Below are 72089 nucleotides of genomic sequence, written 5' to 3' on the forward strand. Positions count from 1 at the left end.
GGTACTTTGACTGAGCATCTACTATGCACGAGACCTTTCACAGGGCTAAGTCTTGTGACGGAAACAGATTTTTTCACTGCACTAAGCTTAATGCAGTGATAGGGGCATGCACGGGGGGAGGGGGCTGTGGCATGCACACACACACATGTGTGCGCACACACTCGAAGACAGGACATGGGGAGTCTTTGAAGGCCCTCATAGCCCACCTGTAGGAACCTGTGTGACCTGCTGCTGGGTCTCATTTATCTATCTCCACTGCCACCACCTCTGGGACTCTTCCTCGGACCCTCTGTGTCACTGGGTCTTCTGAGAAGTAAATGCCAGAACAGTGTGCAAGAGGTAGATTAGAGAAAAATCTGTGAAGAAGGAAGAAGGGAGCAGGAAGAGGCAGAGAGGGCCTTCAGACCATGATGCAGGCCTGACATCTTTGAGAGGAGAGGGGGATGGAAGAGGGTAGGAGGGTAGACTCTCAGAGTACAGAGCTATCCTAGGAAAGTTTCAGCCAGGCTCATGGAGCATCTCTGGGCCAATCACCTGTTGGGAGCCCAGCATCTCGGAGGAGTGGGCCAGCACTAGCGATACCCTCCCACCTCCATGCCCAAGTCACTGGCTAAGAGCACCTGAGAGGAAATACAGCCTCAGACTGAGTACATTGTGGGAGCTGGAGGGGCGGCAGCTATGCTGGCCGTCAACTCTGTTCCCCACAGCGATTTCTCCCAAAGGAGACTTCAGCAGTGCATTCCCGTGACCACCACACCTCCTTCTTCCACCCCATCGTGGCAGACCTCCCTAGGTAGTGAAATTAACAGCAGCAAGCATCTTATTGAGCATTTTCTACATGTGAGGGACTGTGCCTCATTCCGCTTGCATCATCTCACTGAGTCTTCCAATATAACCTTAGGAGATGGGAGCCGTTATCATCACCCTCACTTTATAGACAACGAATCTGAGGCTCAAATAATTAAGCCACTTGCCAGAGGCCACCGTTAGCAAGTGGCAGACAGAGGATTTAAAATCCGTTTGACTCTAACCACTGCACTACACTGCTTTGGCCAAAAGGAGGCTTTGAAAGGGCAAGGAAGGCTCATTTATCTCTTTGTACCCTTCTCTCCTGCTTCTGATCCCCGAAATTAACAGCATAGCTCTCAAGAAGACCCCCTCAGGTCTCATCAGAGCTGAGGCCAGCCCATTCCAGGCTGGCCTTGGGGTACCAAGAGCCTGCCAGTCAATCTAAACAGAAGGCTCACCTGAAGAAGGCAATCTCCAGCAGCCTCACATTTGTGGTTTTCTCAGGCATCGCCTCCTTCAGAAGCACCACCTGCTATTGGTCCATGGTTCCTAGCACCTTATACTGACCTCTGCCAGTGTATTTATCACACTGTGCCCAGAGCGTCTGTTATAACTGTATCTACTACTAAATTGGGCCCCTCCAAGACCAAAACCAGGTCTGAGTCATGTTGGCAACCCTAGCATCCAGCACATGGGGCCTGACACTGGAAGGGTGGTGGCGATACACAGGTGTACTCAAACAAATGAGGGTCCAGGGCATCAGAAAGATAGATATCGTTGGAGAGTCTGGAGCTCTTAAAATCATAGCTTTGGCCATCAGAAGCTCAGCCTGCACTCCCCAGCCTGGCCACCAGGGGCCTCATCAACCCCCAGGCAGCGTTAATACTTGGCTTCTAGCTTCTCTGAGCCAGTCCATGCCTCCCACCCCAGTCCAGCATCTCTGGCCCCCGCCAGGCCCAGGCTTTCCAAGGCCTCAGCATCTGCTCAACTGCCAGTGGCCCAGTGGGTAGCCCTGCCAAGGAGGAGAGTTATTTTTATTTATTTCTTCTTAATCATGAACTTAATTTAGCTGCTAATCAGGTTACCATGGTGACTTACACTGGATTTATAGCAGTTTCCTAAAGCGCCTCTTTCGCACTTTTTGAGTAAATGAATAAAATTTGGGTGATGAGCAAAGTGCATAAATATTGGGTGTCCTAGAAAAAGGTCAGATGTTTCAGTTGTGCATTTGCCTTTGACCCTGCCTAAAATGCTTAAGAAAGACCCACGGCTCTGGACAGATCCCAGTTCCCTCTCTTCTGCCCTCCCTTTTAAGTCTTCACTGGATCCCTATTGCCAGCTCGGTCAAGACTGGTTTTTGCACTGCTTTCAAGGCCTGCTTTTCTAGAGTCACCTCCCTCATGCTCTACCTTTCCCTTCCCTGTGCGATTCCCTGCATGCTTGTGCTCTGTGACATCGCTTGTGCCATGCCTGGGACCGAAAAGGAAGAGTATCCTCAGAGGCCTCCTGAAGGGTTAATTTCTCTCTCCTCTGTCTTGGGAGCGATGGTGGCCTGGATTGTCTTGTGATCACACCTCATCCCAAATGTGGTTTTGGAGGATACTCTGGAGCACTTTTCTTGGCCCCACTACCACTGTGGCAGGGATGGAGAGTGTCATGCCAACCATCCCAGGAGGGCAGGGCAGGGAAGCAGCAGAGACAGGAAGCAAGGAGTCAACATTTTAATAGCTGTCTGTATTTTACAGTCAGAAAGGCTCATCCAGCATTCTATCTCAGTGGTTTGGGGGGACACAGTTAATCTTCCCTCAGTCGATGAGCTCAGGAGCACTCCTGCCTTGGCCCAACTCGAAGCTCCCCCTACCCCCACCGTGTGCCTCCCAGAAGGGACAATGTCTCCAGGCTGGAGACCACAATTTTCAAGTTTCCCCTGAGGACCTTGGGGCTACTGCCAATCAGTCCTGGGATCAGCCACAGTCCATTAGCAAGTGCCCAGGGCTCGAGGCGCCAACAGAGCCACCAGCGTCGGCGCCGGATCCTGCCCAGGGAACCCAAAGCCACCTTCAATTATTGTTTTGGCCTTTGTAATCAGATAAACTGGACCCATAGACTGTGGGCTAGCTCACTCAGCTCAGAAAACCTCCCAGCTACCAGCTCTGAACCTTTGGAGTTCACTCTGTGAACTTCCTCAGTGACAGGAGGAACAGCCCATCCCACATGGGCTGCAGCCCATGAGGCTGTGTGAGCTCACTGAGCGGCCACCCCTCTCTGAGGCTCACTTCCCTTATCTAGAAGCAGGGCTATAGTTATGGCAGATATTCCGGCATCACTTCTGGCCCTTCTAAACTTAAAGTCAGAAGAACTGAGTCCAAATCCTAGCTCTGCACCTTTATTTGCTTTTACTTTAAGACTGAGGCCAAGGGAAGGAAAGGTTGGTTCCCAGGATGCCTTTGGGAGGGTGAGGTTGGCAGGCTTACACTACAATACTGACCAAGAAGGAGACGTCTGTGATATGCCAGGCAAGCCTTAAATGGCTACAGTGACTTTGGAAGGCATGTTTGTCCATGTGCACTCCCAGTGGAGTTCTTCCCAAAATGAACTTGACTCAGGGAGTCTGGGGGTGTGGTTAGAGGGCAATTCTCTCTACCTGAGCATGGAAAGACCCAAGGACGTACACAAAATAGCCCAAGGCTTGAAAGGATCTGGAATCCTAAACCTAGCTTAGTGGTAAATTTACCGTGTGATCTTGGTCAAGTCACTCAACCTCTCTGGCCTTCAGAAGTGTCTTTTGGAAGCTCAGATCCCACTCATATGAGGATGGGACCTTATATCTCTAGACCCCCCTCCAGCATATGAGTTTGTCGAGCTGGTTCAGGCCCATCTCACAGAAGAGGCAGAAAATATGACTTTGTAAAGCTCAAAGAACAAACCCTCTCTGGCCACTGGGGGCTGCCTTACTCCACCCTCACGCTTACCTTAGCACAAGAACTAACAGGGGCTCATTCTCTGCAGTGACAAGGATCTAGCATGGAGGAAAGCAAGAAACTTCCCATTGACTTGGTGTGTGTTACACAGCATTGTGTCAAAGAGCACGGGCTCTGGAACCCAACTGCCTGGGTTCAAATCCCAGCTCTGCCACTTACTAGCTGTGCAGTCCTTGGGCAAGTTACTTAACCGCTCTATGTCTCTTCTCTGCCACATGTACAATGGGGCTAATAGTGACTATACCTCATAGGATTGTTGGGAAGATTAAGTGAACTAATATGCAGTAAGCACTTAGTGCTTTGTGTTGACGGCTATGTATCAAACATTTCTCCCATAGGTTAGTTCTCAAAGCTACTGCTATGCGTCCCATCTTACAGTCAAGGAAACTGAGACGCAGAGAAATGAAACCTCTGATCTGGGTCTGGTGCTCTAAATCGGTGCATTTGCTTTCAGACCTTGCTGTTCGATAAGATCAATTTTCTCAACTGACTTGTTTTGCAAAACAAGATCGTACAGCAAAGGAATGTTCTTATAGAGATGAGAGTAGGGAGTTCATTAAGAAGGGCAGGGTGAGCCACTGATCAATCTTAACATCTTTAAAAGAGAGACTGCTAGATGTTAGGAGGTGACGCAACAAGGCGTGCACAGCGCCAGTCAGCGGCTTCCAGTCAAAAACCAAACGTGACTCTGATCAGGCCTCGGGAGCTAACTGTTTGTTTTCAGGAAACAGAGGGGACTGAGGGACACGTTAGATGACACCGCGAGGAGGCAATCGGCCAGAACGTGAAGCAGTCTGCTGGATAAACGTCCTGGATTTATCAAGAAACAAATGGAATTTTGAAAAGAGAGAAACGACGTTTTAAAATGTGGGGAGAAAAGAGGGGACTGTTATAAATGAAAAGAAACTTGAGACATATCAACCAAAAGCAATGCTTTGGGCCTAATTTGAACAACCGAAATGTAAAAATACATTTGTGAGACAGGAATATTTGAACATCAACCCAATACTAGATATTAAAGAACTGGGGTTTTTTGTTGTTGTTGTTAGATATGTTAATAGTATCATCGTTATGTTTTAAAATTATTCAAGTCCTTATCTATTAGCAATACCCCCTAAAGTATTTATACATAAAATGAGATGATGTCCAGGATTTACTCTAAATATTCCAGTGAGGGGGTCGGGTAAGGAGTGAGTGCACCAGGGCTTATTATCATTTTCTCTACTTTTAAATATTTTTGGAAATTTCCATAATAAAATGTTTAAAAGACAAATGGCAGAGGATGGAGGCAGATCACTGTGTAGGAAGCGTTTCGAGCACAAGCTTCAGAAATACTGGTTGTGGGTGAGGTTTGTCCACGTGGAAACAAGAGGGACTGGGGAGATGGCCAAGCCCTCGGCCTTCAAAGAGTAGCATGTCCCTTACCCATTCTCAGGCCACCCAGGGGAAAACAAGCTTTTGCATTCCACCCCGGAATTCATTCATTCACTCACTCATTCAGTCACTAACTCATTCACTCTACAGCTCACTCATTCATTTGTTCACTCTAAAACTAATTTCGTCCCGTCATTCGTTTGTTCAATCGACACACCTATTTGCAGAGAGCCTCCAATGTTCCAGGCGGGGGGAGGCGCTGAAACAAGGATGGCAGTCGGTAGCAAAGAAGCAGTTTGACTCACTGAATGTGCCCTGCCATCACACAAATACATCCTCAGGAGTGGAGTGGAGCGTGTGCCATCAGGCAGCTTAATATGGGGGGACATGACTTAGTCTGGGGTGAAGGGATGCTCAGGGAAGGACTCCCTGGAACATTGAAGCTGAGACTTGTATGATGAGGAGGAGATGTCCATGTGAAGAGTCCAGCCTCAGAGAACAGCAAGAGCAAATGTCTTGGGGCAGGAAGGGGCCTCTTGGGGCAGGAGGGATTGCCCGGAAGGGTAAGTCCAGGAGGATTGCTGGAGCAGAGTGAGGAAGCATGGAGACTCATAGAAGACGAGGGCCTGTAAGCTGCGGAATGTCCGGGGTGCTATTTGTTGCTCTTGAACCAAGGAAAACTTCTTCCCCATAAACAGAACTCATCATGTAGAGACATGGGCTTTGGGCCAGCTGACAAATGCTCCTGCAAGTTTTCAAGACAAGTATAGGGGAAGTTTGTGTGTGTGTTGTCTACTGAAATGCCCTACTTACTTAAAGAACATTAATCTGGAAACAGGGTGGAGAGGAAGGGAGGGAGCCTGCCCTTGGGCAGAGAAGAGGCCACTACAAAGGGAATCACTGGAATCGCTGAGTAAGGAAGATTCCCAATTAGAGATTTTAAAACCAATGGTGAAAAAAGCAGACCTGTCTCTGCTCAGCCCCTCCCTCCTTCAGCCAGTCCAGCCAGGGGAAGGAAGTCCCAGCCAACCATGGGGATAGTCGCCCAGTGATTTATGGCCCTAAGACAAAGGCTCCCAAGGAAAGGCCCTGTGAAACTCAGACTTGTTGTTGAAACAATTAGAGCCCATCCATCTATTTGAGTCAGCACGGGATCTGGAAAATGGGCCTGGGACAGGGCTAGCACGGGTTGAGAAGCAGCTTTTCACATGCGGCTTTCCACCTGATGGGCACAAAAGCCTGGGAGCTGAGGGCTGTAAGCCCCATTTCTCAGACAAGGAAAATGAAACTCGGAAAGATGACTTGTTCAAGGTCATCGGCTGGGAGATGCAAAATCAGGTCCCTTTGAGTTCGATTGAAGGCATGCTCTTTTTTGATCATATCTTATTGTCCTCTCTGGCAGTTCCTGCAGTCTCCTTTGGGTGGCTGGTCCCTTGAGGGCTACAGTTTTCCAAGATCGGGCTACTGTTGCCCACTCAGAAAGATCTGGCTCCCAGCTCCCCATTCATCCTAAAAACCCAAGCTGGAGTACCCAAAGCCAGCAGCAGCCTCCTCTCCTGCAAAAGCAGGCACTCACTTCCTCCTCCGATTCTACAGGGATCTTGTGGGGTCATGAGTGACAGCCTCCTACTTCCAAACCAGCTATAGTTTCTGGACCTTTATGAGATATACGAGTGAAGCAGTCCCCCACAGAGCACGAGCACATCCCTGTGAGCTGATCCCAGCACCTCTACTTCAGCATCGCTATGTCTGACTCAGCTCTGTGATCCTAACACAGGATCTGGCCCAGAGAAGGCACACAGCAAATGTTTGCTAAATAAAAGAATGGACCTTTGGCGTCGAGAACGTTGCAACAAACCCAACTTGAGAAAGAAAAAAAAATATGGCTTCTAAAATGATGAAGAGATGGGAAAATGCTTATGGTATAATGTTCACTGTGAAAAGCAGAATATGAAACCATATAACAACAACAACAAAAGCCCACATTAAATCTGGTATGATTTTAATCGTGTAAAATAACACGCATAGCAAAAATCCTAGATGAAAATGTAAACCAAAATATTAACAGTCACATCACTGTGCAGTTGGCTTATGCGTGGTTTTATTTGCTTCTTTAATCTTTCCCCAAAATGTATTAAAGGAACATGTACAATTTTCCAAAGAATAAGGCAAGGTTGTAACTGATTTTTTTTAGTAACGTAGTTTTCAATAATAAAGTTTAGGGTACTATCTGTCTCTCTGAATCCAGAGTCCACTGCTGGGTGCCAGACACGGCTTTGCTATCCTGTGAATTCAAGGAAACCTCCCCAGGGCCCGCAGGACCCTCACCATGGCACCTACCCAGGGCCTGAGGGTGCCTCAGTGTGCAGATGCCAGGCCTAACAGCCATCTGCCAAATCCTCAGCACGATCAAGTACATTTCCACGACTCCTTTCCCTATAAGCAAGTCAGTAAATCAAAGTACATCTCGTACGCAAGGTGGGCTCTTTCTGGTAAAACACAAAAAAACTTAATCTTTGGTCCAGAAGCAGTAGATTGCGGCAGCAAGTCAGCAGCCAAAACCATTAATCTTTGCCGCGTTCCCCAACTGGCCTGAGTAGTAAAGAAGATAATACCCCAGCAGAATCAGTGACCCACTACAAATTGGTCCTGAAAGGTCCACCAGCATAAATAGACTTTTGCTGATCCAACACTTGTTAGGAACCCCAACAAAGAGACTATTGGCTCATCTGATGAGCCGCTTGCAATGGGCCCTTGCAATGGCTGGTGATGGATGACCACCCTCCCTTGGAGGGGAAGATGCAGCTCCTGGTATGGGGCCCTTTCTCATCTTAAATTTGTCCTCAATAAATCACAGGTGCAGAGGAGCCGGCATCAGTTTCATTACACCTACATGCTCCAGTATCAATCACGCCACCATGGCGGCCTGTCTGGGAGCAGTTCATTTCAAGTGGCTTTTTCTGTCCTGATTCTGTTTCCACTGTGATGCACTCCTTCAAGGGGCTAGGGGCCCAGAGGGCGGGAGGAAGAAGCTTCTCTCTGAAAGCCTATGCGTCCTTGGCTTCAGTATCTAGCCCCTCCTCCTTCTGCATTAACTATTCCCCAGATGAGAGCCACTGTGAGCTCTGCACCCAGTGGCTGTGCAGACTTAGAATCAGACAGACTTATCTTCAGGTAATGGATCTGACATCTGCAAACTTGGAACAAGACACCTTACCTTGCTGAAGTTCAGTTTCCTCATCCAGAAAATGGGGCTTATCACACCTACCTGCTGAGTTTGAACACAGCAATGTGTGCGGCACAGTGCTGGGTACAAAGTGGACCCTCAACTGATATTAGTCCTGGCCCATGCTCATTCCTGGCTCAGATGCCAGCTAGAGAAAAAGTATTCAGGGCTGGCTGGCTTTACTTTCCTTGGTACCAAGGCCCATGAGAAAAGAGAAACCCCACAGTTCCTCTTCCTTGCGTCCACTTGCCCAGACCATTCCTGTTGCCAGCAAAGGTATGTCAATTACAGCTCAGAATTTATGAAGATGCTGCCACAGCTCGTTTTTTGTCTTGTTCCTTTCATTGTAGGCAGTTAAAATACACTTAAAACCAAGGACACCCGAGAGCTTTCAGACCTCTTCTTGATGCACATAATCAAATGCTATAATGTCATTAAATGCATGTGTAAGGCTCATCATAAAAACTGAGAACTTCTTTTTTTAAAGAACCATAAGTGAGAATAAATGGTTTCTTTTTAAGTAGGCCCTGAGCCAGTCTGCCTACGGCCACTAGAGGCAAGACCAATGCACTCCTCCAAGCCCACCATCAGCCTCCCCCAAAGGGCACAGCCCAGCTGCCTCTGCTGGGCTGGAGTGCTCAAGGCCCAGTGGCAGTCCTGTAAATCATTAACCGAGGAAGCAGATCCTTGAGCAGAAGAGAGGGCAGTGCAAAGGACCCTGCTTCCGAGCCTGTGGAATGTCAGACAGAACAAGCTTTTCAAAAAGACACTTCCATTCACTCTAAACCTACAAGAGAGCTGGAGTGACAGGGCCATTTATTTACAGAAGAGCTGAGGAGGGGGTGGACAGGAGAAGCAGGGAGAAAAAGGAGGAGGAGAGAAAAAGGGAGAGAAGGGAGAGGCGGAAGGTTCAGAAAGCAGGCAGAGAGAGAAAGAGATAGAAATGGAAACGGGACGACAGGTTTCACACAAGCACACAATCGTGCACCAGCACTGAATGCTGGCTCAGGGTCTGGAGGAAGATGCTAGGGGACCACATGTATATGCTGTACTTCTCTGAGAACAGAATATAATAGCAATGATGACAATGACGATGGTGATGATACTGAACACTGACTGTGTGTCCAGTCTTGCGTTTAAAGTCCTTTACAAGCACTGCCTCATTTAATTCTTCTAACAACCCTAAAGGTAGCTACTGCATCCCATGGATTCTGAAATGTACACTTTCTTTTTTCCCATTTTAACATCTCTAAAACTGAGATGCTTTTTACAATCGCTGTCAACCTGACAGCAGTCGTGATGTCATTGTCATATCTGGAAACACAGGTCAAAACTTGCGGAATGGGTATCTGCGGCTTAAGATCTTGAGGAAAAGAGAGGAGTGTTTTTTAAAAAAATACGCCACTAATTTTTGCAGTGTTACAGAAGATGCTAGTGTGTAGAAAAACATGGACGTCAACAATTCTGAGTCAATTTCTGAGTATGAAAAAGTTTTAGGACTACCTTAAACAAATTATTTTACTTCAATATTCCCTTTTTATGTATCTACAAAGACATTATGATAAAAATCTATATCTAAATAAACCTTAGAGTTCTTTTCATAAGTATAAAATTAAAATTATAAGGGATAAGAAAGTCATATAATAATTTAATTGGCAATGATTGTTTCTCTTAGCATGACATAAAACAAGGGTGTAACATAAAACCACTGGCTTCTTGGACTAAGTGAGATATAGTCCTGTCCCATCTTAAAGACGAGCAAACTGAGGATTAGGCACATCTCTTGCTTACTCGAAGCCAAACAAAAAGTCAAAACCCCCAGATTTTCTGATTCCAGAGCCTGTATTCTCAGCCAATATTGCCATTCTTCTCAAACATCTCCAGAGTCCGATCAACGTAGGACCAAATTCCAGCATTGCCATTTATGAGCTTAGTGATGCAGGATAGTGACTTCTGGTCTCTGAGCCATAAAGCAGAGATGCCCGTGAAACCTGCTTCTCAGAACCATAGGGGAGAAAAAACCTTTATGTGAAAAGGTACCGCTCCGTGCCTGGCGCCAAGAAAGTGCCCTAGAAGTGGGGTTGAATCAGGGCCTGCATTTAGGCCCATGGTACATTCAAAGAGCATCCCCTTAGCCTCTGTAGCACCAGCAGCCCAGATCTAGGGCTGGAATGGTGGGTACCAACGAAAGATACTTTTGGCCCTGTCTCAGGACAAGCCAATCTATACACACTTCTAAATATCGGCCAGATGCTTAGCCTTCCTTCCTACTAAGAAAACAGCCACGTCATTAATGTATTACTATTACTATTTATGTTTATCGAGTGCCCACACTGTGCCAGCACTGTTCTAAGGCCTTTCTTTATACATATTTTATCCTTGAGATAACCCCATCAGTGGGTAGGTTACAGATGACAAGGAGACTCAGAGAGTCGAAGGAAACACAGCATTGCTTGAAGGTGTCCCAGGCCGACGCAGGGAGCAATATACCTAGTGTCTTAGGTTACTTTGGTGCTGGGATCCAGTGATTCATCCCCATTCAGTCTGATATTTAAGTTAAGAAGTTGACTTTAAAAGTCATAAAGGATGCCCCCACCACCTATTATAAGTAAAACATGTTTACTGCAGAACATTTGGAAAACACTTTATAACAAAAAGATACGACTGCATAGAATCCCATACACAGAGAACACCCCCTGGTTCACGTTCTGTGTTTCCTATCACTCCTATTTCTATCCATATTTTATACAATTGACATTATACATGCAATTTTATACCCTGCTTTTTTTTTTCACTCAGCATAAGCCTTTCCCCATGTTATTAGAAACTCTTTGACATCATCTGAGTCGTTAGCAATATTTCATTGAATGGGTGAGCCACAATCTACTTAACCATTCCCCTAAGGCGGAGCAGGTAGCCTATTCCCCATATTCTAATGCAGATGTGGGACTCGAGCTTTGCTTAGATTTTTATTTCCTTGGGATCAATTACCTTTCCAAATGACTTGGACATTTTTTAAGACTCTTGATAGAGATAGTCAACTTGCAATTTGTATTGGAGAATGTCTGTTTCAACACATCCTTGCCCACATTGGATATTAATATTTTTAAATTCCCTATTAATTTGGTAAGTGAAATTTGTCCCTGTTTTAAATTAATATATTTGTGTTTACTAGTAAACCTAAACTTTTTTTTCAACTTTATTACCTAATGATACCTGTGAATTTGTGGCATTACCAGAGTATTAAGAGCACCTGCTCTTAATAGATTATCAATTTTAAAGGGCTCTTTTTCTATGAAGACCATCAGCCCTTTTGTCACATTTGTGGTAAATAATTTTAAGTTGGCTTTTAAAGGTATACACTTTCTCCTTTGAGGGTCTTTATGAAAATATTTTCGTACCATCCATATCTAGTAAAGCTGCAGTGAGGAGTTAATTTCTATTAAGAAAAGGCTTAGAAATAGGAAGGGGTTTTGATTTCCAGTGATAGACCTCTGAAGAGATGACTTCAGTTCTCAGGGCTGCATTTCTAATAAATGAGGCAGGAATAGATGGGGTTTATTGTACCCACAAAACAGAGCCAGAGCTGGAATACACAGATAATGTCGCCACAGCTCCAGCGTGTTGATGCCTAAACACTGCACCTGGCACTTAACATTCAGGAAGTAAATAACAGAACTTTCTGGAACCCAGTCTTTCTTAGTCCTGAAGATGCCCTCTCATTTACAAGAATATTTTAGTTAAAAACAAAAACAAAACCTTCTATTCCAGGATCTCCATCTGCATATGGCCACTTCTGTGCACTCAGTATTTTTCTATCAATGAGGGTTTGGAGAAGTGAGAAAGCCTCTGTTTTCATTTTTTATGTCTATTAAAAATAAACATGCTGAGAAGCTGCCTTTTAGTCTCTTTATCAAGCCCCAAATGACGTGTAGCCTGTGTCAGCTCAGCATTGACAAAAGCAACCAGCACAATTTATAAGGCGTCAGGAACAAACTTAGTTAAGGGCAGGTTTCCCCTCCATTGATCAAAACAGGTTTTAGCACAATGATAGGCAGCTGGTCTCTCAACGCAGCCATGGGTGCATAGGTAGGCAGGACGCTGTCCCCAGCCCACCCACCTGGACCCAGATCACCTGCACCTGGTAAGCTCTTCTGCCAAGAAAGCCGAGAAGCCACCTCTTTATGCGTCGGCACAAATGAGACGCATTTCGTGCTGAGTCAATTTAATCAATACTTTCCGTGCTTTGGAAACTCAGGGCATTTCACAAGAGCAAAGATATGATACACAGTAAAGCAGCTTTAAATTCTAATGAGCTTCTCTGTGCTAATTAGTGACTTTGCTAACTAGAAGCTTTCTTTGTTAGAAAGTGTACTCTTGCCTTGGAGTGACGCAAAATGCCAGCTTTGCCTCTCCCAAATGTACCTGCTTTTGTCTTTTATTATCAAGCCAGAAAGGGAAGTATTTTGTTCCTCTCCCCCCATTAGAACTAACGGATTTCTTTATTTAATTTAAGCAACTAGCACTGCATTTTTGCCTTGTAAAAACTAGAAAGTGCAAGAGATCAATTTCTCCTAAATCCCACCTGTCACTCTCTTGGCAGATAATGGTCAGGACAGCTTTGGAAGATAAGTGTGTTGCCCCCTCCAGTCCCCTCCCACTTCATGGTGAGATTTGGTAATTTGCAAATTGAGCAGCCATCATTATTTTCTGAGGAGCAAGCAGGGTCTCCACTCCTCGCTAGGAGAATGTGACCCAATCATTTGTCTTGGCAACGCACAGATTCTAGAGCACTTGAGAATTCTTAGCCATAAAGCTGATTACTAACACAGGAATGGTGGGAGAGAAAAATCTTTTTAATCTGGGAAGGCAGGGAGGGGAGGACGAAGGCCAGAAGAAAAAGACGTAGAGCTCACAAGTGTGGTTATCAGCCCAAATCGGAGCTTTTTGGGAAACAGAATTAGAACTTGGATGTGTGAGTGGAATTTCTATCCCTCTCACTTTTCTGCCTGGTTTTCGTCAGTGTCCGTCTGGGTCTTTCTGTCACTATCTCCATCTTCCCTCTTCTGTCCTTCCTGAGTACTCGATGAAGATACCCTGCCTGGAAATAATTGTATTCAGACCCCTGAGTCCCACTTAAAAGTCTCGGGGACTGATCGAGATAAACCCCATCAGGCTTTTGTTTCCACTCAAAGTGCCCTCGTCATTTATTAGACGAATTAAAGTATCAATTTCTGTTTAAACATTAACAGGGTGATGCCAAATATTAGTCAGTTCCTAATAATTTTGAGGGATTAAAAAGATAATAAAAGTAATAGTCCATTACATTACCTACTTCAGCAAGATTGTAATGAATGTAATAAATTCTGGATCAGGGTTATAACAACTTCCATCTATTTAAAATGAATTTGTAGGGTTACTTTCATTAACTATGTATATGGGGAAAATGATCTGACATATTACTTTAAAAGAGCTGTAAAACCGATTAGGAGAAAATATGCTTTCCAGACAGGGATGCGGGCCACCGGGGACAACTGTATCTGTGGGAAGAGGGGATGGAGCTGCCAAGACTGTCCGATTTCGTCCTCCTCACGCTGCCCGCTCGTTACTCTGAAGAAATGATACAGAACCAGTGCCGATGAATGAGGGCAGATGGACCTTTAGTCCCCCTTTCTCCTTTTTCTCCTCTCTAGGTGTATTCCCACAACGCACCGGGGCTCACTGTGGGAAGTTCTGCACGGAAATAAACCTAGGCCCGCAGCCCGGCCTGGCCTTCGGGCCCCCAGGGGAAAAGCTGCCGTATTAAAGGGGCCCATGCCCTCATCGCTGGAGGAGACAAGGGAGCGAGCACTTGGCTGCGCCACAGAAATTACTGCTGCACCTCGAATGCCCGCTTCATTTATCAATTTCATAGCAGAAAAACCCATATGACTGCCTTGTTCACTCGCACGCTAAATCTGGTCGCAGAAAGCTCCCCACCGCCAGTCAAGTGTGTTATGCGCGGGCCTGGATAGAGTAACTTGAAATACCGCTAATGATTTATACTTAATTGAACACTTTAAGCGATTAAAGTGGCAGTAATGAATGAAGAACACCCTCCTGGTTCCCTTGCCCACTCAACCCGGCGTCTCCAGGCAGAGCGGACTTCGCCTAGGGAAGTCGGCTAGGACGGCCGGCTTGAGCCACTCTCTCACTTGCCCCAAGCTGCTCGTCTGGGTCCTGGCTAAATTGCTCTCACTTGCAGTAAATGACTCCATAAGCACCGTATCAGACCATTGATCCTTTTTATTAGATTACCCAATTGTAAGGTTAATGCATTTGCATTTGGCAAACGAAGACGGTCAGCCTGAATCCCGCGCGGGGGATCGGTGTTTAAATGGACACTCGAGGAGAGAGGCTCTGTCAACATATTGATTTGTTGGTAGCAGTAACCAGATGCTAAGGCCCCCTCCAAAGGAAGTGCCAAGAGAATGCACTTCCTGGGCTGTGTCTTCCTTAGCAGAAGCCCCCCTGATAGCCAGGAGGCCAAACTACTACCCACACCCCCAGCACTTCTGTTTTGGGAAGCAGGAAGGGTCCTACAAAGGTTTTCGGTCACCCAGACGGGGACAAAGGAGAACAGTTCACCTTGGCTGCTTTCTCAAAAGAGGGAGAGCCAGGACTTAAACCAGCAACAAAGTAAGAGGTTTCCGGGGCCAAAAATTCTTCTTTCCTGAATGTCACAGAATCAGACTGGGGCAGCCATTTTTACCAAGGCTTCTACACACCACATGAGCTTATTCTTGCGTTTTCTAAATGCATTAACCAAATGCCATGGAAGTAGTCTGCCTGGTAAGGATTTTCTAATAAGTAAATTCACAAGTTGGAAAAACATACTTTGTTAATCTAACATGAGTTCTACACTGGAGAATATAGTTGTGGTTTGGGGGAATTAGAAACTAAGAGAAATCACCCCAGAAAACCACATTCTTTTATAGATGGGGAAACAGAGGCTCAGAGAAAGAATGTAACTGACCTGAGGCCCCCCAGTGAGTTCTTGGAATAAACCCCCCAGCCTTCCACCTTCCAGATCAGCCTTGGTAACAAGGCAGTAGTCCCATAAGAGGTGGCTTTGAGGCTGTGACAGCAAAGCAATAGTCTTTTTATACAAATGTCCTGAGACACCAGCTATCTTTCATATTGAGCTGCATAAACTAGGTCTTTGTCTGACTTGTCCTGTGGAGTAAGATTCGCTGTAAGTACTGCTTACAGGATGGATTTGTTCAGCGTCTTGACTCCGAGGACAGGAAGCTCGTTTCGTCACTGCAATTCAGTTCACTTTTTCTGCTGGTCATGTTCCAAAGGTGGCTGGGAGGCTGGGGAGCTCATGTCCCAGATCAGTCTCTTAGAGACCATGTTATCCTTCTGAGCCTCAGTGTCCTCATTTATAACAATCCTTCCCTTGCCAATTGTTCTGAGATTAAATGGGATAATATGAGTGAAATGGCCATCATAGCTGTGGCCCTTATCCATGTAAGGCTCCTTATCTATAAGTTCCCTCCTTCCTGTTTTCATAGGAAAAGGGTGATCATCTGGGCCTTACAAGCAATAACTGGTCAATGACGAGGAGCTGGGGACAACCCACACCAGTGGAAAGATCGCTTACCTTCCCAGTTCTCTACTGCTTTGTAAGAGAGGCCCAGACCCCCATCGAGCCTCTCACCTCCCTCCCCTGCTGGAGGCTGGAGGCTGAGCATTCTTTGACTCTCCACTCAGACTCTGCCTGAGTCTCAGAGGGCCCTTAAGGGGTCATGAGGATAGGAGCAAAGTAATTATTAAAACGACAATCTTATTCACTAACATTTTTAGAGCACTCTCATTTATCAAGTGCTTTTTGTACGCATTTAACCTCGTTTAATCCGCCCAACAGCCCTGTAAGGTTCAAATGACTATGCCTACTTTACAGAAGCAGAAACTGAGGCTTGCAGAGGTCATAATGGCACACAGCTGAGAAGGAGCAGAGCTGGGGTTCAAGCCCAAGCCCATGGACTCCAGTATCTGTGTTCTGTCACTGTGCCCCGCTCTTAGGACTTGCGGTATCTTTGTAGCAGGGGAAAAACCAGAGCTCAGCAGAGACCCTGGCTTCTCCTTTCCTTTCTTGCTTGCTATTCTATTAAGCCAACAGCCCAGGGGCAGACAAGGGACAGGAAGGAATTTGTCCAGAGGGAAAACGGAGCTTCAGATGTGCAGGGAAAAAAAATCACTGAGTGAGCAACAGTTGACCTTGGTGAGTTATTGAGAAAATGCTGAGGTAGCAAGGCCAGGTGGTGACAGGACCCCGGGGACCCACAGGAAGAATGCCTATCTGATTGGGAGTGTGATGCAGGCAGATGCTACCTGGAGATAGTTAAGGCCAGTCTATCTGGGAAAGAGGACAAAGAGAGGCTCTAGCTGGAATAGGCTATTTGTTCAGTAAGTTCCCAGTGTTAGAGCTTACCACCCAATAAGCTTCAGGACTGAGCAGGTCAAATTTCTAATCCCCATAGGCCAAACAGTCAGCCATAGTCTCTATTCTACTTAGGACACATAGAATACCAGGGGTAGGGGTGGTGACTGTCCTGGAAATAGTGGCCTGTGTAGACACAGACTCTGTCTGTAAGTAGCCTGTGCTTGTCTGCAGAGTGTGTATGTGGAGGGGAAGGGGTACATGACACTAAGTCTGAATGTGATGCGTGGAACAGTATCTCTGAGTGTGATTGTCTTCAGGAGAAGATGAAGATAAGTGGACATGCATATTAGTGACTGTGGCTGGGCACATCGATGTCCATGTGACTGTCCGTGCATTGATGGCCACATGAGGGGATTATGGCCTCCACGAGAGTTTTCATGGCCACAGCTCAGCCAAGGTGAGGGATAGTAGGGAAACAGTTGGCCCTTTCCGTAGGAATGTGACCATTCAGAGAAGTATATGCTATGGGACCTGGGAGGGGGGTCTGCTCTGTCTTGAAGAATCAGGGAGGGCTTCCTAAAGGAGGAGGCATTTGATCGATGACACCATCTTCCTGAGTCTCTAATCAGATGGGCCTGAACCCGAATTTGTAGAAACTTCATTTATCCATCAGAGTTATATTGGTTTACTGTCTCCAGAGCAGACTGAGATGAGGACAGCGCCCAGGCCACACAGCATGCTAAGCTTAGGCAGTTCACCAGCCTCCCTCTAGAAATACAAGCATGTGCTAGCAGCCAGACCCTGTGTGCATGTGAGAGAACAGGAGCACTCAGGACAGCCCCCTGGCCGCCTCGGACTCCTGGCCTTGGGCTTTTCAGTACCTTCTGGGGGGAGTTTCCCAGCCGACTGACCTGGCTTTTCATGCACAAAACGGGACAGACCCCTGCCTGGGGCTGGGCACCGTCCTTGTGGCCTGGGCTGGTATGGACAGCAGAGCTCTGCTCTGCTTCTCTGGCCTGGACACTGGGATGCCTGAATCTCACTTCTAGTGCCACCCCTCACAGCTATATGATTTGAGACAAGCTCTTCCAGCAACTTGAGCCTCAGTTTCCTAATTTGCCAAATGGAGATACGATTCTTCCCGTACCTGAGTCGTGCATGTGGAGACGGCGGTCTTGACCCTTATTAGCTGTGCGACCTCGAGCAAATCACCAAGTCCTCTGAGGTTCAGTTTGCTCATCTGTAAAACAAGGATAATAACAGCAAATGAGATAATGTAGAGGAAAGCACTCAAAATAATTTTATAAAATAGCATTTGAGAGAAGTCACCTGTGAGACAGAAAAGCTCAGCCAGTTCAGTTCCCGACCCCATCTGCCTCCCCTGGCTGAGCATTCCTCAGAGGATCTGGGCCTCTGGGTGCTGCCTTCAGGGAGTGAGGAGACCCAGAGAGGGGGCTCCAGGACCCCGAGGGCAGGAATGCCCTGGCACTGAGTCTGCTGGCCGGAAAGCACTGGCCCATAGCTCCGTTGCTGCACGGCAATGATTCAGGAAAAGGCTGACAAGGATATTAGCAGTGTGGATTTTTTTTAATCCTGAGCCCAGAGAAAATGCACGGTCAGGAATAAAGGCACCCAAGAGAGCAAGGAGAAAAAGAAATAATCAGAATTAGCCAGCGGGCAGGCAGCGAGAGCAGAGGCAACCCAGCCCCACAAAGGGTAGGAAGCCCCACCTCTGCAGGACCCCCAGCAGAGGAGGCTTCCAGGGAGTGGGCAGGCCTGGCTAGGCGCATGAGGGGTGCTGGCTGCCTCGGCCAGGACCTGGGCCAGCAGGAGCCCAGTGAGCAGGCACAGTGGAAGACAAAGAAGCCGTCACTGGGTGAGTCCAGCACCCACTGGGGCTGCTATGTGCCCCTTGGGCTCCTCCAGCCACAAAGTGGTAGAAAGGGTCCTGGCAAAGGGCTTGAATTCTCTGCTCCCCATTGTTCACAGGGTTCTGGATTGTGGGCATTGAGGTTGGGGGGCTGCCAGGAGGCTGCTCAGATATTGCAGAAAGGCTGCGGAAGCCTGAGCAGGCAGGAGGCCTTCATGCCCCCCTCCTTAAAGGCTGAAATGAGATAAGGATGACAGAGACCATGGCTCAAGAAAGTCACTGGGGTGATCCCTCTGGCAGCTGGACGGGTATATCAAAGTATTCCAGGAGGTGGTCCCAGGGCCTGCTTTAACAGCAGAAAGGAATGGGTTTTGACGAGCTGGAGCAGAGAAATCCACTTTCATGGGCAATGGAACTGATGTTCTTCCTAAGTGAAACCTGCTTTTCACAAAGTCATGTTAGACTTTTAGATTGCTTAAGAAAAAACCTTGTCCCAAGAAAGAGAGAGAGAGAATGTGTGTGTGTGCGTGTACGTGTGTGTTTTGTGTGTGCATGTGCGATATTGATGCATTAATGATGATGAGTGTGTGTGTTGGGGAAGCAGGGTGTGCATCAGCCCCTGATTCCACTTCAGATTCCAAATTAATGGAGTATAAATTAATGACAAACATGTGCGATCAGATGCTTCTCCACACCCCCTCACTCTGTCCTCGGGCAAAGTGCTTCCCCTCCCTGAGCTTCTTTACTGTGAATGTGATACAGAGGAATGGGACTACATGTCCCCAAGTCACCCTCACCATGGTGGGGACTGTTTCAGCCCAGCCTGTACTCTATGAAGGGCTTAGGATTGAAGCTTTTGACAGTGTCTGTGTTAACAGCACCGATCTACAGAATTAAATTTTGCATGTATTAAAAGCATTCATTTGCTGAATTTAACATTTACTACACCACGATTTTAGTGACACCATTTTGGCCTTTCTTTCCACCAATATTTTAATACAACAGCAGCCTCAAAAAATGGAAGCATGAGGGTCTCCGTCACTCTCTGATCTCTGAACCCCATTCCCAGTTCCTATAACGTAGGCTCCCTTCTGCCAAGTCAAAGTAAATCAGGACCTTACAACTCGGGTGAAGTATAAAAAGAGAAGAAGGTGCGTGTACCTGGAGCCTTGCTGACTGTCCAAACCTGTCTGTGAAAGGCTCTCAGCTAAACTTACTGCCGCAGAGAGCCCAGCAGATGTTTCCGAGAACTACCGTGAGATCTCGAAATTCCTTTCTCCATCAGAGCTGCACTGACTCAGGGTCAGTAACTGAGCAAACACCTCGTGCTCTGGTTCTCCTCTCCAGGGTGCCAGGTCGGTTTAGGAATCCCCTGGACCTCTCACCTCCCCAGCCCACTCTCTGTGGGTCACCTATGTGAACATCAAACCCAAAGAACAGCCCCCCAAATTTAATTTATTTCTACCTAAACAAGTTCTTTTATCATAAAGCAATAAATTTGTCTTGGTGCTAGCAATTTGTTGCGGGTGACATAACATTGCAAATTGATTAATCGCTACTGTACGCGGCAAAATGAGAAAAGCAAGGAATTATTATGAATAGCGTCCGTCTTTTACGGGAGGGATCCATTATTCAAAAGTGCTCACTGGTGCTTACATGTGCCCTCCGTGCAGATTACATCCATTTGCAGACTTCCCACATCATGCTTACACAAATCAACAAACGTGCATTTATTAAGACATAGAATGAAAGCTATTTAAAAGTGAAAAATGGCCTTTCGCATTACTTTTCTTCAACGAAGGCAAATCGAGGTGGGATGATCCTGGGAAGTGGCCCCACGGTTGTCACGTGAGCATCTCTGGGTTCTGTGCATGCTGGCTCATGCAGGCGCTACCATATCTGCCTGCTCTGTCTGCCACTGGCAGCCCCAGGATCTGAAATACCCCACTAGTGATTCTGGAAGCCTCCCTCTGGCTCACGAGACCTCAGCAATCCATAGTCACTGCCTGCTGAAGAAGTGCAGCAGATAGGAGTGCTCGGTTCTTGGAAAACCAGCTTCCTTACTGCACCCTCCTCCCTGGAAGGGGAAGGAAACAAATATTAACTGAGCACCTATTCTGTACCAGACACTATCCTGAATACTCTATTTGCATTTAGTAAGGCGAGTCCACCTCATAGGGTTGTTGCAAGATCGACTGAAATAACACATGCCCATAAAGCTCATCATAAATTCTCCATACATGCTAACTGGTATTGCTATTATAATTTCATTTAATTAGTCTTAAGATCAGTATTATTATCACTGTTTTACAGATGGGAAAACTGAGGCTTAGAAAGTTTGCGAGATTTGTCAAATCGTGCAGTAAGTGAGCAGAACCTAGCTTCAATTTAGAGTCTGGCTGCAAACATTCATACTCTTTTACACTAAACCACCTCCACAGCTCTCTGTCCTTGACAGTCAAAATAAAGTATATTTGCTTCTTCTAATCTAACGGAAGAGGCCACACACTACCTAGACTGCAGCCACCCACTCTTTTCCTGGAGGTGTCTGGCAATTTAAGAGGGTCTGGAAATCTCATGACCCTCCCATCTCTTCCCCTAACTGTCCTCTACATTAGTAGAGCCCCATCTGTCTCTAACTCTGGTCCCCTCCTTGTCTCTCCACTTGTCACATAATAGAGAACTCTTCCCAAAGGAAGCTCATTGCCTCCCCCACTGAAGACTAACAGGCAGCTCACAGCTCCAATATTGATTATCCCTGCTAAATTCATGCTTTGTTTAAAAATAGACTGAGATCTCAACTTTCATATTCTAATTAGATTTCAAAGCGACTTTTATAAAATGAGAAAGCCTTCGTTATTTCTCTGTTGGTTATAGTGCCATTAGCTACCACCCCCACCCCCACCACCCCCCAGCCCAGGCCAAAGGCCCTTCCAATCCCTGCCATCACCTATCAGAGGAGAATAGTTACTCAGCTCTTCCCAGAAACCTGCACCGAATCACAAACCTGTCTCCAGGTGCCCGGAAGCCAGGGATGGTTGGGTTATAAGTCTGGGCATGTGCCGAGAGCTGAGAGCCAGCCCCTGTGAGCAAGCACATCTCACAATAGTACAGTCTTTCTCAAAGGGTGTTCCTCAACCCGCTTGCACTTAGATTACCCTGGGGGCTTGCAAAATATTCAAATTCTGAGCCTCCCCCAGACCTGACACAGAATCATCTAGAAGTATGGCCTAGCAATCAGAATGTTTGATAAAATCCCTGTATGATATTTTTTTTTGCATGCTAAAATTTGTGAGCTATGATTCCAAATACTTCCCAAACTCCCTGCCCAGTTGTCAATGCCATCAGATTGAATCATTGATTACTGCAAATTCTGGTTGACTCATTGACATCCCTCACTTCATGAAAGAGAGACACAACCTAAGAAGGTGTTCACTATCTTGAGGCCCAGGTGGTTCCTTTCCCGTCAGCTGCCCCCACCCTAAGTCCCGCAAGGCATCCTTGATTCTTCCAGCAGGACCAGTGTGCCCAGGCTGAACTGGGTCATGGATCATTCGCTGGATACTCCATATAGCTGCTCCATCTGGGGACGAGGAGAGTCCAGACTTCCAGACAGGATGACGGTGCAATGGCACCTCTATGCCATCCTGGCCTCTGTTTACAATGGTCAGAACCCCAAAAGTTATCAAGAACCTCTGTCCCTGGCTGCTGTTATCACAGCCTGTCATTATTTTATATACCCTCGAGTATAGTTCTCAAATCTTAGCATGCTTCGGAGTCTCTGTGAGGGCTTGCTAAGACACAGACTGCTGGGCATTCTGACTCAGTAGGTCTGGGGTGGGGCCTGAGAATTTGCATTTCTAATAAGTTCCCGGGTGATAATGTTGATCCAAGGGCCAGATTTTGAGACTCTAGATTCTAAGTTCCATGTTATCTCCCTAGTATCCAGTACATAGTAGGTGCATAATTTGTTTGCAGAATGAATGAATGAATGAATGAATGAGTGAATTATTGAGTAAATTATATGAACTGCCTTCTCAAGCCCTCTAACTGAGGCTCCTCGCTCTGCTACACTTTGTCTGTAATTACCCAGTATCTGCCAGAGAGCTGTAAGAGTGCCCAGCAGAGGACGTGTCCTGGGCCAGGCTGAGGGCTCCCAACTGCAGGACAGGACTGGTGGCCTCTCACATTCACAGAAACAGACCCGGCTCATGGAGCAGGTCAAGAAGCTGTGCAGGGAGTGAGGTAGCCCATTTCAGCCTTGATGAGCATAATGGTGATTCTTCCCACCTCAAAAAACTGGCCCATTACTTCCTAGCTGGGTGACCTCAAGCTTGGCCCTCAGACTCCCAGAGGCCATGTGTCTTCATTTGTAAAGTCAGGTACTGATAATTATCTCCAGAGTAACTGAAGATTCAATGGAACTGTGTATGAAAAGGGCCTGACAGCTTCCAATAGGTTTTGGGGGCTTGGTCGATCTGTTCCCTCATTCATTCCCCACAATCCCCAACCCTTGTGAAATGAGTCCCAGAGATATTTCAGGGAGTAATGAATTCCCTCATTTCAGCTAAACCAGCCGTGATCCTGGTTTTGTGGAGACATACGATGGAACATGATAAATTATTGTTTTAAGCAGAAGCTTCATTCAAATATCCATTTCCCTGTCAAGTTAATTTTGTTTCGATGTATTTTCTAGCGGGATTTGACTGGGAGCACAGACAGTACATAAACAGAAGAACATTCTCTGAGTAATGGGGAGCTGATGGCATATGCGAGGGAAGATCTGGGGATTGTGATGGACCAGAACCCCCAGTCCCCAGTCGAGGCAGCTGGTGATGTAGCTCTACGGATGAATTCTAGGCAGCTCATATCTGCCCACAGGGTATGGCAGCACAAGTCAAACCTTCTTTCCTGGGAACACCCAAGAAAGTAGCCTTGTATCCAGCCTCCAGTTATGCCTGGAGCCAACCCTTCCAACACATTATCCCACTTCCTCCTTGTCCCCTAAAGACTTTAGGGTGTATTTCCTAAGAACAAGGACACACTCTGACATAATCACAGCACAATGGCCAAGACAAGGAAATTAATAGACGTAATACTATTATCTAGTTCTAGGTCCATATTCAAATTTTGCCCGTTCTCCCATTAATGCTCTTGATAGTCATTTATTTTCTTAGTTCAGAGTCTGGTTTGGGATCACATATTGCATTTACTTGTCATGCCTCTTCAAACTCCTTCAATTTAGGACAATTTGCTTCTCTTTGTCTTTCATAACCTTAAAATTTTTTGAATTGTGTAGAAGGTCCCCCAGTTTGTTGCCTCATGATTATATCCAGGTTGTGAATTCTTGGCTGAAATAACACGGAAATGATGTGTCCTTTTCCTTGTGTTGTATCTGTCCCAGTATTAGTGATGTTGAACTCAATCGCTTGGTTAATGTGGTAACCCCAGGTTTCTCCATGGTAAAGATATTATTTTCCCTTTGTTGTCCATAAGTAATTTGTGGAGAGATACTTTGAGATATGTAAATATCCTTGCACTCACTATTTTAGTCCCTATCGATGATTCTTGCCTCAATCAATTATTACTGTGATAGTAGGCAAACGGTGATTTTTCTAAATCCACTATGTCTTCTATATTTCCCAGTTGGCGTTTCACTATAAGAGTACCATAAAAAGAGCTTTCACTTCTCCTCATCTATTTATGTATTCATTTATATTTTTTCTGACCACATAGATTCAGAGATTCTTTTGTTCAGTGTGTTCTAGTCCATTGCTATTGTTATTTGATGCTTAAATTGCATGATCTCATTTCATCCTTATGACAAACTGGGTGATATCAGAAAAACCCAGATTTTCACTGCACCACCTGCAGGTCTTTGCTTCTTGACTCTCAGCCCTGAGCTCTGTCTCTAGAAATACTACTGTCCCTACAGCACCTTGTCCTTTCCATGGCCTTCTTAGGGAGACAGGAGTCCACATACAGCTCCACCAAGCCCTGATTTTCTGACCTCCTTTCCAAGTCCCATGTGAATAGGCCGGCAGGGTGGAAGGAAGCCTGACTTCCTCGGTCTGAGGCAGCTCAGTCTGGAGGCGAGGAGGCCTGTTACCTAATTTGTGAAATGGATCAATTTACTGTAACGTCTGTTGACATGATGCCCCAGGAACTGTTGCCATAGACCACTTTTTAAATCAGTGAGTCCGACTGGGTGAGCTTGGCCACTCCTGAGTTCATCATTCAACAAATATTTGCTGAGGGCCTATTGGTGCCAGGCTCTGGGCTAGCCTGAAGTGATAGCAATGAGCAAGTCAGACAAGGTTCCTATTTCATGGAGCCCATATTCAAGTGGAGTAGATAAAATCATCCCCCAAATAAATATTCAGTGATGCGTGGGTGGGAGCTTACAGAGGAGGGATTGATAATTTGTGAACGTCTCTAACAGGGGAATTTGACCTTGTTTAGTTAGGGTGTCAGAAAGAAGTAGACAAGTTAAAATCAATGCTTTACAACACGCTTTGTCTGGAACCATTTCTCAAAGAAGAGAGGAAGAAGGTGAGACTCACATTGGTTAAGTAACTTGCCCAGTGGAATCCAAACTTAAATTCAGGTCCACTATCTCAGGTCCCATGTTGGTGCAGCTGCTCTGCCAAAGTGGTTCCCTATAGGTTTCTGGTGATTCTGGGCAAAGGACCTATGTCCATCTGTCCAACCTGGCATGCTTTGTTTATACTGTGACACTGTAGGGCCTTGCTAAGTGACATTAAGAAGAAAATAACTTTCTGATAGGCCCAAATTTAAAGACTAAAAGAAGGAAAAATTGACAACGCCTGAGTATTAAAATAAAGGGAGTAGATTCATGCTTATCACTTGACATCTGAGACCTGTAATTGTGCACCAGGCAGTGAGCTAAGCATAGAGGGAGGATGAGAGTCACCAAGGCCAGAACCCATGCTCTGGATTAACCAGCACTAGACTTAGTCCCTGGAATGTCCATCTGTCTGTCTGTCTGTCTGAGAAGTTGCAGGCAAGGCCTCAACTGTCAGAGCAGCCAGGCAAATTCCAGGAGGGAGAAAGGGTACCCACGCCTGCCCCCACGGCTCAAGACATCAGGAGGAGTCAAGGTGGGGGCAACCGAAGCTTATGCCCGCACCTGCTACACACCCGCATGACACCCCCAGCCTCCAGGTCTCCTCTGGCTGGCCTTGTGGGTCCTGGCTTGATACCTGATGCCCCATGGAAGCTGATACCTCAGCATGAGAGGGATCAAGACAGACACAGCTGCCGCCACTGGAGCCTCAGCCAACTTCAGGGAGAGACTCTGAGGACACTGGCCGTGAGCTGTCCCCCAGCTCCCTCTTCGAGCTCTATACCTGGAGAAATGTGTGTATAAATTCTTGTGGAGAACAATAACGGCAGGAAAAATATTTCAACCTAACTGATTTGGCTAAGTTTATGCAGCTGGGAAACTGGACTCAAAATCCAGGTCATCTGTCTTCGGAGCTTATACATTTAACCTCTTCTTTAATAAACCATCTCCCTAAACAATCGGGCATAATATACACACATCCAGTGCCCAGCATATAGTAGGTTCTGCATAAGTATTTGTTTAACGCCCAGGTGCAACTGTGTGTATGTCTGCATTTGCATGTGAGCGAAAGTACTTGTGCATGTGAGCATGGTGCAGAATTGCACATAATGCAGATGTCTTGAGTCCTGAAGTTATTGTAGAAGATGCAGTAAGATCAGGAATTAGAATGCATTTTACTTCCATTTATCTCAGCCCTTATTTTATCTCATGCTTTTTCCTCTGGGGATAGGAAAAAGCATAAACACTGTTCAAATCAATTTAGGACATGGAGGTGATAGTCAAAAACCCACCCCGGGCATAGCGTAGTTTGGGTCCATTCTCAGGCATGCACCCAGATGAAACTAAAAGACCACAGGCTATGGAGTCAGAAAAATCTGCTTCATCTCCCAACCCAACTACTTACTTGGGTTTAAGTGACCCTGGGCAAGTCACTTTGCTATGTGAACTGCTGATTCCTCACGTGAAAATGGAGATGATAATACAATACAGCATTGGTATGAAGCTACAGTATAAGGAAAATTCCCAGCACAGTGTCTGAAGCATAGTAGGCACTCATCATATGTGAACGAGGTCACCTCCTTTTCATGCAGATAGCATCATAGCAGTGTTCACAGAATCCTTCTCAGTGGAAAGAAGGATGATGGTCCTCAACCTCAGCTGAACGTTGGAGTCTCCGGGGAGCTCAAAAAAATCCCTGAAGCCTGGGCCCCACCCTCAGAGGTTCTGATTCAATTGACCTGGCAGGTGGCCTGGGATCAGAGCTTTTAAAAGCTGCCTGGGTGATCCTAATGGTCCATAGATTCTCAAATGCCATTCACTGAGTTCCTCAGGGGGCCGGCCCTTGGACAGCCTGCTTTGCAGCCACTCTGCCCAGTGTCTGCTTTGTCAGCCTGAGCCAAGGCAGAGAAGAGGGAGGACCTGATGCTAAAACTCTCTTTCTTGAATCAAGGTCTAGATTTCCAAGTCAAAACACACGACTCAGCCTGACCAAAAATATTTTTTACTGTGACTCTATTGATAGGAAGATATAAACATGACATCTTTGATGTATATTTAGCAAACTGGATTGCTTAAAAAAAAAAAAAGGACCATTAGACCACATAGTATTTAGTATTTGCTATGTTCCAGACACTTTCCACCACATTCTTTCAATAATCATTGTTCACAACATCCTCTGAGAGTGCTGGGCCAGTAGGAATAGTTACGTAGAATGTGGGGATATTCTTACTTCTCAAGTTTAAACTCCTGGTCCTTTATACATAGGCCTTGCCACAGATTTCTGAGTCCTTTTGGAATTTGCATGTAAAATAAAAGCTTCCTACATAATTGAAATTATGGCCAATTGACCGTGAAATGGAAGTGTCCATGACCAATGAGGTGTTGGCTTGGGGAAAGCTGCTGTGCTCAAAAAAAAGGGGCCTCCAGAGCCCTGGGGCGGTTCTCTGGCTCTGGGAGAGACATCCTCCTGGAATCCTTGTTCCTAGCCAGTCCACCAGCCTTAACCTTGGTCCCTCTCTTTGGTAAGAAGCAGTTTGGTGCAGCTCCAAAAGAAGACATTCTGTTATGATCTTTTCTCTCTTGGTTAAAAATCCTTCTACTGGAGGGCAGTTAGCAGCAAGGTCCATGTGGAAGTATCTCCTCTCTCAGGTCATGGCTTGGCAAGCCAAGCACCTTCTGAGCCAGACTGGGATGTAGGATGCCAAGGGAAAGAGTGAGAAATGATTCTACAAAGACAGACACAATGCTAACTGCAGATAAAAAAGTATGAACTTTTTGGAGGCAGTGAGGAGCCATCAAAAGTACTGGAAGAGAAATCATACATAATCCATGTTTTATAAAAATTGCTCTGCAAAGAAGACTTGAGGGGGAGCAAATGGGGGCATGGGGTCCAACCAGTCAGCTTCAAAGCAGCCCAGCAAACACATCATGCTGGCATGAACAGTGGCCATGGGGTGAAGGGGAAAGGACGGTGGGAGACTTTGGACATGATTAACTGGAACACAGAAAGAACAAGAGCTATGTACTACTTACTATCAGAACACTGTGAGGAAGCACTGTTATTCCCATCTCATTGAAGGGGAAACTAAGGCTCAAAGAGGTTATGTGTCTTGCTAATACAGGTAGAGCCAAAAATTAAATGCAGGTCCATCTGCATTCCAGAAATGTTAATGAATAGATAAATAAAATATTAAGGCAAGAGAGGGGACAATACTATACTCTGGACAGCCCATATTAAGGGTATTGCATTCAATCCTAGACCCCACACTTTAAAGAGAGACTTTGGCTAATGGAATATATACAGAAAAGAGTGATGCATGTAGTCAAGGGACTGAAAATTGTTATATAAGATGAAAGTTTGGGGGAGTACAGGCTGAAGAAGAGCAAATCTGGACAGCATGTGACACTGTATTCAAATATTCTGGATCCACCTAGAACCCAGGGAGTAAGCAGAAACAAACCTCGGCATGGATCAGCAAGGGCCAGAGTGGGCATATTATGGACTTGGGTCTTTATCTTGAAGGCAACAGAAAGCCATTGACAATGTTAATCAATCAGTAATATGTCTTAAATTTTAAGAGATCATTCTGGAGGTGGGTCCACAAACACTTTCTTTAGTAAAATTGTATGCTTCCTTCATAGATATTCCAACACATATGTTGGTAAGTTTATTACTCAAGATTTTCTATTATTGTTGCTACTGGAATAAAATATTTTCATCCATTATGTTTTCTAACTGGAAACTTGTTGCTGGAATTTTGGATAAATTACTTTTTTGTACATTTATTCCATATCCAGCTACCTTAATAAACTCTTTATTACTCCCAATAAATATTCTAGCTAATTCTCTTAAGTTTCTTAGGAAGTAATGACAATTCTCTTTCAATAGTTACCATTTATAATAGTTAACATTGTCTCATTGTATTTACTAGATTAAATTAAATTGTCTTATTGTATTTACCAGAACTTCTAAAACAATATTTGACATGACAAGTGGTTTTTTTTCCTTCCTTATCTAATTGCATTTACTAGGACTTCTAGAACAGTGATTCTCAACTAGAGATGATTTTGCCCCTAGGGCACATTGGACAATGTCTGGAGAAATTTATGATTGTCACAATTAGGGATTTCTGGTTTCTACTAGGTAGACATGCATTCTTATCTTAGTCCTGATTTCAATGAAAATGCCTTTTGTGTTTCACCATTATGTATGGATTGACTGTGAGTTTAAGGCCAAAATTTTGTTGAATAAGGAGCCTTTAAATCTGTTTAAGATTTTTAAAATCAGAAATAGATATTGAGTCTTACCAATTTTTTCTAGAGTCTTCATCAAGATGATAATATTGGTCATTTTGTTTTGTTTTGTTGTGTTGTGTTGTGTTGTGTTGTTTTTTACCATTTGACCTGTTCTTACATTATAATAATTAACTCCTTGGCTCCACTGACATTATTTTAGAAAATTTTTACCATTGTTTAAGCAAGTCCCTGCTTCTTCTCTCTCTATAGCATACTCTAAGGGGTCATCTACGTGAGAAGTACCTTGGTTATAAATCAATGCTAGTAATTTGGACTGTCCACCTTGTGGCTTTCAAAGGAGATTCACATATGAAGCCACCGTTCGCTTCTTCTGGTTTACAATGGCTAAATACAAACACCATGAGCCTCTCACTGCCCTCAGCTTCTCTGAAGGATGACTGCTAACCTCTCCGAGGCTATCTCAGGAGTCTAAGTCCCATAAAGGGTATTTTTCATATACTACAGAGACAGACAATTCTAAGGCAGACAATCTCAAACATACTCTTCACATTTGGGAAAAATGCACACAGCCATTTTCACATGACATGGCAACAGACAGGTAGAAACTTAATTTTTTAATATAGACTTCCTAATATTAAGCCCTAAAACAATCTTTAATATGCTCACAGTGTATTATTTCTTAATATTAGACTTGGTATTTTTTAATTTTTGGTAACTACGTTCAAAAGATTGGTCTTGAGCTTTCTGTATTTATATAATTTTGGTATGAAAAAGCTAATTGACATCTATGGGACTTCCTTTTGAGTTTAGTTGTCAATTTTACTGTATTTCTACTGTCTAAATTACTGGTTTCTGCTTTTGCCCTTGAATATTACTTTTTACCTATTTTTCCCAAATATGTATTTCTTCCAAATTTCTTTAATAAAATGCTTCTCTGATTTTTCTATTCTTTCTTATTTTAACAGTGAATTCACTTAAGAAAATGTATTTACCTGTGAGTACAGTTTTAAACATATTCCTTAAGTTTGCTAAATAATGATCTCATTCTTTTCATCTAAATATCACATAACTACTATTTTAGATTCTAATTTTTTACATTTTCATTAATTAAATATTTTCCCTCTAACCTTTTCTTATTATTTCCTACTGTTATTATATTGTACTCAGAGAATTTGACTAATATAAATTTTAGGTAAATTATTGATGTTTTTCTTTCAAATTATTAATCAATTTGTCTCACTATACAAAGAGTTCTTGAAAAGAAGCTATTTCTCTAGAACACAGGCTCGCCTTTGACATGTGCATACAGAGGGGGAACATAAGATTATCTAATAGAGAACAAAAAAATATTAAAACCCATATTTAATATATATTTTATCTTGTCCCTTTTAACCTCTACTTTTATTCATGTTTCACATGTCCTATCAGCATTGTAGGAAATGTAGGAAGTTAGTATTATTAACAATATGTACATACTGGAAGTGTATGCTTGAAAGTTTTTAAACAAATGTATAGTAAAAAAGAAACTATCAGTCTAGAGAGCAAGGGGTTCAATATTACAGCGGTATGTCTATGTAATTTTAAAATGTATTTATATTGAAACTGTATGCTCAAAAATGCTTTACATAGAGGAATTCATATTCAAAAAAATTGGAGGCAATTGCATTATCAATGATAATAATTTTCTAAAGAGAAGGAAAGGTTGTGCTTAGCAGAATTCAAAGAAAGGCAAAAAAAGCAATTTGGATTCATAGGGGCTGCTAGTCTGGAAAGAACCCATCAAAACAGGGGACCGGATCTATTTCCAAGGATCATAACATCTATGGGGTTGTGGAAAAGAAAATGAAAGTAGCAGATAGAGGGATGGGCAGAGTGTTGAGCAATGAGCTACATGATCCTTCCATGCGACAAACCCAAAATATTCTATAGAATTACTAAACCCAGAAATACTTGGCTTTCATGAATTTTTCATGGAAACCTGTGTAAAGATCACACAGACTCAGGAAAGAAATCCAAGAGGAGCAGGAGGAGGTGAGGTTGGTAGCTTTTATGGAGCATCTGACAGCCCTACAACATGGAAGTAGGAACTGGAAAACTTTTTTTTTTTTTTTGAACTGGAAAACTTTTATCTAAATCTCCAAGGGTCAAGGAAGCCCTTGATGTGATAAATACAGACAAAAAAAATATATATTGCTCATTTCATTAATATCTTTACTTATATTTTATCTGCATGATCTGTCAAAGACAGAGAGAAGTGTATTAAATGCCTCTGCCACTAGTGTGTTTCACATCCCTTTCCTTCGTATTGCTAACGGTGTTTATTTTATGAATTTTAATGTTACGTTAAGACCTCTATTATTTTTATTATCAATTGCTTCCTCATTAAAATAATTTTAGTTGAATGGTTTTTACATAAAATTCTATCTTGTCATTCTGTGTCTTTTTGACTTAAGTTTAAATCTTGTATAAAATTTGTACTTGATTTCTGTTGTTTGCTCGCTTTAATCCAATCTAAAAGTCTTTATATTTTGTATTAAAGTTTATACTATTTAAAAACCCAGAATTCTAGGTATTACTGCATTGCTATTTTATACTTTGTTCTCTGTGCATTTTTTGCCATTAGTTATGTTTTCCATCAGCATCGTGCCTAATTCCTATTGGAAAACTTTTAAAATGTAAAAAAGCACTAGTAATAATATGCAAAAACAGTCCCATAAACTCCATGCTTTCGTTTTCTCCGCTGATTAATTGAAGAATATAACATTTTCTTATATTCCTCTAAGTGACTGTCATTTCCATGTAAAAACTGTACTTGCAGCTGTATTTGTTCATCAGCGTAATAATTTATATCATTTTTGTTGATTCCTCCTCTATGAGAGGAGTAAATAAGCACTATAAAATTTACCCCGAATTCCTTCCTAACCCATCTTCATGTTTTCATTGATATAATCTAGAATTTTTAGATCCAGATTATCAATTTTATTTGTTTATATTATGCTCATCTTTTCCAAGAATTGTTTTTAGATCATTGCATGGCTAAGTAATCAATTTTGTGGTTATTAAAATAACATAATAGACTCAGTTCTATGTTTAACCTGTTTTAATATTCACTACTCTGACTTTATATCTTGATTTACCCACTCTTATGTCTCCAATTTTGATGTAGAATACACTTTCAAGGATTTTATTTGCTTTGTTGTTTTTGTATTTTAGGATGGGCTCAAAAATGGTATACTTCGCATATGCATTTTTCTGTTGTTTTCACAAATGAACAATCTGGCTGAGAACAGTGTGTTCTTGAGTCATATTTTTTTCCTCTCAAAATTCTATAGACATTCTATTGACCCACTGTCTTGTAGTTTTCAGAGTTGTGGCAAAGTCCGAAAACAATCTAATCTTTGTCCTTTATAGGAAACCTGTTTTCTTCCTGTATGCCTGTAGGGTCTATTCATGTATTAATCCACGTATTCAACAAATATTTGTTGAGTATCTACTGCATACAAAGCACAGTAGACCTAGACAGCAAAGAACGGAACAGGCAGAAATCTCTGCCTTCATGGAACTGACATTCTAGTGACAAAAGACAGATGATAAACAAAACAAGTAAATAAAATATATAGCATTTCCGATGATGACACATGGTAAAGGAAGGATAAATCTGAGAAGGGGCATAGGGAATTGGATACACGACAGTTTTAATAGGGTCATAGGAAATCCTCTCATAGGGTGATATTTTAGTAAAAACCTGAAGGAAGAGAGGGAGGTGGGCATGTGGCTACCTGGTAAAGAGCATTCCAGAAAGAGGAAACCACATACAGAGAGACCTTGAACTGAGAGCATGCATGATATATCCAGGGAATAAGAAGAAGGACACTGTGACTGAAGTAGAATGAGCAAGTGAAAGAGTAGAAGCTGATGAGATGAGAGTTGTAATGGAGAGCTAGATCATGCATGTTCCCGTTAACCTGGTTACATACAGATCAGCCTTTACCAAACCGGGGTTCCAAGGAAAATATGCTCTGGGCATTTCTACTCTCCAAGAGGGAGATGTTACAAGCAAAGTTTTCCAAATTAAATTGTCTATGGAATCCAATTAAAATGCTAAGATCGTTCTTAAGGTTGAGAAAATTTTTTTCTAGTTCATCTGCAATTGTTACTTCTTCACTTGTTGTTCTGGTCTCTTTTAAATTTTCGTTTATATTTGGAAATTGTTTTGAAAATATTTTAAAGTATTTCATATGTAAGAAAGAATATACCCAATGATCTCTCCTTTAGGAAAAGCAATGATCTTTATGTTAAAGCACTATTTTCTAAAGTCTTATATATATTTAACCTCTTTGCTTTTCTCTCTCTTATTTTTTGCTAGAGCTTTTCAGGTTTAAGATTTCTGATTTCAAGTCCAGTGTCTGCCTCACCTGTCATTAGTTCAAATTCACAATTAAAATCATTTCTTTTGTGACCATGATAGTTTTTTATATTAGATTTTTATTGTAAAGATAATGGCCAATGTTTATTAAAGGCATGCCTCATCCCAGATATTCTTCTAAGCACTTTATATGCTTTATTTTACTTACTGCTCTAATCGATCCTTGAAGCAGGCACTATTGTTATCTCCATTGAATAAATAGTAATAATACTGAGGCATATAGAGATTAAGTGATTATTGATTCTATTTTCTCTGCATTGCCAGTTCTGCTCTGTGCTGCATCTAATGTTAATGTTAATTTTGTTTCTTTATATTTAATCTTTTGGGCTTTTATCTTTTATTTTATTTTTAACTCCTCTCAACTTTCTCTCTTTATATCTTATATTGGTGTATCACCAGCTCATATTTTATTTCACAAAATTCTCAAAGACAAACTTAGATATGTTCTAAAACGTTCTTCAGTTTACTACAATCAGTCTTTTTTCAAAAGTTAAGTTCTTTCTCTGTATGGTGAATACTATATTTTTGTTTTGCAATGACAATTTTCTCAGAGGCCTCAAGGGCTTCTTTTTTTTTTCCTATTTATTCATCCTCGATCAGGGTAAAAGAAGGAAGGAAGGAAGGAAGGAAGGAAGGAAGGAAGGAAGGAAGGAAGGAAGGAAGGGAGGAGGGAGGAGGGAGGGAGGGAGGGGAGGGAGGAGGGGAGGGAGGGAAAGTCTGTCCAGACATAAGATTTTCCTGGTAAACAAAATAAGCTTTTTTCGGTCCCTCTTCACTGTCCATCTGGCTGCTATTTGAATTTTTGGACCCAAGATGTATGCCAGAGAGCTGGCTCATATGACATCCTCTAATTCTCTCGCCAACTTTCCAATGTTTTTCAGTCTCATATTTACTGAGAATCTGATGGCTCATGGGGAGTGAGGCCATCTCATGAGCCAGACAGCTGGTCATGCTACTATGAGAAAGCCACATATTCCTGAAGAATCTATGTGCAATGTAAATTCAAACTCCAACCCCTCAACCCCCAAGTCTGTCCTAGGGTCAACCCCTCCCAAAGCAAACATCACATCCCAGGATGTCCATCATCGACCCTTATGCACATCCACCCGAGGGGCATCACACTGCTGGCAGCTGTACTGTGGGAGAGTTTTGCTGGAGTGGGCGAGAGAGCTGAGAACTTGGACCTCCTTTGAACACAATTCCTACAGAACGAAGATGAGGAGACTGAGGCTGCCTCCCACTTTTTCCTCATGTGGCCCCACATTCTGCTTCAAGACTTTGTCTGAGATTTAGCTGGTAAAAACTATGTACATATATCACTGATTGATATTCCAGGATTCCAGTGCTTTTAACATGGCAATGTTTGTGTTTTCATAAGCATTTCAGTGGAGAGGTGTGGAAGCTGAAACAGGCATAACCAACTTAGAAACAGGAAAGCAAGCTCAGCATGGGAGAAAGGCAACTCTCTGCCCCCACCTCCCCCAGACCTCTGGCCTTGCCTTATCCCCACATCAACCCTGAGCAGAGTAAGGAGTCTCTTATCCTTATCGGTGAAGGGAGCTGGGTTAGCAACAGGAAAAATGACTGAGAGTATAATCTCCAGAACAAGGCTGCCTGGGCTCATATCTCAGCTCCGACATACTAAATGAGTGACATTGGACAAGTTACTAAAAAGAAAAAAAAGCAAATTCTGTGTCTTGATTCTTCCCACCTGTAAAATGGAAATAACGATAGAATCTCTCTCTCTCACACAGGGGTATTGTGAGAAGTGATATAATATTTGAAAAGCACTTACAATAGCACCTGGCACATAAGAAAACGCTATGTACCCGTTGGACTGTTTGAAAGTAGCCAGCAGTGGTAACCGATGAGCCCCTCTGGTTAGACCTAGTTCATTCTCATGAGCGGCTTTCTTGATTTCCTTTGCTCAGACTGAAGCTCTGCTCAGGGCTACCTGCTTTGTCTGGGCTTAACCCCTGGCCAGGTTCTGTCCCTGAGATTAGAACCAGGTCCTTACCCACAGGACCCCAGGATCCTTCATGAATGAGCTTAAATGAAAATTACACCAAGTGCCAAGGCTTCTTGTGTGCAGGCCTTTGCTACTTTACCTGCATAAAACATTTATTCCTCACAACAGCCCAGTGAGGCTGGTGCTATTACTATCTCTATCGTACAGATGAAGAAACTGGGGCCAAGAGGTTTCACTGTTATTAAGCAGAGGAGCTAGATTCAAACCTGAAAAGCCTGGAAGGCAGAACTGCCTCTCTGAAGAGGAGAGGGACTTTGGGAGTTCATAGGCAGGCCCCTCTTTCTTCAAAAAGGACCTAGAGCAACTTAAAGAACCCCAAATCCAGCACATATCTGGTGCTCTGAGAATATTTACTAAATGTTTATAGAGTGAAAGTCTTGCTCTAGGTCAATAACTCTCAAACTGGAGGCGATTTTGCATCCCAGGCGACACTTGGCAATGTCTGGAGACATTTGTGGGGGATGCCTCGAGCATCTAGTGGGTAGAGAGCCAGCATGCTGCTAAAAATTCAGTGATGCAGAGAAACAGCTCCCTCCCGCCCAACAAAGAATTATCTGGCCCCGCATGTCAACAGCAACGAGACTGAAAACATGAAGCACTGGAATCAACTAGATCTGTTCATCTCCCTCTTATATCTCTGACAAAACAAAGGACATCAGATACCCCCAAATGCCATAGTTCCTCAGAATGACTCTGCCTTATAATTACCTCTGTCAATAAGGATCTCTCTCTGTGCCTCTCATCTCCCAGTTCAGATCATCTTATTGTTCCAAGTTTTGGGAACAATCCCAGAACTGCACCCAAAGACAAGAAATTGTCAATTTGGGGGAGGGGAGGAGAGAAGAGAAACCTGTCCTTTGGAAAAAATTGAGCTGCTATCTAAAACACTCGGCCGGCAAGCACCTCAGGGCTGACAGAGGATAAAGCCTAGAATATTTTAGATTTCAGAGGCTGCCAGAGAGAAGTGACTCCCTGCTCCTTCCAGTCAAGAGCTTTTGTTTTACATTTAAGTGACAAGGGAGCTGCTGGGGAGAGGCCTTGGCTGGGCTGTCTTCCGGGAGGAGAGGAGGGAAGTGGGCGCCCCTCTGAAGTGGCTGCATTAATGTCATGTCATTACACCGTATTGCTGCACAGGTTAATATAATTGGGTGACTATGTGTGAGCAATGATCCGTGCCGTGTTACAGCTCTGAAACAAATGACATTTAACCAGCCGGTCTGTAAGGCTCCTTGTTATCTGCATGGTGAGCAATTGGAACCGAGATGCAGACCTCTCGATGAGCAACTGATGAATTAGTTGTTGGGTTTCCTCGACAGCCTGGATTTATAAGAGTACAATTCTAACATAATTTATTAGATCTATAAACAGACAGATCCGATGTTTTTACTGAGATTACATCTTGTCACCCTCAGATATTGTGTCACCGACAGCCCTATTATAATTTAATTTTATTATTCTGATAAGGTGTTGTTTCCAGGGGCTTACTTTTTTTATTTATTTTTTCCCCCTAAAAAGGCATTGTCATTTTTAGCTGGCTGATATATCCAGTAGGCATCCAAATAGCTTTTCCAGGCCTTGACTCCGAGCCTCTCAAGGGCAGGAAAGAAGTTTAAGCAGGAATTTGTGCATGGTCCCTGGCGAGGTATGGCAGGAAGGAGGCTGAGCGAGCATCTGCAGGATGGAGTTGGGCCTGTTTGAGGAGGCTGTGAAGCAGTAGCTGACCTTCTTTTCTGGAGTTTCTCACCTTTGCAGGCTGCCTGCCCCTCTCCGCACCCACCTATTAGCCCAAGACAAGGGTTAGTCGACCCCGAGTCCAGTCCCCACTCACCTGAGACTGGAGCTCTTGCTATCTGGCTAAGGGATCAGGCTCAGAGCCATTCTAAGCCCACTCCCCTTCTGCCAGCTCATAAAAGGAGAGTGGGGCATGCCCACTCTCAAGGCTCTTCCAGCAAAAAGGCTCTTGTAGGGCACAGCTCTGAGTGACCAACACCCGCCAGTAAAGAGACAGTGGTCATCCCAAGAATTACAAGGGAGAAAGGATCCAAGAATTGTGTATCCAGTCCAAACAGCATAAGATGGTGGGAAAATGCCCGACTTAAGGTTTTCATCCCTCTGGGCAGCTGTGACTTTGGGCATTCCACTTGTTCTTTATGAGCCATTGCCCCATAAGAGTAATGATACCTGCCTCATAAGTCTCAGTGAGAATAAAATCAGATAATGAACACAGAGAGGTGTTTTAGAAGTTAAAGCACTATGTAAATGAAGGGTACGTTTATTAGCAATAACATCTCTAAGCTCTATTTTTTTTTCATCTGGAAGGGATATATATTTTTATCATTGTAATTATTTTATAATAATAATCTACATACAGCTTTAAATTTTATCAGGTGCTTACATATAATATAATGTAATGTGAGCTCATTCTAATCCTCCTGATACCGATGAGGGTGGGTGACTGTACTTTTCCCATTTATTGGTTGAACTGGGGCTCATGGAATTATTCAACTAGGTACAGGATTCTGAGCAACCCCATGTCCATGACTTTGCACTTCTGATGAAATCAGGGCTTTCCCTGCTCTGAGAGCCAGCTCGTTCAGGATCCAAATGGAGCAGAGCAAGGCCTTGAGGACAATCATAATGAAAGTTTGTCACCAGCTCCCTGTTTTCTCGAATTCAGCCACAGCTTGCTCATTGAAGAGATGATTTGGGTCGATTCACCGAAAGCCTGGGGCAGGAGTGCTCTAGGGTTTTAGCCCTTTTACTTTTGAGCCAGCTTCCACCCCCAAAGCCAGAGGCAATTCTTGGAGTCATTCGTAAAGCCCCTCCATGCCTCTCGGGGAGAAAAGAAATTAATATCAGAAATGGCAGCATCTGAGTGGCAGCTTCATAACAGGCTTGAACCCCGACCTCTCGGCTACAGCTGGGAACGGCTCAGTCAAGCACATCATTGACTCCCAGGGTCCCGGAACCTGAGATGTGCATGTGGGCTTTGAGGTCACCCAGTCCAGCCCCCTCATTTTACAGATGAGGAGGCTACATTCCAGAGAGGGCAAGGGGCTTGCCCAAGGTCACGCAGTGGGTCAGGGAGCAAAATCAGAGCTGGAACCAGGTCTCCTGGTTCAGGACTCTTTCCAACATTGGGTGCCCCATCAAACACACTCTATCGTTAGATGCTTTTCTAAGATCCAAGAAAACACAGACCCATCAAAACACCAACTATGCAATGTGCGCCTGCACAGACCCATGAAGTCATCACTACGAGGTGCTTGGAGTCTTTACACAGGAAGGAGGCACACACCCTGTCACGCTGTTCCCCCTTAACCTTAAACCTCTTGCCTCACCCCACCATGAGTTCCAGTCCAAGCTCCCTCTCCTGCTTGCAGCCTGGTCCACTCTTAAGACTTAATGCCAGGACTGCTGATTTTCTGGATCACTTCTTCTCATTAAGAATTTCTTTCCAACAATTCTGCCTCAGGCCATGCTGATAAATGTTTTCCAGTCTCATCCAATCCTCAGGACCCTCTCTTGGGAGTTGGACCACAGCCCTTTAATGGGGGCTGGCTGGGGACAAAAGCAAAGCTTTCAAAATACAACAATTTCGTTCAAACATCCCATTTTCAGAGAAGTCTTCACTGACCCCAGCCACCTCCACCAAATCAGATTAGTTTCTGGCATCCTTTGCCAAGTAGCTCTTAGAGTTGTTGTCTGTGTGATTTCTTGATTAGTGTGTCTCCCCTTTTAGAGTGAGCTCTGAGGGGCCAGGATGGTGAGTGCTTTTGTTTTCAGCTATATAATCAGGGCTCAGCATGGTGCCTATCACCAGGCAGTGTCAATAAATATCTACTCAATGAGGGAGGGATGCAGATGAAGTACAACCTCACCCACCCCCAAAAGAGAGCCCACCTGGGAAGATGGGGGTTTATGGCTGCCCTTGGAGGGTCCAAACAGGATATACTGCTATGCAAACGGCTAAGGCAGCTTTGCTGAGTGGCCTTCAGGATGGGCTTGGCCGAGACTCAGAGCAAAGAGATAGTACCCTACCCCCACCACCCCTATCCCTAAGGATGAGTATTTCCCGAGTATATCCAGCTATTGCCCCAGCTGAAAAAGTGCCCTGTGTAGGGATGGGGATGATGAGATGAACCAGAATGGAAATGGCTACAGCAAGATGCCCCCTCCTGCCTGCTTTCCACAGCTACTCCAGCTTGCAGGGGCTCCTGCTTGGAATCTGGAAACCTGTCCAGATAGAGAAGGCAGGAGAGGGCCTGGGTCCTGTGGTCAGTCAGGGACGAGCCTAGCCACCATGAGGAACAGGAAGAGAGGCCACTGGGTGCCCCAAAAGGCCCCTCTGGAGCCTGTCTTTGGGTCCAGAGGGAGAAACCATAAGCCTTATGTCCTAGCACAGGGGCTGTGTCTACATGCTGGCAGCAGCAAATCAGCAAAACTGCTCTGAGTACCCGAAACAGCATCTGCAGCCATAGCTCTTCAGAAACAGCTGGCCTGGGTCTCTGAGGACCCAATTTGACTCACATTCTGATCAAGAGAGGAAAGGATGGCTAATGACTTCAGGACCTGGCAGTCCTCAGCAATAAGGGCTACTGGGCAAATTTTGCTGGGGACAAAGGCACAACGTCACTGAGAATGATGCTACAAGGTCTGCCTCTAGGACAGCACTGTTTGAAAGAAATAGAATGCAAGTGCCATATATCACTTTAAATTTTCTAGCAGCCACATTTTTAAATGTGAAAAGAAACAGGAGAAATTAATTTTAATAATATATCCTACTTAACCCAATAAATCAAAAATATTATCATTTCAATATGTAACCAATATAAAAATATTACTGAGATATTTTACAGCTTTTGACACGCAGTGAGTATTTTACACTTATATTATGTCTCAATTTGGACTAGCCACATTTTAAGTGCTCAAAGGCCACATCTGGCTAGTGGCTACTACCTACGGGCAGCACAGTTCTAGAAGGTCATGTGAGCCTTCAGCATGATGGTCCTGTCTGGCAAGCAGGCATATCTCAAGGTTACCAAGGCGGCACCAATGGTGAAATGCAGAGCTACAAGAGCAGGTGCAGAAATAAGGAATTTCATGCCAGGGAATGCTCAATCGGACCCACAATTCCCCGAGCCAACAAAACCAGGCTTTGTGCAAGGTTCCAGTGGAACTTTCTCTGTCTGGGGGCCCCCTGAGCGCCTGGCTCCATAGCTGCCCTCAGGAAATGCTCTGCTTTCAGCCTGGGAAATGGAGCTGTTTGAAACTGATCCAGGTTTTCAGCTGCTTGGTCCCGGCACTCCATCTGCCAAGCACCAGGAACAAGGCAGATGCTGCAAACACATCTGTCAACCTGCCCTGATGGTTTCTGGCACTCTGCCCCCCAGCCCCGAAAGAAGCGGGCCTTCTCCAGGTTTACCAGTTCCTGGCACCCGCTGGAGGGTATCCTGGGGCAGCCCCAGAGGTGGCTCCTCAGTCTGCTCTGCTGCTTTGCCAACGCCCACCCCTCTGACAGGTCCCCCTCTGAGACAGCAAATGTCCCCATAGACACACTGAACAGCTCTCAGAGGGGCCCCAAGGGCTGCGGTTTTGCAAATCCCCATGTGGAACAGGACCAGTGCCTGCCTGGACAAAGACCACATCTGTTTCTGCCTCTGTTTTCTCTCCTAAAATATGAGTTGTTTTGAGGATGAGATGAGAATTAGTAATTAAAGTTCCTGACAATTCATAGTCATCAGTTTCTGGGTAGAACAAGACAGCTAACAGAGAATGCAGAGGACCCGTTAGCCGTGGTAAGATCCAGGCTCTACTCCAGATGGGCATCCATCACCCCTTCTCCCAGCCAGTCTGAGTCACCAACACTGGAAGTTCCTAAATGATTTATCATTATGTACATTACAGGATAAAGTTGGTCAGACTGGTTGTGCATGTCTGGGTGTATATTAGATGCCTAAAATATCTGCATGGATTAAATAGTCTTTGGGTGTCTGACTCTCCTCTGCCAGGCCAACCCCCAGTCAGAGCCAGATTGGTATAGTTGCTCAGCAAATGTGTTCAGTCTAACTGGTGACAGAAAGAGGGGGACGAAGGAGGGAGGAAGGGAGAGGTCAAGAAATCTGGGCAGGGCCAAGAATGAGCAACAAGGACACAAGCCTTGGGCGCGGGGTGGGGAGCAGTTGCCCCCTGCCGCCTGAACCCTGGGTCGGTACTTCTGTACATCCGATCCTCCTCCTCCCAGTGGCAACTGGGTGGCCTGGCACAGTGGCCTGGGCACTCTGACTTGAGTTGAAAAGCCTCTTGCCAGATCACCGTTTTTCCTCTTGAACCATCAAGGAGTCTAAACGTCGGCTAAGTACAGATGATCACCATATGTGGAAATATTCATTCTGATATCAGTGTTTTCCTTACAAAAGCACATGGGTTTGTGTGTGGGCAGAAGAACTCATTGTAAACTGTTAAATATGATGTAAATGCTAATTTCTCTCCCTCACCTTGTAAAGGAACTCCCTGGAAAGTGCATCCTGTAGAAGGCCATAAAAGAAAATGGTCAAAAGAAATAGAGAGAAATGTGGGTGGTAGCATACGGTATCTGTTTGCCAACATGCAGCCATGTGTCCCCTCTCCACACTCTGGCCCCAATGAGAGAGGATTTGCATAACTGCAGTGACAGATGCCACCACTTCTCAGCGGCCACCCAGCCTTGACAACTTCTGGGAAACAGTCTGCCCGAATTTGCTTCAAACAAAAACAATTTTTAAAAAATCACCAAGCATTTCTCCCTTTTGCAATTCTTAATACAATTATGTTTTTGTTGTTGTTTTTGTTTTTGTTTTTGTTTAATGCTTTGGATTTCAATCCTGAAGAGAAGAGGCACAAATGTAATGAAATGGTGGAAGTGTGCTTTACAAACTACCCTAGGGTCTGGGTTGCCCACCCAGGCTTGCAGGTAACAATCTCCACTAAAAACCCCAAATGCATTTTGGCTGCATTCAAAAGAGAGAACACGGCATAATGCATGGCAGGTGTCTGGCAAATACAAGCCTCTTTCTCTGTCAGTGGCATTGCCCGCCCTGGCACTTCATTAACCAAACCCAGCTCTGGATTTTAACCACAACCCAGATTCCATCACACACAAAAGAATTAGAATTCTGGGGTCATGTGGCCATTTGTGGAATGAATATTAGTACATTCTTTGCAAATGCATGATGTATGAACTGTATATATTTCTTTGATAAATTGTTTTTAAATATTTCCTCCTTTTTATTAATTGAAGAGGAGCCTCATGTATCAATGCCATTTTTTCCTGTTTTTCACATAAATTATTTTCTTGCAATGTTCGTTTGTATTATTATTGCCAATATTAAGGCAAAGACTTTTTTTGCCTTATAAACAAGATTTTGCTTACAGCTAAATGAAAAGAAGTGAAGTTAATCACATTGAAATAATAGGTTTAAAAAGGTAATTCAGTGGTATTGGAATGAAGTTTAATCTTGGGCAATAGAAGCCGTGCTGAGAGAAATGGCAGAAAAGCTTGTTCTGTAATTAAATGGTATTTATCACTGGCAGGTCAGCTCTACTGGGTGGAGAGGCTCCGGCACTCCACAGGAAGGGAGAAGGCAACTCAGGCTGACAGAGCAGAGGCTGGGGATGCAAGAGTGGGCTGGGAGGAAGAGCTGGGTGCAGGTGGCACCTGCTGGGAGCAGGCTGTCTGACCTTCCACATGTGCATCTCATCTCACAGCAACGAATCTGGCAAAAATGCCAAGAGCATCCTCTACATTCTCCCAGAAAGGACCCAACTCACAGCCTCCCTGGTCAGCACTAAACACATGAGCCTAGAATTCAGTCAGACCTGGGACCAAATCATTCTTTTCATCTGTGAAATGAGACTAATGATGCAGTAACCACCTGGAGTTGTCTCAACTAGTAACCTGGATATAATGTGCCATGTACCATGCCTGGCACTGGAGCAATAATCAGTACTAATTATAACTACTCTAACGAGCATTTAGATCTCAGGCAAAGCTAGTACAAGTTGAGAATCTCCAGCCTGATGATGAGAAGGCTGAGCTTCTGGAACAGATGGTTCTCAGGCAGGCTTCTGTAAACCTGTGCAAACCCGTTTCACTGATGCGTCAACCCTGGTGTAAGCTGAGGGCATCCAGCCTGCAGCAGAAAAGGCTGAAGGGGTGATTTCAAGATGGTTCTCAAACAGCTCTCAGAAAACATGCTCAAACCCAGGACCAAAGCAAGTCACTAGGTTGGACCTCATCTCTGATTTATTTTCCCAGAACTCTGGTTTCCTCCCAAGACTGGAAGATCAGAGCCTCAAAAGGCTTGGCTGGGTGAAGACCATGCCATCCATGCCTTCAGCTTAGATTCAAGTCCGGTTCCTCCACCTGCCAGGGCATGATTGTGGACCAGTGAGCTTCCTAAAATGAGAAGAAGTGACAGTGGCTGGTGGTGATGAGGATGAAATCAGACAATTCAGGGAGAGTCTTCAATTTTCCAGAGGCCAATCCAATAGCTTTCCACCCCACAGCTCCTTGCTAGTTGGTGGTGGCTCTTTCCTGGAAGCCTTTGAGCCTTCGACTCAAACTTGAGCTCAGCAATGAAATTCTCACACCACTGCCTTGCAGAGTGACAAAGATGTGGCAGAGGATGGTGTGGTTTAGGGAAGGACCCTCCAGTTTTTAACTCTGGCTTTTCTGTTTGTCAGGACATTTGCCAGCAGGAAATTTGATCATTCCTGAAACCCACTTCAGTGGATCCCATTTCAGCAGAGCTCGTTGGATGTTTGCAGGAGCCTGGGGTTCCCATGTGATGCCTTAAAATCGACCTAGTCCTCAACTGGCCCATGTGCAAAAACATATCAGGACATTCTTCAACATCAGGGCAGCTGCACCTGGCACTGCTCCAGCCTTCATCTCTAAGAAGCTCAAATTCAGACCCTTTATTAGCTCTCCCATCTTTATTAGTGTTCCGGAGCAAAGTGTCTGCAGCTAAAGCTATTGAATTTTCACTAAAACCTAAATACAGGCACGACCCTTTTGTACTTTCATGTTCAAAAAGGTACAGACTTCCAACTGCCATCTCCTGCCTCTACCCATATCTTTCCTCATTACAGGCTGTGTTCCAAAACCAATATGAATTAAATAAATGCCCCACTGAGAGCTGCACTTGGGAAAATTGTCTCATTACAGTACAGATGTGGGCTATCTCCAAACAGCACCAACATCTTGTATTTTATTTTATATTTAAAAAAAAGAAAGAAATTAAAATCCAAATAATATCCAGGAAGGAAGTGTTTGCATGGGTGAATGTTTGATTTCATTTTTCTCCCAGCACGCCCTCTTCTTTTATCCCATAATAGCTCTTCTCAGTTAATCTGTCTTGAAAACCCACAGGTAGAGATGTTTATTGATACAAGCCCTACATGCAACTCAGTTTACAGAGACCATTGAAAGTGCTTAAATAGTAAATTTCGCTTGATGTCTACTTATTAATGCAATTCCACTCTCAACATTTCCACAGAAAGAGGTTTTGCCAGATGGGGGATAATTCTTACATTATGGATATATATGGAAGAAAGCATTTGGTTCCCATTCTAAATGACTGATACAGGCTTTCCCAATTGCTGCATTTTTCAGGGCAAATCACCAAATTCAACATCAATTACTTTGCTTTTTAGCAGAGTTTAAGGGAAAAAAAGTCATGTTTTCTTTTAAAAGATTTCATGGAACATTTCAGCCTTCTATTTCATACAGACATAACAAATTACTTTTATAATTTTACAAAAGTGACTTTAACCATGGTTCGCACTGAAACGTCCTGTGCCTTGAAACCACAAATCCTACTTCCCAGCAGCTGCTAAGTTTGAGTCCCTAACGTAAGGCCCACAGACAAGTTGTTCCCTGAGACCCACCCAGGATTTGATGCTGATGGACAGAAAAGCGAGGCAGAGCAACTTACATTTCCTTTATGCAGATGATAGAAAAATATAGCAGGGGGAGAGGTGTACTCTATGGGACTTTATGGTTCATCTGTGGAACTGGAATAGGAAATCAATGGCTAAGTCCAGACTAGGGCACTGGATTCTTCAAAGTAATCGTTTTTCCCTTCCTCCCATCCTCAGCCCCTCCTCTGTTAAAGACTTAACATTGCCTTGCTCATTTAGAGCATAATTGAGACTCCACTTTTATTTCATCATCCTTCCCCTTTCATTGATCATCGCTAATTTTCTGGCTCAGTGCCATCCAGGGAATGGGTTTACCTAACCCCAGCAGAGGAGCCATTGGATAAAAATGAGTTTGTGCTTTCTCTCACAAACTATCAGTGGTGTGAGGAGCCGACCAGGGATGCAGGGATGCCTTCTGCAAGATTTAAGAAAATATATGTCTCGCCCCTGGAGTCTGCCTGGCATCTCCGAGAATGTGGCCTAAGCATTGGCCCCCATGAAGATAAAAACACCAGCACGATAAAAGAACTGATCCCTTCCCCCTACAAGTGCAAAAAAGAGTGGGTGGCTAAATGCAGCTGTACCTCCAAGTAGCCAGATGTGAAAACAGCACATCTGTCTGCAGTTTCTCTGTTCAAACTGAATCACTGATTCTTCACTCATGCCTGACAACACATGCCAAGGAGAGATTTAGAACCGCAAAGTCCCATCTTCCCTCCACCAGATACACCAGGCTAGGGGCAGGTAAAACTCATATGGTGTGTGTGGCAAAGCCTTGAATTTAGGCAACTATAAACTCGGGAAGAAGAAGACAGCCAGACAGAAAGGATCAGAAGAAAACTGTTCCCAGCGTAGTATTCCAATATGACACTCTGCCATCCCAGGAGTGGGGAAAAAAATGTGAGAAATGCAATAGAATTGTCAAAATTATATGAAATCAGCTTCATAGATTGTGAACCACAAGTCGCACTTCTGTTTGTTCTATAACAAGGTAGAAATTGCAACATTCTCATCAAGATATGAAACAGAGGCAATGACGTCCCAGGAAAAGACCTATCGATAAGACGTCCAAGTTATCTGCACGCCCTCATCCACCACTTGTTTCATCATATACCCATGACAATGGAAGCCTGTTTAATAATCCAAATCCAAAGCTTAATAATAATCCAAATCTGGAAAAGAATTTGAAAGTTTGGAAGGAACAGTATACTGAAGTCAACTTGCACCAGCTCACGAAAGACAAATGTTCAGTTTTCAGGAAATTTGTAAGTTGGTTAATGTTGTGTTAGAAACTTGAAAGTGGCCATCATGGAAATGTTTACACCATGGAAATGGGCCAAGGCTGTAATCAGGACTTTTTTTTTTTTTCAGAGAGCAGGTTGTTAACCATTTACTCACAGCATTGGTTGGAAGACTCTTCCTCTGAGATCAGTCAGCATGATGACAAGATCCCTTTCAATGCCCCCAAAATATGTAAAATGCCCTGATTTTATAATTGGCATCAGCAAGTATCTAGCATTCTCAGCAGTGCCCAAGGCAGGGAAAGAGGACAAAGGGAAGAAGAGACCTTTCAAATCTATGCCCCCAATTTAATAGATCACCTTGGCTTTCAACATTTAAAGTAGATTTCCACTTCAGTCCGCCTTTTGTCAAAGGGTTCCACTGCCTAAAACCTTAGCTCAATGCTGGGGTTGCTTCCATAGATACCTCTCTGTTTCATTCTTCAGAGAGGCGTGACTTATGCAAGGTCACACAGGGAGTCTAAGGCTATGGGAGAAAAATCTGGGTCCTGGACCCAGCTTGCTGTGGATTCATTGTGTGACCTTAGACAAGTCCATTTCCCCTGTATGGTGAAAGGAGTGGATTTGGTGATTTGTCTCTAAGAGCATTGCTGGCTCTGCCATTCAGACATTCAACACTGAGTCCTTGGTCTAAATGAACTCTTGAAGGAGTATGGAGAATTTCAGAAACTAAAAGACAAGTGATGGGCAAATGCCACCAATTGTACATAGAAAATATGGAATCATAATCATTAATCCTGCACTCTTCCTAAGTATAAAGGTCTACTTATTTTCTGGATGATCCATGATCCCTTGAGAAGGCAATACCAGGAATCCACGTGAGTTCTGTAGCAAGAGCCCAGCCAGACCGTGAGTTGGGGCATCTGAGTTACACAGATCTAGATTCAAATCCCAGTTCCTCTACCTACATGCAAAGTGACAATGGGAAACTTATTTAAGCTTTCTGACCTTTGTTTCCAAATCCACAAAATGGGTCATAATAACACCGACTCTGCAACATCTTTACAAGAATTAAATGAGATAAAAGCACTTAGCATCATGCCAGCCCAGAATAAACACTTAATAAACAGCAGCTGTTAATATTGTTATTTTATCAAATGATGGGGCTAAATTGAAGGAAGAGTGGAATAAAAAGACTTGAAATTTGCAGTCCCAGCTTTCACATAAATTGAGTCCACACCAGGGCTAAGTTAGACCTTGGTTTCTAAGACAGACTCCTGAGTAGGCTAGGCTCATAAAGGAAGTTTGGGTGTAGACTGGCCAGGAGGTGATTCATACAAGAAAATCTGGATTGGACTCAGTTAAGTCTTTTTGGTTTGAAACGAAAGGAGCAAAAACATACCCCCAGAAAGGCCATGATGGGCTATTCAGGTCCTGGGCCTGGATCAGAAACTCATGCCCAGGTCCTCTAAGGCTTCAGGAAGTGGCTGGTAAGGCTGAACTCAAAAGAGACTTGCTGAGACCTAGTACACCAGCAGCCCTACTGTGGGACCCATGTGACAAAGTGTGACCCCAAGAAGGGAAAGCTAGACTTCTCCTCACATCTGCACAAGACCCAGCACACCTTCATCAACGAGAATGCCAAGGAATGGTAGCAGCAACCAAATACTACATCCTGGGTATGGGCATTTGCATTCTTGCAGGGAGTACCAGCAGAGGCGGAAGCAGTGAGGTGCCCTACCATAGTTCATGGGCAACAGGTAGCAGCAAGAAAGGAGGAGCAGAAGAGAAAGAACTTAGCAAACCCCATTACATGGAAAAATGAGACCTATTCCCAAACATACAGGGACTCCCTCTCCCCAAAATTGGGAGGATTTCTCAGGCCCATGGAAATGGGGCCAGAGCCAGTAAAATACAGTTGAATTTTGTGAATGTGGTCCTATATTTAAGTTAAACCTGGGGTGGCTAAGATAAATTTGGCTTTCACATCTTGTGTCTGGAGGCATCCATTCGACAAATGCTTCTGAGCTGTCCTAGTGGACAACAGGGAAAATGTGAGCTGGTGCCGGTGCTCCAAGGTGGATGTATGACTGACTAAATGCACCTAAACAGAGATTCTCACTCTGGTTGTATTAGAATCACCTAGAGAACTTTAATAACCACGTCGATGCCCTGCCTCTGTCCTTGTTAATTTTTATTTAATAAATCTGGGATAAGGCCTGAGCCTTGCATAAGTTAAACTATCATCCCAGGTGATTCTTATAAATAGCCAGGGCTGAGAACCAGTGACCTAAAAGAAAGCCCCCAAGTCGTAGGCCTCTGTCCTTGATTCCTTCTTGGTCAATATGAAGTCAGTGGCTTTGATGAGGCCATCAAGGTTTGAGGTTCATATCTTAGATGACTTGAAGTCAGAAAAGATCACCAATGGGCTGGCTAATGGTATCCAGAACCAGCCAGCTCTCAACACTCTACTTTTCAAAGTAATGCGTTCCCCACACCAGACCTGTCTGAGAAGAGATTGGATATGCAGTCCTTAAATAGTCCCTGTCTACAAAGCACTCATCACCTCTTATCTACACCATAACATTCACACACATTACAAATAAGTTTCAGAGAAGGCAAACGGCTTGCCTGAAGTCACCTAAATATGTAGCGTCCCAAAAGGCCAGCCTTCCAAGAAGTACAATATCTGTACCCAGATCCTCTGACTCCTAGGTCATTTCTCTTGCCTCTGCAGCCCCATGGCTGCTTCTCCTGTGTCATAGGATACTCTAGAGAGAAAATACCTTCAATGGAAAGTAGGCTACAGGACCTTGAAGGATGCTGCCAGCTGTGAATACCTGTGCTGCCACTGAGGCTGAGTCTGCCCCAGTGACCCACCCTCCCCAGGGCCTGACTCCCACCAAGGCGCATCCACTTCCTGAGGCCTTCTCTCAGGAAGGAAATCCCAGTCATCATAAAAGCAAAATAAGGAAATAAAATCTTAATAGGATTTCATAAATAACATTAAATCTCTACAACTGTGGGTGACAGACACTAAAAAAGATCATTTAGTGAGAAAAAGCTTTCTAAGACTTCCTGTGGAATTGGTTATCTCAAGAAGCATGGAGGGTGGTCATATAGAAAGCTGTCACTTATAGTTCTCAATGGGAGGCAAGTGCCAGCAGGGCCTGGGCTGAATGGGGTGAGGGATCCAGAGAGAGTAACTTGGAAGCTCCATTCAGGAAGCTCAGAGAGTTATGAGATAACCCCAAAGCATATAATCTTGTCTGCCTGACAACCTCCTCCATCTCTCTCAAGCCTTGGTTCAGCCATTGCCTCTTCTAGAAGACTTCCTTCAGCCCCAAAAGACTTAGGCCCTCCAGATCTATCCCAGCACTTCTAGGCATGTTTCTTATACCCAGCAGTGTGTCTCGGAATATGTTTATGGAACCTCAGCCCTAGTATCAACTGTGGGTATTTTGTTAGAAACAGACTCCTGAGACCCACTCCTAGACCTGTCTTTGGAGAATCTCAGGAGGTGGAGCTGCATCTTTAACAAGCCCCATAGGTGCAGGTGTCATTTCATCTGATGGCAAGAAGAAGCCTGTCATGTGAAGATGTGGGGGCACCATGTTCCAATGGGGGGACCAGCAGCTCTGCCTTGGCCATGCTAAGTTTGAGATATCCATTAGCCATCCAAGGGGAGAAGTCAAGTAGAGAGTTGGATATATGGGTTTGGGGCTCAGTGCATCAATCGGGTCCGGAGTTGTAAATGAATGAACCAACATTTGACCTTAGTGTGATGTGTTTTTTGCTCAGGCTGTTCCCTTTGCCACCTCTTCACTGACCACTGAGCTCCTATTTCTTCTTCAAGGCCCAGCCCAAATTTCACCTCTAGGCAGAGTTAGTTGTTCTTACCTTTGTTCTCCTGGAGTTTGTTGTAAACATTTCACATGTTACAAAATAGTCTGTCTCCCCCACTAGACTGCAAAATCTTTGAGAATCTTCATATTCCTAACACATAACTGAATGCTTGGTACATGGAAGATGTTCTCTCTGTATCAGCCTTCTTCCTTCAAAGCATTGGGTTGGCTCCCTTTAGAAGCAATAGTCCATTTAAATTAAACAGCACAGCAGGTATGATTTCATTCCATTTTAAAGTTGAAAATGAGGCCTCAAGTGGGTCCTGCCCAAAGTTTCCGTCAGTGAAAGAGCCTGAATCTATCTGATTTCACTGCCAGGGCTTTTCCGCGTTGCCTCTGCCCTGTTGCTGCCTCCCCATCCCCTCTCTCCTCCGGCTCCCTCACGGCCCTCCTCCTCTCTGGCAGGGCTCCCACGCTGCCTGCGCCTCCACACAGGATGTGCTTCCTGAAGTTCCTGGTCCAGATGGCCCGCGGAAGCTGCTCCTCATAAATCACCAGGCCTTGCAGAGCTGTGCTCAGCCACTTTCTCCTCTCAATCTCCCCAGGTCCTGGTGCGTGGGCCCCATCTGCCCAGTCAGCAGAACTGGCTGCTCCAGCCCAGAGAGCAGGTTTGTGGTCCCCCTCCCCACCAAGGCCAGGAGCCATGGAGCAGATTCCTGGGAGCTGATGAGGGGACTCACAGAGCATCTTTGTTAGGGACTTGGAGGTGACTCAATGGGATGAGCAGAGCACAGGGAGAGCAGTGCTTGAAGCTTTGCCCCTGGGGAAGGAACAGGTACAAAGGGCTATCTAATCTATCTGCCAGTAAGGCCTCATCACCACTGGATATTCATACCCCTTTGTCCCCTAAGCAAGAAGACACCATGTCACAGGGCAAATGCATGCTTGGCACCATAAAGTCCTCCCAAATTTTCCAAATACATATCAGCAGCTTTAGTAACACCCCACCAAAGGACCAACACACTTCGGACAAGTCATTTCCCTTCTATGAACTTTAATTTTCTTATTTTTTAATTGCAGGTAATAATACATGTCTCACAGCATTGCTAAGCTGCCAGTAGGTACTATTTCAAAGAGGCACGTGCTGAGTCCTCAAAACATATACAAATGTAAGGCACCTCAGGGTATAGTATCATTCAAAAATGGGGCAGGAGTGGGGACAAGAGGGACCTGGCCTGACTGACGTTTTCCCGAACCTTCCTCTTTCGCTTTCCTTTCGCTATCACCATCTCCTTCATGTCCCGGGGGCACAGATGACCTAATGTGTCACTCGCCTGCCTAAAACCCTTTGGTGGGCAGCATACTCAGAAGGTGAGGCAAGGTTGGCTAGCTGCCCGCCAAAGACACATGCTCCCCTTCCAGCAGGTAAAGTGGTTGGATGATGGCTGCCCAGCCAGGATGACCTTTTCTAGTTCCTCTTACACCGAAATAGAACCATGTGACTACTTCTCACCAATGAAACATGAGTGGGAGTGATGCACATCTCCCCTCCAGGCAGAGGTGGTTAAGAAGCAGGTGCCTCCACTTCACCTTCTCTTTTCCCATCTGCCAGCTAGAATAAAAGACTAGGACACAAGGAGTTGGTGGAGCCACCAAATGGAAGGTGCTTCGATCCGTGAATGACTCTGTGGAACAGAGCCCAGCACTGCCAACCAAGAACTCCCATTCTGGAATTGAGGGGAAATTAGTTTAAGCCAATAATACTTTAGAATTTATCTATTATAGCAACTAGCATAACCCTAACTAATACGAGGGGGTTAAAAAACTCAAAATACAAGGGGGTTAATAGACTCAAAATAGCATGAAATAAATTAATAATAACGAAGATGTGATCATGGCTACAATGTAAAAATATCTCATTAGAATCTATAAATGGCTATTTAATGGGAGACTTTTCAGTACCACATATCAGTTTGAATAGACTTAGTGCCCTGACTATGCTCTCATATACTTTCAAGCAATATTCTTGAGACTATTCTACTAAATATGCCCCTTTGCATCTTGTGACATGACCCACCCAACCACTGGTAATATCAGCCCCTGATTTCAATCTGAGCAGCCACTCCACCCCTAATTCTCAGTCTATGGGTTCCGACAGAGGTGACACATGACCTAAGCCTAGCCAAAGTTCTATAGCCACTGGTGACAGCGATTGGTCTAGGATTGGACACATAACCTACACAAGTTGAATTATCAATCAAGGTAAACATCAAGACTTTGCTGGGACAAATACAATTATTCTTTTCTGCCAGATTCAACCCTAGACAAAGGCTGGCAACCATCTTGCAATAACAAGGAGAAAGCCTAAGGGAGGATGTTGCCAACATGGCAGAAGACAGGACAAAAGAAAGAGGGCACACGGGTCTTGATTACATCAGGCCATGGTCTTTTTATTTGTGTAGATTGATAAATTTCCCTTTTTCCTGGAATGAACTTTATGACCCTTACAACGAAAATAATCCTACTAGGTTATTTTCAGATGGGCCATTATTTGGAACCCACTTCTGAAGGCCTGGAAGCTCCTCAGTCCTGCCCACCAAGCTCCCTTTCCAGCACCTTCTCCTCCTTCACGCCATCCTCCTACCCCACACACACTCTTCCCAATCTCCACACCAACGGGGTCAAATTCCCAGAGAGCCGGGAGCCTCCGCGTACCCCCTCATCTCTGCTATTTCTGTTGCCACTACCCCGTACCCACCATCTTTTCAGCCTCCCTCAGATCTCACCTCCTCTGTGAATTCTTCTCTGAACATCTTGTTTTTAATTACCAAATTTCCTTTCTCTCTCTCTCTCTCTCTTTTTTTTTTTTTTTATTAAATTTGTGTTAGTTCTCAACCAAAACAAACCTGGCCTTTTAAAAAATGCCCAGAGAGGCACTGGCTCAGTTTCAGCATGAGGTCTCATTGAAACCACTTCAGGAAGGATGACTCTACCACAGACTTCCTGGGAAAAGGAGATTTAAATCCATCTCAGAAGACCAAAGGAGAGAATAAAATGGTCTGGGCCTGAGAAACACTCAGGAGAGGCTAATTGCTGAAAAAATATAATAACGCCCACAGAGAGGAAGCCTTTTCTTCAGGAGGAAGGCTGACCCTGGCCCTCTACCCTTACCTCCTTTTGTGCTCCACCTTATACCTGCCAGTCCAACTGCATTGCTCATTTGCTGTTCCTCAAGCAATCAGGCATGCTGCTACCTCAAGATCTGTAGTGATTATTTATTACTGTGTAACAAATACACTCAATTTGTAGCCATGAATCTGAGAGCAGCTTAACTAGGTGGTTCTGCCTCAAAGTCTCTCACGAGATTGTAGTCAAGGTGTCAACAGGGCCACAGTCATCTAAAGTCTGTAGGATCCACTTCTAAGGTGACTTACAGCTTGTCAAGTTAGTTGTGGCGGCTGGTATGAGGCCTCAGTTCCTCCCCAGGTGGACTTTGCTAGAGGGCTGTTTGAATGTCCTCATAACTTGGCGGCTGGCTTCCCATTGGACAAGTGATCCAAGAAAAAGCAAGGTTGAAACTGTAAATGTTTTCTTGACCCAACTATAGAAGTAGCATTTCTTCAACCTCTTATTAGTTACCCAGGTCAGCCTTATTCAATATGGGAGGGGACTACACACAGGTGTGAATACAGAGGTCGTTGGGGGCTGTTGGAGGCTGGGTACCGCGGAGACTTTGCACTTATCACTTTTTTTAACTGGTGCATGTTTTCCCCAGATATCCCCATATACTGTGGCTTACTCTTTTTCCCCCTTCAAATTTTTGCTCAAATATCACTTTTTCAAAAAAAAAAAAAACAGACTTTTAAAAGTAATAATTCTTCCTCCTACCTCAGAGCATTCCCTAATTTCCTTATTTCCTTTAATGATTTACTTTCTTCATAGCACTTATATATTAATGTATACATATTGTTTTTTAAGTTTTAATTTTAGATTTATAGAAAAGTAGCAAAGATAGTACAAGAGTTGTTATACACACTTAACCCAGTTTCCCTAATGCTTTTTCTGGTTGGTTCTTTGTTTTTTGTTTTTTCCTCTCTTCCCCCATTAGAATGTAAGCTTCATGAGAGCATAGACTTTTGTCTGTTTTGTTCACTGATGTATTGCCAGTGCCCAAAACATTGCCTCATTCACAGTAAACACCCAGTAAATATCCATCAGGTGAGTGAAAGGACTACTCTAGAAGCTCAAAGAGAGGCCAACGCTGGACTTTTGATCATAAAATTCTTAACGGAACCGTAGAGGGTGTTTAACATTGGCTGATCCTTGGGACTTAGATGATTTAAAACTCAGCTGGGAAAGGCTATGTGTGAGAAAGTGAAAGCTAACTTGTTATACACCAATATAGTAAAACAATAAACCTCATTTATTCATTTTCCCTCTGCTCTTTTTGCTATGGTTTGCTTTGCTGTTGACACAGTGAATTGGCTTTATATTTGTGTCGATAATCTAGCTCCATTTATCCACAAAGCTGGTGCAATATTTCCCTGGAAGAGGCTTTAATGGGACTAAGAAGGCTCCACAAGGAGGAGAGATGACTTTGGAAAAGTCCATGAGAGCCGCCCACCCTGCACGTCTCTAAAGGAGTCATCCCGGCTCCCTGCCAGCCCTTCCTCTGTAAGGCTTCCCATCCGGAAGGCTCCTCCTCTGTGTCTTTATTCATTCAGATGACTCTCCAACAAAACCAGCACAGAATGCACACCTTGCTCCCTTCTCTGAGTTCACCTCCACCGGCATTAGTAAGCCTCAGCGAATCCTCGCTGATGGATTAATGTTCACCCCTGGGCTCTGAGGCCCTCCAGGCCCTGCCAGCCTCATGCTCAGATCCTCAACAGCTCCTAACCCACCCAAGGCTAGGGCAGTGACCTCGAGGTTGGAGGGGGGCGGAATACCTGCTACGAGCCCAGCACTGTGCTAGGTATGCTTTAGATACTTAACTTCAACTCAGCATTACAGTTAAAAACAAGATCAGAGGTGGCCCTGAGTGAGGCTTCCAGAGTTGAAAATAATAATTCCTACCTTGATGACTGTGAAGACTAAATAAGTTAAAGCAAAGGGCTCACATTATACCTGGCACTTAGAAAACACTTCATCGTGTTGGTTTAAAACAAGGATGTTTTACAGATGGGAAAGTGGAGCCCAGCAAGGTTGAGGAACCAGCTGAGGTCATACAAATGATACAATAAAACTGAGTTCAGATCTGCCTGGCACTAAGTCCTTGAAATGTCCAGTATATTAGTGCCCCTCAAAAACTGGTACATAGACACCCGCATCTGAATCACCTGGGGAGCTGGTTTAAGAAGCAGAATCTCAGTTTCCATCCCAGACCTCCAGAACTGGGACCTCTGAGAGATGGGGCTCAGAGACCTGCATCTTTGACCAGCTCCCCTGGTGACCCCAAGTGCATGAGACCAGCCTGTCTTTCTTGCTATTCCAAGGACTTTTACATCTTATTCTTTCATAGAAATGAGATCATACTATAAACTTGATTCTCAAATTGTCTATTTTCTACTTGATCTACTGTAGAATCATTCACCTGTCTAGAAGACATGGTCTAATTCACTCATAACAGCTGTGTGGGGTTTCAGGGATGGATGTACAAAGACTTATTCAACTAGACCCTTTCAACAGACATGCAGATGGTTCCAGGTAATTTACACTTGCAGGTTCTCAAGGCAAGGGAAGTTCCCACACCCCCAATCCAGCCCCTTGGGGTCCACGTAAGCCAGCCTAGCCCCCACCTCCTTCTCTTTTCAAAACCTAAGGGAAGAAGGAGGTGTCTCTAGGAGCAGAGAGAGATCAACAGTGTGAATACTGCTGAAATCTCAAGTAATATAAAGGCTGGACAATATCCATTGATTATAGTGATGCAGAGTCACTTCTAGGTGCCCTCACCTGACTTCAGGGGTGATCCCAGCCTCTTGGGGCAGAGGCAGCAACATGAAAACCCAGGAGCCACCCCAAATGCCACTTGTCTGTAGGTACCCTGGTCCTAATGCCTCATGCTCATTCTCATGTCCCCTGAAACAGCCCTACAAGTAGGTTCTGTTATTCTCATTTTATGGACAAGGAAACTGAGACTCAAGGTCATCACCTGAAGTCACAGAGTCAGGTGCTCAGGGCCCAAAGCTGGGCCAGATTCCCTGACTGGAGGGGTGTGGGCTAAATGACCACAATACTGCTGCTTGCAAATCAGCTGACTCCCACCCACCAGAGTTGTCCAAACCTCCACAAGTTTCAGCATTGGGTTTCTTGCTGATTTTCTTTTATTAATGAAAAAGTAATATAGATTCATAGTTCAAAAACTACTCAAATTGGAGAGAAAAGTAGAAACCATCAGGTCTAGAGGTAACTTGTGTGACCAGTTTTGGGGTCACTGTATACATTTTTCTGTGTATTCTGTGTGTGTGCATATTATAATTGCCCTGCCCATTCCCATCATGCATATAATGATCTCTATGCATCAGATGCTTTCAGGAACACTGTCCCATATTGTCCTTGTAAGTGTCTTAGGACCTGGATACATTGCTACCATCCACACTTTACAGATGAGGAAACTGAGACTCAGAGAGGCTAAGTGACTTGCTTGGGCTCACACAACTAGTAAGGGACAGGACTGAAGTTTGAAGCCAGGACAGCTGACTTCAGGGGCCATGCTCTTCTACAGTACTCCCCCCGTCTTCAAAGAGAGGGGACCAAGAAGAACTGCTCTATGTCCTTCAAACAAAAAAGGCTCAGGAGGCCTGGGGCTAGGGAGATTAAGTTGTCTTTCAATGTCCAGCAGATATTAAGCACCTACTGAGTGCCAGGCAGTGTGTCTTTGGCACCTCAGGGCTCTCGTGGTAACAGTTCCAAGAATGGCCACCATAAACAAGAGTCACCCATGGGGCCTTCCCTTCAATCTGGAAGCGTGACTTAACTGGTGGTGTCAGAGGTGGTAAGAGGGGAGGAAAATATGTGTCAGCTCCAGTGGACACAAGTAAAACTCAGCAGAGCTTTCTTGGAAGGGGGGCCCAAGGAACAAGACCGACGTGATGGGTCCCCTTTCAGTTATTTCTTTCTTTCAAGCTCTCGAGAAAGTGCTCATGACAGATCTATCTGGGTCACAGGACCAAAATAAACATTATTTGAATAATCTCAGGCTGACAGCCTTGGAGCATGGACAGGAAAATTACCCCCTGGGAAAGTAAATCTGAGCATGTCACTGGATGCACCCAGAAGGTATGTCAGTTACCTCAAAGCCTCCTGGGAGTGCTCACTCTCACCAGGCCCTTGGCCCAATGCCCAGGAGAAGAAGATAGCAAGGTGCAGACTCAGGAGTGGGGCCACAGGCAGGATTTGAATCCAGGTTTCTCTGACCTCCCTATACCCTCCCTCCTTAGAGGAGCAGTGTGAAGTTGGGTGGCCCATCTCTGAGGGAGCTGGATGGCTCACTGGGGGTCTCCATGGCAACCAATGACTCTTATCCCCAGTAGCAGGGTAGTTCACCTGAGTCAGCCACACTCTCTGGAGGACCCCTTGCTTGGCTGGCATCAAAGGTAAGGTTACCTTTCCGGTACAGGCACAGCCAATGGCAGCTAATGGGTATGAGGCAGCATAGTGCCAGGGAAAAGACAGACTTTGGGCCACCAAGATTGGAGCCCCAGTCCTGACACTTACTAGCTGAGAGCCTTTATCATATCTATTATCACCCCCAAGGACTTGCTATCTGTCAGGCCCCACGCTTAGCACCTAATTTGTAATGTCTCATTTAAACCCCATGAATTATTATATCCTATTATTTCCCCCATTTTACAGATTAGGAAATTGAGGCTCAGAGATGAAGTAAATGCTTAAAGAAGGACACACAGCCAGTGAGTAGCAAAACCTGAACTTAAATTCAGGTCTTTCTGGCTCCCAAGCTCATGCATATATAATCACTAGATTATATTGCTTGTTGGGGGAACGAGCTGGTGCCATACAGCAGAAAATCAGAGTTCCATTTCTGTGTCACCTGGACAACTAGATGTCTCTAGCCTCAGTTTCTTTATCTGTAAAACGGGTAAGAGTCAAAGTTGCTATGAGGGTCAAGAGAGATGGACCTAAATGGGATGACCCCAATAGTAAGAGACCGCCAAAACCTGTCAATACAGGCGGGCAAGCCTTGGCCCCTCCCTGCTTCTCTCCCGTGTTCTGCGCTGGCTGGGCCAGAGGTCCTGCTGGCCGAGTGGACCAGCGCAGGCATCTTTCCCTCTTGCTGAGCTCTGCGGATCGCACTAAGCATTTCCTTTCCTCTTGTGCGTGCTTTTCATGACCTGCTGCCAACAGCTCTTTGCTGGGCGGCTGCCACCATTTACCCAGCACAAGAAAACTGCCTTTCTTCCCCCATTTAGGGTCTGGTTTTAATTTCTACAGTATTCTCTTTAATAACAATGCCTAATTAAAACATCTGTTAAAAAGTCTGTAACATTAACTTTACAGAGAGAATTTAATAGAATTATATTGGAATTGCAGGCACTTAACGGGCTTCCTAATTAGGCTTTTCTTTAAAAAAAAAAAAAAAAAAGGAAGAAGAAAGAAACATTCCACAAATTAAAATCCAACCTCTTTTTTATGATAGCGTAGGCTGATGGTCCAGTGGCTGGAGAGGACAGGCAGAAGCTAAAAGACAGTGGGAGGGGAGCCGAGCTAACTCAAGCTAATGAAATCTCTGGGGTTGGGTAAGAAAATCGAGAGGGAACCTGCACTTAAAGGCAGCATCTAGCTAGGAACTCTCTCATTTGTAATCTTAACTATATCCTGACACCAACCACGGAAAGTATTGTTAGCCTCCACTTTACCGATGAAGAAACTGAGACAGAGAAGTAATTTGTGCAAAATCATGCACACTCGTGCACGCGCATGCGCACACACACGACAGCCGGACTGGGAGAGCCTTCCAAGTATGTGCTCTTTCTACAGCTCCGCAGGCCTCCAAGTTCTGCATCAGAGCGTTTTCTAGAGCTCTGTGTGGGGTCTCCATCTCTGATGTGGTCACTTCTTGGTAGTGAGCATGATGGCTGCCTCCCATGGCTATCTGAGCTCTACTCCGGGGTCCTTTCTGCAAAGTCCTTGTCGGCTTGATGCTCCTACCTGAGATACCTGGCCCTGGCTGACCCTCTGCACCCCTTCAACACCAGGCTGGTGGTGGCATAGGAGCACAGCCCAGTGCCAGCTGGGAACAGCCCCAAAGGGAGGAAGCAAGGGAGAAATGTCCAAAGTTATCTTTTTGGTTAAAGATAAGATTCTGGTCCCTGGATCAGCAAAGTCAGCATCACCTGGGAGGCAATTAGAAATGCAGATTCTCAGGCCCTACCCAGACCTGAATGAGAATGTCTGAGGGCAGAGCCCTGATATCTCTTTTTAAAAAACTGTCCAGGTGACTCGAATGCTATGAAAATTTGAGAACCACTGATCTGAAGAGATCAGGAGCCCTTCTGTCCTCTAATATGTACCCTCTTCCTCCCCAGCTAGACTTCAGAGCTTTGGCACCTCACCTGCCCCCAGGGGCAGCCCTGGCATATGCCATTGACCCTGGCCCAGTCCCTGCCCAAGTGTCAAAGGGTAAACCCTAAGGAGGTCTACTGACCTGCAGCTGGTCTGCTAGTTACCGGAAAGAGAGGTGGAATTATGGGATCATCATCTTCAGGTAATAGGAAAGACCAAACCCAGTGACCTTCCTGGAAAGAATCCCCTGTCACTTCTTAGCTACACTAACTCAGCCACTTATCTCAGAAGTGGTACCCAGAGGGGTCGTGGAGGTGGAGACCAGCCCAGGCCACTCAAGAAAGGACTGGGCCCCTGCAGTAAGGATTTCAGCAGAAATTCTCAGTTCAAGGAAATAGAGCTGTCTCCAGCAATGGTTTGCAGATTCCGGCACATCTCTGTCTGTTTTCAACACCCCATCTCACTGACCCACCACCAGACATTTACCAAAAGCTGCCAGCAGGCCAGTCCTTGGATTTAAAGATAATTCAGACCCAGTCCAGACTCTAACAGATCTCCCAGTCAAGCAGAGGCAACAGTAGGACAAACAGACAACTCCCATAGCAAGTTAGGGAGGCGCCACAGATGGTGCCTTGGGGCCCATCCCCCACAGTGTGTGAATCATTCGCTTTTGTCCTGATGGACAGGCAGTAGGGTAGAATGGATAGAGCAGCAATTTGGGAGTCAAAGGGAACTGATTCTGAAGCCTGACTCAGCCACGCATTGCCCACGTGATCTTGGGCAAATGGCATTTCCTAGCTGAGCTTCAGTTTCCTCATCTGCAAAGGTCCAAGGCACAGGTTGATCTAACTCAAAATCTATAAAGGAATTGGAATCTATGAAGATGAAGAAAGTTTACCATCCTTCCTCTTCACTGCAGGGTCCAGAGCACCTGCTGGAGAGGCGGGGCAGCCAGATATGGCACAGAGTGAGGAAATATGGTGTCTCTGCCCAGAACAGAACCTGAACACTGTGGTTTGAGTGTGGACACAGACCTCAGGTGAAGACTGACTCTGGACCACTCAGCCCTGACTCTGTACCCTGAGTCTCTCGCCCTTATTAGGGATTTCACTTGGATCCCTCCTCCTACCACCAACCAAGCTCTCAGGCTCTGTGGCCCACTCTCTTTTGTCTCTCCAGTCTAGAGTGGCCAGACCCCTTCCGTCTGCTCCCCCATCGTACTTAGAAATTCTTAGAAGGTTTTCCTAAACACTGAGGGAGGATACCACAAGACAATAAGAAAACAAAAAGAGAAACTCCGGAGCACCATTCAACCACTTACTAGCTGTATGACCTTGAGCAGTTTAATTAACCTCCCTGAGCCTCAGTTTTCTCGTCCGTCAGATGGAAATAATGATAATATGCCTAACTCTGGAGTTGCTATGAGGATTAAAGAAGTTAATATTTGTAATGTACTTAGAATAGTGGCCAGCACACAGTAAATGCTAAAGAAGTATTTGTTCAATAAATAATAAATGAAGGCATGAATCTAGTCCAGTTCCCAGCTCTGAAACATCAGAGGTTACAGGTTCCTCCCAGCCCAATGTCCATGCCAGATCCTAAGAGCTGGCTCTCCCTAGCTGGAGGCATCACCCATCACCCTTCCACACGTCACCGGTCACTCAAATGGGCCTGGGCAAGACCCTTGTGGGAGAGAAGCGGGCAGCCCCCACCAGGGCCGCTGTGGCCACTTCCAGAGGGCTAGAATTCACGGTTCAGTGCATGGGCAGATTCAATTGGACAGTGTCCTGTGTGATGGCTTCCTCTGTTCAATTACTATGAAAATTCATCAGACGGTACTGAGAGGTTTTAACACCAGTAATTGTGGTGCAAAGCGCTCTGTAATTGGTCTCTCAAATGAAAATGGGGAGAACGCCATTAAAAATGAAGTTGCCTTGCCCCTGAACAGTTCAAAAGTGATGGCTCTGAGGTGTACCCCAGAATCAGTAGGTCTCCCTCTCAACCATGCCTGAGACCCCCCCACCCACTGGATGCCCCTGGGTGGGGAGGCCTCAGGCCTCTCTCTCTTCCTGCCTGTGCTGGGGTACAATGATGGGAGATGGGTATGCTGGCAAGATCCTACGGATCCACATCTACCCTGACCATCCTTGGAACCTCAAGCCCGTGGACACCGGAAAAGTTCAGCAGATCTGCTTAGGTGGACTTTTTATTCCTTTAGATGTAGACAATTTCGTGTCTCTGGGCTTTTGTTCATACCGGTCCTTCTTCCTGGATTCTATTCCCACCCAGACTTGCTTCTCATTTTACTTATGCAGAGCCTTCCTTCCCCTCTGCAGATAAAGTTAGCAATTTCTGCCTGCTGTTAGAGCCCACTCTACTGTAACCCAGACACTACAACTCATCCTGCTACTAATAACGGCAGTTAACTCTGGTAAGAAGGGAGAGACTTTTAGTTCAAAAGCTAGTGGCAGAATTTCTACATGGTCATTTGTCTGCCAACATGGTGACAACAATCCTCCCATCCCTAGGCACACCCACTGCTTCTCCCATCAAGAAAGGGTGTCTACGTACCCTCTCTTTGACTCTTGGCTGGTCTTGGGACTTATTTAAATCAACAGAATATGCTAGAAGTAACGATGTGCCAGTTTCAGGTTAGAAAACCTGTTACCAAGCACTGGCCAGGTGTTGGCACTCTCAGTGCCTGTACTGGCTCAGCTATTCCTTACAACGGCCCCCACTGCGCAGGCAAACAAAGGGGGCTAGAGAAGTTACCTGTCTAAGGTCATCCCATTAGCAAAATACAGAGACTGGATTTGAACACAGGATGTCTGGCTCCTGGGCCCAAGAACTTCATTCCTGGGATCTCTCCTATGAGTAAGTAGGAGACTCAGCCTTTCTTATTTAAATATAAAACAAATCCACTGGCCAGGCAACCTAAGAGACACAGGCAGTCACATTCATGTTGACAGGGTGCTTCCTGGGTGCCTGGCATGCATTTTCAAGGCATATTATCTTAATTAATCTTCACAATGACCCCAGGGGGCAAATTTTTATTATCTTCTTCATTTACAGATTAGGAAATCAAGACCCAGGGAAGTTAGTTTTTCCCAAATCACCTACCTGCTAAGTAGTGGAGCCAGGTTGAACCTAGGACTAGAACTAGTTCCCCAGACCAGTACTTTAATGTACATTTTAATCACCCAATGACCTTGTTTAAATGCAGGTTCTGGTTCAGTAGCTCTGTGGTAAGACCTGAGATTCTGCATTATTATTATTAATTATTATTATTATTATTATTATTATTATTATTTATGTTGTTGTTTTTTATTAAGTAAGACTACCTTAAAGATAGGGATGCATACTTCCCCCGGGGTGACATATGTCAGCGGGGAGGCCCGGGAGACTCTCAATAATGATTTGATGGGAGGCAGGAAGGAAGGAGAAAAGGAAAGAAGAAGAGCGAGGTGAAAATGGGAAGCTGCCCCTTCCTGCACACACCCTGGCGCCTCACCTTGCATCCTCACATTTCCAGTATTTTTACTACCGCTATTACAGCTGAAGGCAGGAGCCTCAGAGTGGTGAGGTATCTGGCCAGAGGACACCCAGCCAGGGCACCAATCCAGCATCACGTCCTGTTCTCCGTGTCCCGTGGAAGAGCTGGAGCTCGCTGATTCTCATCCCCTCCCAGAGTCCTGGGCCAAGCTGGGAGCCAGGAAAGGCCACTCCAGGAAATGCGTGGTTTTCGCCCCCGTGCTCTGCCATGGACCACAGCCCTTCTCTTCCCTTAGCTCTGAGATCCTGACTTCTCTCCACGTGGGGCAACCCAGGTGGTCTGTGGCTGGGGAGGCTGAGCCAGCAGAGGGGCCCATGCGAGGCGGGGGGGCTGTGTCACCACAGGCCAAGAACACACAGACACACACAGGCACATGCACATGCTTTCCCATGGGAATGCAGCCCAGCTACTGCCCAACCCCCCAGCCAGGACCACCCCAACATCAACTTTCTCAGGAAACCTGGATGGGCCGGGGACTCAAGAATTGGCATTCGACAACTGGAGGCCTCTGACAAGGGAGAAAGGAAACACAGTTGGTGTTTTGTGGACGGAGTCTGAGGCTTCTGCTGATCACAGCAGATCAAGTGCCTCCTGTCCCTCCAGAGAACCCAGGGGAGGAGCTGGCAGCAACCGACAGCACTGGAGAAAGAGGGTGGACAGCCCAAAGTCAGAGACAGCAGAGGGCCGAGAGCACCTAGACAGCGAGAGACATCAGAAGGGGAGTGATACAGGGGCTGAACAGGACTTCATGGAGAAGAGAGGTGGGATGGAGAGCTGCAGACATGAGGGGGAGAAGGTGGAAAGGAGAGGGGAGCAGACTTAGGCTGGCAATTCTAGGCATGGCCAAGTCCCAGCTCGGCAGGTGTGGAATTCTGGCCTCCACTCCAGGGTAGTCAGTATCTTCTGATGACTCAAACCAAACTAGCAAGAGGCTGAGGGATGAGCCATCCGTCAACTAAGTAATGATATTTGTTGAATCTGGGATGCTGTACCTACTAAGTGCCTACTAAGCCCTCAGTTCAGATGAGCTGTGGCTCTCATCATTGTCCATTGTTTTTAGGGAGTGCAGGTGACTACACCCAAGGGAATAATGAGATACCCCAACCTACCTGGAACAAGAGTGGGCCAGAACATAGGTGGTTGGCTCTGAAGGGAGGGGTGGTACTCCAGTGGGCTCTGGAACTCCCGGCATGTCCGTCCTTCCTCCCTCCAGGACCCTCACCCAGCCCCGTCCTTCTGTCTTGTCCACACCACCCAGCACACCACCCAGGCCTGGGAATCTGGCAGCCGCTCTTGGCCGGAGGCAGCCTTGGGACACTTCCTCAGGAAATGAGGCCCAGTGGAAAACGGGCACACCATGGAGTGTTGATTTTGTAGGCCCCAGAGGCTCTTTTTCTCTGCCATTTAAAACACTTCATAATCAAAAGCACTCTGAATGCTTCCCCAGATGTCAGCTCAGATCTGCTCTTTATTGTCAAGTAGGCAGAAGAATTCTCTATTAGCCTATTTCTTCCTTTTGACTCTGCAACATCCCAATTATCCCAGCCTGGTCACTGCACAGTGGGCTTTGTGCCTGCTCTGAAAAAATAGTGACCCATCTGGGGGTCTTGGCACAGGTCACAGATTCAGCACCCACCACTAACCTGCAAGTGAATCCAGGGACAACAGACCCCATAGGGGCAGCACCTCCCCATATCTCCCAGCTGGGGCCGGCCTGGCACCCGCACCCCATGGGCCAGACTCAGCATCCACTTCACAATGACCTGCACATCCCATCAGAGCCAGGTGAAGGTCAAAGACTCAAAGAGGAGGTCTGGAATGGTTAAGTGCCCTTCACTATGAATGAAGCAACGTCAGGGCCCACACGCCTTCTCTTATCACCACCGCCCCCCATCACGATCATTTATTAAGAAATTACTATGTGCCAAGTACTGTGTGAAGCACTCTATATGAATCAGCTCAAGTCTTTTCATCCTCACGACTACCCTATGAAGTAGGAACTATTATCCCTCTTGTACAGATGAGAAACAGTGGCACAGAGAGGTTAAGTCACTTGCCCATAGTCACACAGCAGGCTAATGGTGAAACCAGGATTTTAATTCAGGAAGTCTGGCTCCAAATCTTGCCTGCTCTACCACATCACCATAATAACACTCCTTCACATGTGCACAGCCATTTACAGTTCATTTTCCAAAGTTCACATCCATGACCCAATGAGGTAGGTGTGGGATAACTCCCTCTCTACAGAAGAGAAAATTGAGATATAAGGACAAGTGAGTGTCAGAGCTGGGACTCTTAATATCAGCCTATAGATCTCAGATCCATATCTGGACCTTGCTGTCCTGTATCCTGGATTGGGTCTTGTGTTGAGTCCAGAAAAGTCCCCAGTCTTTGAGGATGCAGCTGGTAGCCATGGAGCCCAGACACTTTCTGATCTCTTAATACCTGAGACACCTGACCCAAGCCCCCACCACTCAGGTCTTCCATTTTTCACCCTCCTGGCACCCAGTTGACACCCGGCACACTGCAGCCATGGTCTGCTGAAGAGGGTTTTCGCTTGCTTCAGCATTCGGCAGATTAGAGGCAGAGCTATGAGAGTAGCTTCTCCCCACCACAGTGCTTGAAGAGTTTGCAGGGCTATTAGACAGGGCTGGAGGGAGAGGCTACAGAGGGGCGCCCAGCCCACTGAGCTTCTAACAGAGGATCTCTTTTGCAACTTAGAGAAGACCCCAAATATAAGTGCAGGAAAGCATGCACTTTAGTATGGCCCAGATCCAGCAACCTGGGAGCTGGGGCCAGGGAAACAGGGCAGCAGGTGTGCGGGATGCAGCATAGGGTGCCGGAGCCTACAGTAGTACTGGATAGTGGTACAGGCTTCTGAATGTGGGAGACTTTCAGGCCAACTCCCCCTGCCTCTCACTGCCTGCTGCTGACAGTAGCAGCAGGGACATGTGGGAACACCCAGCCACCCAGAGACCTTCAAGGAAGCATATAGTGGAGGACAGGGGAGGAGGGGAGGTCATAAAAACTATGGTGACAACTGCACCCACTGCAGCCTCCCACCAAGGTACCCATACTTCAAAAGAGTTTCTCTAACAACATCCTAAATATTTTAAGTAATAATTCATTCATTTCAGTTTCGACTAGTCATAACCATCCAGAGTTCTCTGGCCAGCACGGTAACCACACCAAACTGGTATAATTTCTGCCCAGGGCAAAGCCCAGTGTTTTAGGTAAAGTGAGTGGCCTGATGGCAGCTTGTTGAAATATTAAATACTGTTTGAGAACACTTCCTGGCTAGTCTACGACTCGACCTGCCTTGTTCAGGACTATTTCTCCAAGAAACTTGGCACGTGAAGGGCCTCAATAAATATTTGTAGAATGAATGAATGAATGAATGAATGATCTCCATGAAGATCTTCATAGCCATCTCAAGGTCTGGAAACTCCAGATTCTATACTCCTGCCCAATATGAGCTCTTCCCTACATTTAAGGGCATTGCCATTCTTCACCCAGGAGTTCTCAGGATTATCCATCATGAGTTGGCAATATCATTAACTCTGTTGTGGCCACAGGGAAGCACATGGGTACGCACACACAATACAGCCAGGTGCACTTGTGCAGAACACACACACACACACCCCAGAAACAGCACTGAGAGCTGCAAGACCAACAGCGGCAGAGCTGTTGCTCCCAATTAAAATCAGAGTATAAAAGGGAAGAGAATTTATCTGCAAAACCACAAAGCCACAGAGAGGTCACTGACAAAGCCTCTAAGCTTGTTTATAAAAATATGCAATTATGTATTAACTGTTCTGTGATAATTGCACTGAGCACTTGTTTTTAATTGCCTTACTGTTAACTATTTAGAGTACGAAAGACAACTGGACAGTGAGAAAAGAGAGCAGGATGCAAAGGACAAGATAATCAATTACATTCTTGTCTCTCCAGCTATTGCTGATGATGTGATGAAGCCTCGGTCTCCTTCTCTGAAAAATGGGAAGAGGAATGCCTACGGCTCAGAAGATAACGAAATCATCTAAGCAAATGCTTCTAGCACAGTGCCAGGCATGGAGCAGCCTGCCGACATTGGTGTTTCAGGCTCTAACAGGAATCATCAACTTCTTTCCATGAACTGTCTGCCTGTGGGACACCTGATTAAGGCCCCTCTTTGCAGCAAGGCTCATGGGACCAAGTAACTATTCTTTGGACAAACTGTTGATTTATCTACCCACCTAAGGCCCGCAATGGCCCAGGAAGAGCTTCCCAAAAGGTACCAGGAAAAGGACTCAGAAAGAGTCTCTTCAAAAAAACAGCTTTAGCTAACTCTAGGTCTGGCAGTATATAAGTTCTTTGAAAAGAAAATAAACAACTTTGTCCCTGAGATGAACTTACTTTCTTTTCATTATTCACATTTTCTGGCCACTCTCCTGGTTTCATCTATTTGGGAGATCTTTGGTAATTACCAACTCATCAGACCAGGAAGGAGCAAGGAATAAGATTTTTTTGAATTTCTACTGTTTTCCAGGAATCACAATAGAGCATATGTAAGGTCACTGCATTCGAGCATCAGTTTCCTCATCTCTAAAGTGGGAAGAGTGAAAGTAACTTTCTCATAGAGTAGTTAGGAAGTTTATGTAAGATCATGCAGGTAGAGCCCTTAAAACAGTGCCTGACAATCATTCGGTAAATGTTTGCTGTAATTATTACTCATAATTCTCACAATGACAAAAACCATATGTGGGTAAGGGCTCAGCGACGTTAAGTAATTTGCCCAAGAACACATACCTAGTAAACAGCAAAGCTGGGATTCAAACCCAGGCAGCCAGCGTGCCTGATAAGTGCCCAATCACTGGCTTCCAATAGCCATCCAGAGACCTGAGCCCAGGCCAGAGGTCTTGGAATTTTTTCATGGTGGACGACTGAGAGCACACAAGTAAATGCACAAGGTTATCAGAACCAAGGGGTCCTTAGGGACCATGTTTGCAAACGGGGAAATGAGGCCCCAGGAAGAGCAGAGACTTCCCAAAGCCAAGTCGTAAGCTGAGAGTCAAGTCTCATTCTCCCTTCTTCCAAGTGCACTCGCCTCCAAACCACACAAATGAGATCTCTGCTGCTCCACTATGGTTTGGCGGAGCCTGGGTAATGAACTGCTACGCATTAGCTGAGTGATCTTGGGCGGCTTACTTAGCCTCTCGTACCTCAGTTTCTCCATCTGTAGAGTGGGGATGAAACAGAATTTATTGGGTTATTGTAAGAAATAACATAATCTATGTAAAAGTGCCAGCAACATTCTGGGCACTTCATAAAGTTTAATTTAATTTGGTTTAGGTTTGAATGGATTGCTTTTGTTTTATTTCCTTATCAGGAGACAGAAATCCACTCTTTGCTGGATAACCATCTCAATACAACTGATTTTTTCTTTAAAATAGAAACCTTCCCTTGGCAGAGGATTGGCAGGCACTTGAGAGAGCCGTGGCTCACCCACTCTCAGCCTACCCTTTCTAGCCTTCCCTCTTTTTTTCCTCTTTCCTATCTTGCTGCCCCATTTTTCTCACAAGCAAAGACCTTTTCTCTCCAGGCCCACGGCACGAACCCTGCACTTCCGAAGGAAACAAGCACTGAATAGATTTAGCAGGTTCTGATAAATGTCACGTTTATTTTGGTGCCAATGGAGTCACTGCATTTTAATTAAGACCCCACCCCACCCCCGCCCCTGCCCCAGATGTTGGTGCTGGTGGGAGTACCACATGTTCTGCTGCCACCTCGCAAATGAGGCTTCGATAAGCAGGCGCTGGAAGGTGATGCGGGGTTTGGCCTGCCAGCTCCCCGTTGGCCAAGAGATGCTGTTTCTGGGGGCCAGCCTCGTCAGCCAGGACCTCTCAAGCTCCTTTTCCAACCTCAGTTTCCTCATCTGAAGCTGACGCATGCCAATGCTCCTGCTGGGGGCTGGGCGCCATGGAGATGCTCAGTGCCTGTTTGCTGCTTCTAACTGACTCCTGAGAGCCAGGCCCAGAGAGCAAGCCGTGAATGCTTGGCTGGGGGAGCCGGCTGCATAGCATGAGGTGAAGTGGGTGGCTGAGCTGGCAATTTTCCCATGCCAAAGAGTGAGAGCCAGATTGGGCTCCTTGTCACTAAGGCCCCACCTAGAAGGGGACCCTGGCCTGGGAGGCAGGAGAGTGCTGGGAAGGGCAGGGCCAGAAGCACAGACTTTCCTTTCATCTCGGCCAGAAATGATTGGGGGAAATGACAAAGGACCCACAGACCTGGCTCCCACCCGCCCCCATTGCAACCAACTTCAAACGCCTCTGGGATGGAGACCTCACAAGGTGATGGATTGGCATTAAGTGGCAGCCCCTTGAGAATCGCTCCCACACACACTGTAAAATCAAATCCACTCTTTCTCTGTGTTTTGCTGAGCTTAAGTGTTCTCTGGGTTCCTATTGTCTATGGGTTTTATGCTCCAGAAGCCTTTTTTGTCATAACCATGAACCAAAGCCTGCATGAAAAACACTGTATGTTGGAGGAAGAGGGAGGAGATGTCAGAGGGAGACCCTGGGGAACCATGCCTCATGTCTTCATGGGAAATCAGATGTTATCGTTGGGGTCGTCCAGAAACAGACCCTGAGACAAGGATTCGAGAACAAGTAGTATGTTTAAGAGGTGATCCCAGGAAGCTCCAGTGTAGGGGGCCAGTGTAGAACATGTACTTCTAAGTTATTCCACCTAAGGAGCAAGGGAGCTGAAGTACTTATACCACAGGCCCCATCTATCATTGGCTGAGGGTCCCTCCTAGGGCATTAACCCCACAGCACTTCTGATCCACCCTCAAGCAATCTGTAAAATGGCCTTGAGAGGAGACCAGGACACCAGTTATTATGTCCATCTTAGAAGTTAAGATCATTGAGCTCAGAGATGCAAAAAGCTTGGTCTACAATAATATAGCTGGGCAGCTGCTTTATAATGAAAATTATCTTCTAAGGCCCAACTTGAACTGACTTTCTCCCTAAAACTGTTCACTATTTTTCCCAGCAGAAATTACTGTTTCCATAATATCTTGTCTACACTTCACTTACACTTGTCACATTGCACTCTGACGACCCTTTACCTGTCTCTTACACTGAGAGCTATATGTAAAGTGTGTAACATGTTGTAGGAATTTAGCAAATGCTTGTTTCCTCTCCTCTAGTGCTACCTTCAACCTCATATCATCAAAAGCTAGCATCGTGCATGAGACGCATAAATGCCTCATTGAATTGCATTGAACAACAAAATAACTCTAGAAACAAAACAGTCCTTAGTGTTTATACCAGAGGGAGAAAGAGTTAGTCTAGATCCAAATGCATGAGGAGAAAACAGGCAATCAATCAATGCAGAAAGAGCATTCCAGGTAGAGGGAACCAGTTGTGCAAAAGCATGAAGGCAGATTTTGGAGGAACCCCAAATAACTGTGTGTGTGCAAGTGGGAAGAGGTGAGAAATGAAGCTGGACAGGTGAGCGGGAGCCAGACCATGCAGATTTCCAGGCTAAGGAATGACATTGTCATAAAACACACAGAGAAGGACTTTTCCAAAAGCTTCAATAGGCCCAGATGAGCCATTAGGACCTTGGGTGGGAAAGGATGCTTCTGGCCAGAACAAAGTCACCAAAACTTGGAAGAACAGACACAGTGCTGGAATTCTAAGCAGGTAACAAGTCCAAAGCCGGAAGCTTCTGTGATCGCTGATCGCTGCAGGACACTGGGGTGAATGAATCTCCCAGAGTGCCACACTACAGGAGGAGAGGCGATGAGTTAGAACCATTTCACAGCCATCCAATGCTCAGAAAAGGAACTAAGGGTCAATGAAACAGAATCACTTCCAGGAGGAAATCAGCAGCAGCCGGAGGAAGACTTTAAATCACTGAAAATGAGGGCAAACTGCCCAAAGCAGCTTTGTTCCCAAATTCTATATCTATAAAAGGCAAAATCGAATCAGAAGGACAAGAAGAAACTAAGATT

Source organism: Pteropus medius, unplaced genomic scaffold (assembly GCF_902729225.1).
Source record: "Pteropus medius unplaced genomic scaffold, Ma_sr-lr_union100, whole genome shotgun sequence".
Taxonomy (NCBI): Eukaryota; Metazoa; Chordata; class Mammalia; order Chiroptera; family Pteropodidae; genus Pteropus; species Pteropus medius.